Source organism: Trachymyrmex cornetzi, unplaced genomic scaffold, assembly GCF_001594075.2.
Source record: "Trachymyrmex cornetzi isolate Tcor2-1 unplaced genomic scaffold, Tcor1.1 scaffold88, whole genome shotgun sequence".
Taxonomy (NCBI): Eukaryota; Metazoa; Arthropoda; class Insecta; order Hymenoptera; family Formicidae; genus Trachymyrmex; species Trachymyrmex cornetzi.
The window spans coordinates 299,367-369,147 of NW_017300223.1; the positions used below are offsets into that span (position 1 = coordinate 299,367).

At 32.4% G+C, this 69,781-nt stretch overlaps 4 protein-coding genes and 1 long non-coding RNA gene across 5 annotated transcripts in view; 2 read left to right on the forward strand and 3 right to left on the reverse strand.

Moving 5' to 3' along the window:
* Positions 1–665, forward strand: part of LOC108769285 (cytochrome P450 9e2-like) — a 2,340-nt gene extending 1,675 nt beyond the window's left edge. Inside the window, exons 1-2 of the mRNA XM_018520177.1 lie at positions 1–140; positions 483–665. The exon at positions 1–140 is cut by the window's left edge and continues 1,675 nt beyond it. Of these exons, the coding sequence (XP_018375679.1) occupies positions 1–138 (138 nt within the window). The 3' untranslated portion in view covers positions 139–140; positions 483–665. The remainder of the gene's footprint in view (positions 141–482) is intronic.
* Positions 666–6,016: 5,351 nt separating this feature from the next.
* On the forward strand, positions 6,017–7,990 carry LOC108769232 (cytochrome P450 9e2-like). Its single transcript, XM_018520097.1, has one exon. The coding sequence runs from the start codon at positions 6,165–6,167 to the stop codon at positions 7,716–7,718; it is 1,554 nt and encodes a 517-aa protein (XP_018375599.1). The 5' UTR covers positions 6,017–6,164; the 3' UTR covers positions 7,719–7,990.
* Positions 7,991–12,236: 4,246 nt separating this feature from the next.
* LOC108769231 (cytochrome P450 9e2) lies at positions 12,237–13,841 on the reverse strand. Its single transcript, XM_018520096.1, has one exon. It carries the CDS (start codon positions 13,749–13,751, stop codon positions 12,237–12,239), a length of 1,515 nt encoding a protein of 504 aa, XP_018375598.1. The 5' UTR covers positions 13,752–13,841.
* A 3,358-nt stretch (positions 13,842–17,199) lies between these two features.
* On the reverse strand, positions 17,200–18,965 carry LOC108769282 (cytochrome P450 9e2-like). The gene has a single exon (XM_018520173.1). It carries the CDS (start codon positions 18,892–18,894, stop codon positions 17,332–17,334), a length of 1,563 nt encoding a protein of 520 aa, XP_018375675.1. The 5' UTR covers positions 18,895–18,965; the 3' UTR covers positions 17,200–17,331.
* Positions 18,966–36,277: 17,312 nt separating this feature from the next.
* LOC108769250 (uncharacterized) lies at positions 36,278–59,701 on the reverse strand. The gene is made up of 3 exons (XR_001940542.1): positions 59,565–59,701; positions 36,544–36,548; positions 36,278–36,288 (listed from the first exon to the last, which is right to left on the reverse strand). It is a non-coding gene; the product is annotated as an uncharacterized LOC108769250 (long non-coding RNA).
* Positions 59,702–69,781: the final 10,080 nt, after the last annotated feature.

Genomic DNA, 69,781 nt, shown 5'->3' on the forward strand with positions numbered 1-69,781 from the left:
GAGAAGACGCCAATACCAATCAAAATCGCTAAGGACTCCTTCAACTTAAAACCTGAAGGCGGTTTCTGGCTGAAGGTGGTACCAAGAAAAGATATGCATCACACTCTTGCAACTAATCTCGTAAATGAAACACGCTAAATGTAAGAAAATTTTAATAAATTTTTACGACTTGAAAAATTTAAAATAAAAGAGACATTTTTGATATAGAAAAACAACTCCTGTTACTTTTGTAATTAATAAATAATAATAGTGTCTAGATGATACTGATCTAAAGAAAAATAATTTTTGATTTATAAAATTGTTTAAGTTTTTAAATATGATACTTATAGAACCTCATAATTAAAAAATTTAATATTCAAGCATATTTATGGTATGAGAGATACAATGAAATAGTGGTTTTTAAATAAAATGCATGTACAAAAATGACTATCCAAAATATAAGCTATATTATAATATATAAAAATGTTTCTTAAATTTTTCAGATAAAATGAAAACAATAAAAATTCAAATGATCGGGTACAGAACGTTTCTTTCTGTACGGCAAGAAGATAATGTTGCTGCAAGTTCAAGAAATAACAATCTTCGATATATTAAACGTATTAATTAAATTATGTAAGTTTCTTAGAAAATAGCAAAAAAGAAAACAGCATGAAAAAGATTAATGAATTGAATATTATTGATTTTGCGATATTATTATCGATAAATTTATAATTATTTTTTGTAAATAATATAAATAACTGTACAATTATTGTTATTATAATAACCGTTTGTACATTTTTATTATGTTTCTTTAAATTTGTAAAAGATGTTGTCATAATTTTCTGTATAAAAATGTATTACGTAGATAAGAATGTTATAAAAAATGATTTAGGCAAGCGATTACATAACTAAGATAAAAAATCTAATTATATATAATAGCATAACAATCTAGTATTATATATATATGTATATATATATATATATAATAGCATAACAATCTAGTATTATATATATATGTATATATATATATATATAATTGCATAAAAATATCATATAAAAAATATTAGAATAAGAAAAACTTTAAAAATTAGTTAAGGATATTTTTCTGTATCTATCTATTTTTCATATATCTATATGTATATAAAATACCTGTCTTTAAGTGTTATATATTGTTTGATTCCATTGAATTAATATTTAAAAATAACTTGATCCATTATAAATTGTATACCATCAAACTGATCCCTTTACACATATACAAGAAAAATTATTATATTTCACGCAGTAAAAGTTAAAAATTGTAGCTCAATATATAATGTTACATTAATGTCATATTAATTCAATTATTAGTAAATATTAAATAATACTATATTACTATTTAAATAATAATATTTTTACTTTCTTCAATGTTCACTTTAATCGTGTAAACTATTATTACATATCGCAATGTATGTAACCATCAGTAACAGCAGGCATTCTTTATGTTATTGAGAATAGTTTTACTTTACTAATTATTATACTTTTCATTAATTATTGAAAAACTCATAAAATGTTAAAGGACTTTTTATAATTTTAATTTAACCCGCTCATCAATGAAACTTTCAAAATGTATCTAAGTGGTGTATTATTTGATAGATTATATATAAAAATTTCATATTACACACACACACACACACACACACACACACACACACACACACACACACACACACACACACACACCGATACTATCTGATATAAAACCTTTTACTATAAGGAAAGGACAAGGTATATGGATACTAATTTATGGACTTCATCATGATCCTAAGTATTTCGAAGAACCAAAGAAATTTGATTCCGAACGGTTTCTTGGTGAGCGCAAGAAAAACAATCTCGACTCTGGATCATAACTTCCTTTTGGTCTAAATCCTAGGAAATGCATAAGTAACAGATTCACGTTGCTGTAGACGAAGATTGTACTTTTTCACTTGCTAGTATGTTGCGAATTGAAACCTTGTGAAAAAACAATAATTCCGATGAAGATAGTTAAAGTTGTTTTATTTTGAAATTTTAAGATGATTTCTGTTGGATGTGACATCCAGGAAAAATACGCATCATTCTATCACAGTTAATGTTGTAAACGTCAAGCTGTAAGGAAATTTAGTAATTCATTGTGCTATTAGAATTGATAATTGTGAATGTATCAGAAAGTAAAAATTAGAAATTTTTACAATATTAATATTGTATCAATAAAAAAAAGAATTTATAATTTGTAATATAATAGGTTTTTAATTTTTTAGTCAAATATGAGTACTTTGTATAATTTTATGAAATTAAAAATTTAATATTCAAATATTAATAATTTCCCACTGCAACAAAATAAAAAAGTCTATTGCAAAATATATTAGGATAAATAGAAATACAGCTTATACAACACTATATATTTCAAATTTAATTTAATTTTTTTAAGTAAAACAAAAAATAATGAAATAAAATAATAATGACGCAAGGTTATTCTTTTCGATAAGAAAATGTTTATACTGATGCATAAGATTCAACGAAGTAAAATTGCTGAATCATTAATACTTGCATCTTGATATTGTAATGCTAAAACGATTATCGCAAGAAACGCAGAAAATATGTTCAAGTATTATTAATTAATAAGATAAAAAAAATATAAAAAAAGGAAGAACGTGGGAGGGGGGCGTATGTATAGGTATATAACATGTGTGTGAGTGATGTGTGACGTAGTTGCATTTGATATTTGTAGTTTTATAATTTATTATGACAGTTGCAATTAAATGTAAAAATTATAATTTTAATAAATATCAGTTTATCTAATTATTCTGATATTTTCTTATCCTGATTTCTTTGTACGTTGTTTCTTTGTTTCAGAAAATCACAACATTTTTATATAAAAATATTCTTTGAACAATAAAAACAGTGTTATTATCTTTCACTAGAAAATGATAAAAAAAGGCGATATGAAAAGTATTAAAGATCAAGTGTTACTTATCATTTTGTGTGTGTTATGATCATTGATTAATTCCTAACTTACGACGTAAATCTTCTTTTTATATATATAAAATCAATTGCGCAATATTATTGCTATTACAATTACTTAAAATTGTCCTATTATATATGTTGAATTCTTTAAAAAGTATTTTCATAATTCACTACATTTTTAAGATAGAATATATGTATATAGAGCACATTATAAAAATATCAAAAGACACGCGTGTCTTTACGCGAGTCAGCGAGTTGCGGTCATCCGAGCATCCGAAATTCTCGGTTTTTTAAATAAAGGCTAGATCGATCGATTATATATATACATTACATTATCGATAATTATTATTTATTGCAAACAATTGACGAATCACATAAAAATGTATGTACATTACATTAGCACACATATTATAAAATATTTTACTTATAATACTATTATAGCTCAACCAAAATCTTTTTGAAATTGTATTAAACTTTTTATTCGCGTTCATGCCATTTTTACTTTTAATATTAATTTAAGCTCGCTTTGCCCTACTTAAATATTCTATATCTTAAAATACAAGCTACTGAATTAGAGAAATACTCCATAATATATTATCTCTACAAAGAAAAATTATTATTATACAAAACAATTACTGACAAAGAAATGATAAATCTAAACGTATACTTATGTATTTGACTATTTCATTAGATTTTGTAATATCTATGAGACTATCTATACCAATATGAATTAAGGTGATGCTAAAGCCTCCTGTTTTACCACATTTCCATTCGGTGAAAAATCTCGGTATTGAATGTACGGATTGCAAAAGTATTATTACTTAAATTAAAGTACGCACAAACAGGACCTCAGCTGCACTGGATTTCATGAGAAAATCGAAAAAAAGTTTAAAGTTCGTTAAAAATTCACTTACTTTTGGCTCGTACAGCTGTCACTTCAGATATATATTTGTTTGATATAAGAGTTTTAGAGTCCATATCTTGAAAATAAGCGTGTGCAGCTGAGGTCACATTATTGAAACAAACGATATCGAGTTTGTAGAACTAATATTGCTTTTCATTGGCAAAACCAGTGCGCACTCAGTGCACATTAAAGCTGTTGTACACTGTTCTAAAAAAATATAAAAGTGAGATATCTTAATTGATAAAATGCTCAAAATTTATTTTATCAAATAGCACAATAAAATGTATCGAATATTTCACGGTTTAATTCGTTCATATATTGTTATTAAATGTATATCTTTACGTCGATTTTTGTACAACGGCTTTAAAGTGCACTGAGTGCGCACTAATTCTGCCAATGAAAAACGCTATATGATTGAATGTCTAGAAAAGAAATATTTCCACCGAATAGAAAATACGTGTATACAGGTGCTTTGCGAAGCCTGGAACTGTCAACAGAGCTGAAATTCCGTGTAGCAGTAGTTGCGCGGTCTTGCGATAGATGGTGCTGGCATATGTTAGATAAGAACAGATGTATGCGTTTGAGTAAGACAGAATGATATATATTATATAATATAATGTAAAAACTAAATCAAAGATGTCACCACTATTATCGAATTTGGAATTTAAAAAGTCTGTACTATCGACCTTGATTGAGTTGAATAATCGGTCGCCTCATGTAACCGGTTCAAAAAATCGAAAAAATTTTTTTTGCTTTAATCGATAGTAGTAAATGTAGAAAATATATTTCCAAAGTTACAGAACGAAATTCGAATAAGTTAGGAAGCTACAGCCCATTTATGATGCACAGATACTAACTACTACACAGATACTAAAAACTTTAAACGCGTTTTTCTCGAAACTAGTTTTTTTAAACTGGCGGGAAAGATAACTCAAAAATTATTCGATCGATCGAGTTGTCTCTGTGTACACATATTGTTTAATGTCATAATTTGTCGATGAACCTATAAATTTAGTAAAATAACTAATTAAAACAATTGTTATTGCATAAATAAATTGAAATTTTTGGGGTCAAAATCGTACTTATGTCTTTAAAGTGCCGCCATTTTGTTAATTTTCAACTTTTAACTTATTTTTTAGGTTCACCGATAAGATACTGTCATACAAAATAAGAAACCATTTTGTTTTTTTGTTTTAGACAAATACAAAAGGCGTTAGATTTCCTGCCGATTTACGTTTCCAGCGACGAGGTTGCGTCAACATTTATTTAGAAAAGTTACATAATGAACTATATTGAAATAAAAAAATTTTTGTTGTACTCTTTAATATATGTAGTAAAACATCAAAAATTTTTAAAACGGTCCATTGCATACCTTAGAAAAAAATGTCTAAAAATGATCTTTTTAGCGGTTTACATGAGGAGACCCCCTTAAGGGAATGCTGGAGTCTTCTTTTTTATCGATAAAGCAAGCGTTTATGTTAAATGCAATATTCTACAAATTAGAGTTGCACAGAATAAAAATTCCTTCTCCACGATTGAAATATCCGTGCTAATGTACCTGCTCCTGGTGTGTTTTGTGTCCAAAGCTGAGAAAAATAATAAATTACAGATTTCTGTATCCATGTGCTATCAGCTCACCAAACATTTACTTCGTGAAAAAATTATATGCACTTTTTATGCTCGAAATTAGGGCAGGAGCATATAGAATAAAAAGACGAATACAGTCATATCTTTAGAATTGAGTTTTGACGCCTAAATAAAAAGATAATTGCATTCTACGAAATTGTGTGTTTAACGCGTGAGAAATCGACGATGTACGACAGTTTAAACTGTTGTAGCAGTAATTTAGTTGATCTCTTTCTAAGAGATGGCGTTGCAATATGTTAGATAAGGACAGAAGAATGCGTTTGAGCGAAACACAACGATATATAATAAGTATAAGAAATGAATGAAAGATGTCACACTATTGTCGAATTTAAAAAAGTCTGTGCTATCGACCTTGATTAAGTTCGACCGTCACTCCAGCATCCCCTTAAAGCTGTACGCAAAATCCTAGCACACTATCATACTTAATAGAATTCCCCCACACGATACCATGTATGTCGTATATAAGAGAAATATTATTCGTGTGGGTAGTAATTGACAGTCAGTCTCCGACGAGTAACGTCAAGCATTTTAATAGCGCCATATACTATATATTCAAATAACAGATTAATCTAGGAGGCTGCTCATTACATTCTTCGAGTTCAGTGTCGTATGTGTGCGTGTGTATGTGCACTGTGTAAACACAATTAACATTATGATATACGTAATCGTTTTATTGATAGCAGGTACTCTAAGTCTTTATTATCTTCTCTTCAAAGATTTAAATTATTTCAAGAAACATGGAATACCGTATGTGAAGCCTCTTCCCATAGTGGGAAGTATGAAATCAACTTTCCTCCGTCGTGAATCAATACCTGACTTTATCAAATCGGTATACAATTTATTTCCCGACGCCAAGTACATCGGCTTGTATGATGTGAAAAATCCAATTATAATGCTTCGCGATCCTGAGCTTATTAAATCCGTGACATTGAAACATTTTGACATGTTCATGGATCATATTAGTTTCGTCGATGAAAATCAAGATCCAGTTTTTGGAAAAAATCTTGCCGCCCTTCGCGGAGAGAGATGGCGTGAGATACGATCTATATTAAGTCCGGCTTTCACGTCCAGTAAAATGAAAACTATGTATAAACTGATGTTCGATTGCGGTGTCGACTTTGGCAGTTATTTGGCGCAATTACCACCAGAGGAAAGGATAATGGAAATAAAAGATGTTTTCACAAGATTTACAAACGATGTAATCGCTACTTGCGCTTTTGGCGTTAAAGTAGATTCTATGAGAAATCGAAAAAACGATTTCTATGTGTACGGCACGGAGGCAACCAATTTTACAGGAAATTTAATTTTTTTAAAGATGTACATACTTAGAACTTTGCCCTGGCTTGCACGAATACTTAAACTGACATTCGTTCGTGAAGAGATAGCAAATTTTTTTCGAGAGCTTGTAAAAATCACTATAAAAGCTAGAGATGAAAATGGTATTGTTCGTCCAGACATGTTACAATTGATGATGGAGAGCAGAGGTAAAGATGGCAAGACAGAATTAACTATCGATGATATGGTGTCACAGGCGTTTATTTTCTTCTTTGGAGGTTTCGAAAGTACTTCAACGTTAATGTGTTTTGCTGCTCACGAAATTGCGATAAATCAGAACATACATAAAAGACTTCAAAATGAAATTGACCAAGTCTTGGAAGATACGAATGGACAAGCAACTTATGAAGCGGTTAATAGCATGGAATATCTAGATGCTATAATTAATGAGGCTTTGAGGATGTATCCGGTTGTTGTGATGTTGGACAGATTATGCTTAAAAGACTTCGAGCTACCACCGCCATTACCAGGAATAAAACCCTTTACTATAAAGAAAGGACACGGCATATGGGTACCGGTTTATGGACTTCATCGTGATCCTAAATATTTCGAAGAGCCGGAGAAGTTTGATCCTGAGCGGTTTCTTGGTGAACGGAAGAAGGACAATTTCAACTGCGGAGCCTACCTTCCTTTTGGTATTGGTCCAAGAATGTGCATAGGTAACAGATTCGCATTGCTGGAGACGAAGGTTCTACTCTTTCAATTGCTAGCACGTTGTGATTTAAAACCTTGCAAGAAGACATCGGTACCGATCAAGATCACTAAGAATAGTTTATTTATGAAACCTGAAGGTGGTTTCTGGTTGAGTGTAATGCCGAGGAAAAATACACATCACTCTATTACAGCTAATGATATCAATGGGACAGGCTAGATGTAAAAAGAAAGAAATTAATTTATTTAATCAAATCTTTAAAAAGAGCCCTCACAAAACATACGGAAAATGGGTCCCGGTTAATTTGGCTGAATTTGTAATATATTGTAGTTTTGATCGTCCTGATCAAAAGTCTCCATAGGCACAAAGTAAAATAATAAACAGTTTTTGAGTTATTGTACATCAAATTCTGCCAAAATCGCCGAGACCTATTTTCTGTATGTTTTATGCGGGGTCCTTTATAATTAAATTAAACTTCTCATTTTTCATTAATAACCCAAAATACTGATTAGAAAGGAAAATTTTTAAGACAGATTATTATACAAGTATAATCAAGAAGAAAAATTATATCGTTGTACATATATAAAAACTGAAAACTGATATTGTATATATGTATACTCATATATATTTTAAAAAACAGACAATATTAGTTAGGAAAATTAATTAATGTTATCATATTGTGTTAATATTAATTTTAGAAACTACTACGGTAATTCGCTAATTTATAGCATGTAGTATATATTCTTGAATAATATGTCTGCTGTTTAATTGGATTAAATGCGTGTTTGGAAATATGCTCAGAAAATCGTGTTAAAAATAATCTGATTTGCGCGAAAAAGTGTTTGCAAGTTTTTATGTGTTATATATGTTACAATATTACAGTAGAAAAGAAACAAAACTAATATCCCTGGTATATTTACCTATATATGTGATATATTTTATTAAATTTTATGATATATCGTTTCATTGAAAATATATTTTAACTGACAATGAAGAGCGAAAATAAAAGAGAAGAAAAAAATTCGCTATCGAAAATATAATGTTGCAAACATTTATTTTTTTTCTTAATTGTTTTTGTTAGCAACTCGACACTGATTAAATTTCACAAAGCTATCATCAACAATCCCAGATAAGTTTTAAAGCAAAATCAACAATATATTGAAAGATTCAAACAGAAAACATTGTTATGAGGCAATATGGAATAAAAGTTCTTTGAATTCTGTAATCAATAAAACTCAAAACGTATAAGTAGTATTAAACAGACCATAAGTATACGTAAAAGTTTTCAAATCATGATCCGATCTTTTGAAAAAACTTTACTATAAAAAAGAACAAACATCTTATGATATGAATTTATATCATTTTAAGATAACTCCAAACACTTTAAAAATCGCAAAATTCGATTCCGAACGATTTCATAGTAAACTGAGATAAGATAACTTTTTGATGTTTATCTATCTTTCGATTTAGACTGGACAATATGTATAAATGATAGATTTATGTTCTTTGAAATGAAAATGTCATTAATTCAATGTTACTAAAATTTTTTAAATGAGATATAAAAACTGAGAATGGTTTCTGAATGTTATATAAAAGCATCTATATAATAATTACATTAACAGATATCCTAGCAATAAATTTTGTAATTTAACTAATTTTAATTATAAGTCAAATAAAAAAATATAATTATAGTATATAATATTATATATATATATAAAATATTTTCTGTATATATAATTATTGTATGATTAACATAACGTTGATTTGAAAAATTTCTTAATTGTTAAATATATATGTCGTTCATTCGTTTTATTTTAATACCTAAAACTTCTTATTTCGTCGAATGATAATTTTAATAAAAATTGAATAGATACATATACTTTATTTTAATTGCTTCATTTATATCTATAAATATAGTTATACTAAATATTGTTAACTGCAATTAATACATGTATGAATAAAGAAATAAGGTTATTTACAAATATTAAAAGGAAAAAAATGAGAGATGAAAGATAAAAATGAGAAAGTCAATGCAATTATAGATTTTTTTAAATGTATAATATAGAGACATATTGCATGAAGCAGTTCAGATTTAGTACTGTAACAAATACCGATTGTCGGGATTCTGCGTGTCATGTCTGCGACAGAATCTTGCATTGACCAAAGAGGATCTGCATTGGTTGCACGTTCTCTCATGCAGTTGCATGGCGGATATAACAGTCGTATAATGTATTCGGCTACGTGATTGGGCGTTTCCAGAGACACGATACGAGCTTGTGAATGCCGCTTTAATGAGCGGTCGGAAGAGCGTACGTTCCCTCGGCGACCATTGCTAAAGGAATCGCGACTCGTGATCTTCGACAGACAAACCAGTTTCTATCAAATAAGATGCTTGCGTGACGCGCCGTTGCTATTAAACCAACTGGACACTTGGTTGCAATTGATCTACTTGATCATTAGACGCAGTTATCCTTCGCTGCTACGGGAAGTCCTTGTAATTTAGATAATTAGTGGCCGACTGAGCCACTTAATTATCATTAGTCGAGTTCTACATCTAATGCATTCTAATGAGCAAGATAACAGCTAAAAAGGTCAAAAAATTTCTACATTTATATCTCGTAAACTAGTCAGAAAACAACAAAATATGTAGTAAAGAAAATAATATTTTTTTAAACAGTGTATAATCTAAACACTGTTTTATAAGTTAAATAAAATTTGATATACATAAATAGTTTGCAGCGCGATTATTCTGATAAAAATAGTTATTATCAGCTTTCCGAGATATGTGTTCGAAAAAGTATTCTCTGACTCTCTCTCGATAAAAGTACCTCTTCTAATCTAATTCACTTACTGCCGTTGGAAAGGGACCGCGTGTTGGAGAAGGGCCAAGAATTGATGAAGTGGAGATCATAAGGGTGGCTTGAAACGATGTATTGTCTCGCTACGAAGAAATTGAACAAGGTAAGTGGCAAAAACACTCTTACAATTATTTTCGGAGTTTCTCACACTATGCTATTTACTTGTACTGTAAAATATACATTCTACCAAATATTAAAACTGAAAAGTTCAACGATTAAATCGATTTATCATACTTATTATTATTAATACACAGATTTAATACAAAAATTTATCTCTAAAATTTTATCGTTAAATTTTATCTTTTAGTATACAATATTTTATTTATTCCTAGTTATTCAAGAGAATACTAGTTCTACAATTTTATTTCTAAGTATTTAATGAGCTGTATAATTCAAATCTCCTTTTTGCAATCTCGCTTTTACTAAGATTGCTACGTTGTTAGAACTGTTATGGCTCAACGCACAATAATTTGTCATTTACAGTTATTAACATACGTGCGCAACACAGTATATAAATTATTTTACAGATATAGTTACAAAAGTAATTACGGACAAGTATAAAAATGTGATCGATTGTACGTCGGCCTTATATATACAACAGTAAATACTAGTTATAAATCTTGTAAATTCAACGATTCCAATTAAAACGCATTATAAAATATGTAATAATAACCTGTTATTTTATCTACTTAAATAAAATATATACTGAATACATATGTATATTAATATAATAAAATAAAAAATCTTTCTTTTAAATGAAAAAAGATACTCATATAATGTTAAATTAAAATTAATATAATCATCAAAATTACGTTATAACAAATTACAAAAAAATAAATTAAGTCTCCATCGGCAATGTAAAACTTTATTCATCCGCAATCTGAATCGTCGAACTGCGGTGCAAATTTTTATATTGTTCCGGTATTGTATAAAAATCTAAAAAAAATTCTTACATATTTATGAAAGTTTTTAACAACAAATTTTTATCATAAAAATTGGATTATATTTTATTTATTTTTAACGATTTTTAACGAATCCCGCATTATCATATCGAAAAAGTGGCTTTGGTTAAATTGACTAAAATTGTAATAGTTTTATTATGAGATACTGATTAAAAGTTTCCTTAGGCAAAACCATCAAATAGAAATAGATTTTTGTAGCACCATTTAATAGCTCTTCTGGATCTAATCGGATTATAAATCTAGTATCTTTATCTACTAAACTATTTATATTTTAGTAACTAACTGTTCCTTAATATTTTTACGCACAGAATAATGAGATAAATCATTTAATGTAAAAAAAATGCATGGTTATTTAAACACATACATAGTTATTTTTTAAAAATATATAGTTTGTAAATATTATATATATTGCAAATTTCCGACGGAGGATAAATTATGACAATTAATCATTTTTGTAAAGTTAAAAGTAAGAAGGAGATATCTATTATAAAATTTTTATAAGAATTTATAATTTAGAAAATTAATTAAGTTAAGAAAGTCCAGAATTGCAATGTGTATATTTTATATAAAGTATTATGCTGTTATTTAATAATAAATATATCTATACACTAAGTGTATTTATATAATTTTCTTTTTTTTTTGTTTTTACAAAATCTATATATCAATAAATTATAAAAAATATCGTATGAAAAAAATTAATACAATCCTATAGAAATTGTTACAATTTACCATGAAATTATATTTCAGCACTTTCAATATTACTAATTATTAATATTCGCAACTAATAACTTCAAAATATCTTGAATTTAGTATTATTACATACATACAATACTATAAAATGTACGTTCATGAAGACGCATGACGATTTCTGTTACAAAAAAATAATTTTTATTATAAATGTAATTTTTTTATAATAGCTATACTGTTGCAGGATGCGTATCTTTTCTACGCTGAATGTTCAACCAAAACCCATTTTCCGGCATCATTAACAGAGTTTTGCCGAATTTTATTGGGGATGTAGTTTTCGTGGAAGGTTTCAGCTCACATCGTGCTAATAAATGAAACAGCAAGATTTTGACTTCCAGCAGAGCAAATCTGTTAGCTATGCACATTCTTGGTCCTAATCCGAATGGCATATAACATAAGGAATTGTGCATCTTGTTGTTCAAAAATCTTTCTGGATCAAATTTTTCCGGATTGTCATAATACTTTTTATCACGATGAATTGCGAAAATCGGAATCCAAAAAGTCATACCCTTCTTCATGATAAAAGGTTTCTCGTCCGGCAATGCGGGTGGTAATTCATAAGTTTTCTCGCACATTCTTTCTAAGAAACTGACTGGTGGATATAATCTGAGAGCTTCGTTTATCACCGCATCTAAATATTCGAGCCGATTAATGACTTCGTAAGACACTTTTCCGTTTGATTCCTCCAAAACCTTGTCGATCTCTTGTTGTAATTTGTTTTGAATTTCTGGATTAGCTGCGATTTCGTGAGCTACGAAGGACATCGCAGTTGAACTTGTGTCGAAGCCACCAAAGAAAAAGACGAACGCTTGCGCAATCATGTCATCGATGTCTAGTTCTCTACGATTTTCTTTACCCCTGATATCCATCATTAACTGTAGCATATCCGAGCGTGTAATGTGTTCCGCATCACGAGTGGCAATTGTAGTCTTTATAATATCCTTGAAGAAGTTTAACACGTAATCGTTTATAAGCTTTAAATTGAGAATTCGTCCGAGACTTGGAAAAGTTCTAAGAAAAATAAATTTCAGTCTACGATTCCCTAAAAAGCTAGTCGCTTCCTTGCCGTAAACATAGAACTTGTTCGTTGGATCTTTCATAGAGTCGACCTTGATTCCGAAAGCACACGTGGCGATGACATCATTCGTATATTTAGAGAAAGCATCTTTCATGTTCATATCACTTTTATCCACTGGCAATGTCGACAGAAATTTAGCAAAATCCACAGCACATTCCGACATCAACGTGAACATCATTTTCATTTTGCTGGATGTAAAAGAAGGACTCAACAGAGTTCTTACTTTCCGCCATTTTTCTTCGCGAAGAGAAAACAAATTTTTCGCAAGTAAAGGTTCATTCAATCCGTCAAAACCACGACGATTCGGAAATGCGTCGAAATTCTTAACAAGGATAGTCTTAATGAGTTCCGGATCACGAAGCAAGAAGATTGGATTTGTCGTGACGTAGATTCCAAAATACTTTGCGTCTGGATTGAAATTGTACATCTTACAGATAAAATCGAGGAATGACATTCGATTAAATATAACCGATGTCATGGATCCGAATATTGGAACAGGCGGTACGTGTATCACACCATGTCTTTTAAAGAAATTAAAATTTCTGAAAAGATAATAAATGCTGATCACACCGATCGCTATCGATAACAATATAGACCAATATTCCATGGCAAACTTATTTGAAAAGCTCTCTATGATTTTTGTAAATGTTTGATAAAATTTAACTGGCTAAAAAGTGCTAGTGATGCTGTCAACGCGAGTCGTTGCAGATAACTGTTCGTACAGCATCCTATCTCGTAATATATTAGTAATCTTATCTCGTAATATACTTGGAATTCTGATGCAAAAGTTTTCAAGCTGACATTATATAAGATCGATCACTGTTACTATGTATGTACTTTGCTTTCGCAATTAATTAAAAAAAAGCAAATTAATAAATCTTGGATAATTCTCTCAATTTATTTATAAAATTTCTGTAATATGCAATATTAATACAATAACATCTAATAGCTATTTATTGTGTATGCTAGACGTTGTTATGTAGACATATAGAGATGTGTAAAATTAAATGCTTACGTAACAGTAGAAGACAAATAAGAAGCTCATGGTTTCATATTCAATTTGCAATTAAAAATACTAATGCATATATATAAATTTTTGCATTTAATGTTATTGCTGTTACATTATTCCAAAGTAATACATAAAATGGTATATATTCGATCAAAAATATTTTTTATTGCAATTAACATTTGATAATATAAAATCGAATAAGATGAAAAGTAAATGATATATAAAAATATATTACTTTATTTTATGAATAATTCCGTTGTGTATATATATATATATATATATAAAATATATATAATTAATTTTATTAAAAGAAAACGCATCAATTTCTAATTAAAAAAATATATATATACATATATAGTTTATGAGAGAACAAAGTTTTATCAAATCTTATATCATATATAGTGCTATATACAAGACTCTATTATTTTATTTTATTTTATCTCTTACTTGTATAATTATTTGTTACACATGTATTGTTTATCACTGCTTGTTGATGCGAAGTACCATCAATAAAAAAAAATTATCATAATATTTACATAACGAGTTAATATGCAATTTGAATCTGATGCAAATACATGCAACATAGGCTTTGGTTTAATATTGAAAAATTATTATTCCTCCACGGAGAGAATTTTTTCTTAGAATCCACTCTGAAAATATGTAGTCCTGGGACAATATTGTATTTCGAAGAATTTTATGTAAATTTTTCTCCTTCATTAATAAAACTATAATAAAATATAAAATAAGTTTGATTAATTTTACTGAAATGCATGATAAAAATTTTTTAATATTGTATTGTATCACAACTACTATATTTTCAGGATTAAAATTAAAAAACAAATTCTTTTCGTGTACTTAATGTCAATACAAATACTTATTCGTCGACTTTATCGATATTCAAATAATAAATTACGTAGAATGATTGTTTCGTAAGTCATATAATCTAATGAAATTCACGTAGGTACGTTATACATTATACATATTATATATTATGTCAAAGTATAAACACAATGAGTTAATTGCAAATAATTATCAACGGACTACATAACACATAACAACATAGGTGAGTTAATAAAATACATAACAGCTTTTTTTTTTTAAATTTTATTGATAGTAAATATATATAGATTATTATTACAGTGATTTTTGCTAATTTTTGTAGCGACAATCTCAATTTTACAACTCTATGATATCCACTTTTCTCTATCCACATCTTTGATTCTAACATGAGTGAAATCATTTTGACCTTGATTTCTATCATGTAGATAAAAATACATCATACGGACAATCATTCAATTAACTCGATTGCTTGATAAGCATTGCTTTCAATGAGTGAAGTCAAAAACATGGTTTCTATATGCTGAAGTGCGCAAAGATCGTAAGTTTTATAACAATAATAATGTATATAAAAACATGGGCAAATGAGAGCTATTACACGGTTATTAGTAGTATATTATTTAATTAATTGTTATTCACAGTTTATACAGTTATCATAAATAATTGTCGAAGTTTTGACTGTATTTTTTCAATCATCTTCAAGATAATAAATACATTAATTAAAAATTAAAATTAAAAAATATAAAATTGAAGACTGAAGACACCTTCTCATCGAGAACTTGAGTGTTCCAACATTTCAATTTTGTGAACCTTTCTCTTTCTCAGTTTTTAGGCTAGTAAGATCTATATGTATACGAAGTTGTTTTATTTAGTTCTATGAGATTTTTTACTAATTCTTAAAATAACTCACCAATTCTAATGAGGAAAGTACAACTCCATTCCGTTTCAAATATTGTGACCACAAACATTTTTAAATTCTCGTTAGTCATGTGTCTTTGTCAGTGTATACTTCTGATATTAGGCATTGAATAACGTGTTAATAAAGGTGACGTTAAAATACAATAAATAATAAATGTATAATTCTTCATAAAAATATATATTACAATAATTGTGAGTTCTGTCTTAAAAACATATGACTGTTCGAACTGATTGAGAATTGAAATGTATCTATGATGAAAAAAATTTTGTGTCCGTAGTTTAATTTTATTGCTTTGTAACTTTATGTGTATCATTTCTGAAACTAATCTTTTTCTTAAAAACCTCTTTCTATCCAACATATTCATGTTCTCACAATCAATTTCGTAATTGTGACGAAGTGTATTAAGTTCTATAATTTTTGTAAGTATATTTAGAAATTCATGAAGATAAAGATATTGTAATTTACGTATAATCAAGTATACATATATGTATCTGTTGAGTAATTATAAGAAACATTTCTTCTAATTAAAATGTAATTATGTTTTAAAATATAATTAAACATGTAACAAATTTTTGTTTATATTTTTTCTTTATAAAACAATTTCGATAAAATTTTCAAGAATTAAGATGTATCTTATACAATGATTTTTAATGATTTATGAGACGAAAGACATGTAAGGAAAAGTAAATAATAATAATAATAATTTTTATTTTTTTGTATTTTGGTAACATGAAATTGTTTTTAAAATTATAATTAATAATGATTATTTAGCATCATATATTCTTCCTCTTCTTTAATAATCCGTTTGATAAATCGTATTCTTATGTATATACATATAAAAAAAATATTACTATATGTAATGACCGTATTCTCTATAACTATATCTACTTATTATATACATATTTTATTTTTAAACATATTTCGTTTTATATATCGCTGTAAAATATAATTATTATTAACACCGATAACTTCTTATGTTTAAATGAAAAATAATGTTTTATCTCTTTTATTATATATATTTATAGTAATATAACTCGTATTATATTTAAGATAATTTAAATTTCATTCTAACATAGAAATTTGTACATTTAAAAATTAATGCATAAAAATTTCATTACAACAATTATTCATTGACAGTATTAAACGATAGAAATGATAAATAAACAGATTAAGAGTTAATATTACATTAAATTTCCATGAAACGTTAATGATAAAAAAAAATGAAATTATCAGCAAATGGAAACATTATTGCTTTGTAGTTGATTCAATTATTTTAAATAACTTTATTTAAAAGAAAACTATTTACGTGCGTGTATCCAAATCAGTTGAAGTGTTATTTTTCTCATTTTAAATGAAAGGTTAAATAATATTACATCGGATTTATATCTATAAATACAAAATTTATTCGCAATTCTTTTGAATTTAAATATGACCATTAGGCGCATTATCATTAACAACGTTAGAGGATACACTAGTGTTGTCTCTCGCTTGGATCTTTAGCCAGAATCCTCCTTCTGCTAGCATAGCGAAATTTGTCTTGCTCAATTGCAATGGATGCGAAGTTTTTGCGCACATTTTTAATTCGCAACGAGATAATAAATGGAATAACATGACTTTGGTCTCTAATAACGCAAACCTGTTACCTATGCACATTCTTGGTCCAAGTCCAAATGGAACATATGCGGCTGAATTTATGTCTTTCTTATTTTCATCCAGAAAGCGTTCGGGATCAAACTCGTCCGGTTTCTCGAAATATTTTGGATCCCGATGTAGACCGTAAACAGGGAACCAAACGTTCATTCCTTTCTTTAAAAGAAAAGGTTTGTCTCCTGGCAATGCTGGAGGTAGCTCAAAATCTTCCACATTCATCCTGTCCAGAAAAACAGCTATGGGCCATTTCCTAAGAGCCTCATTGATCACCGCATCCAAATACTGCATTCCGTTTATTACTTCATAGGTTAGATCCCCGTTGTTTGTCTTGACAGCCTCATCTACCTCATCGCGCAGTTTTGCCTGTACGTCTGGATTCACGGCAATTTCGTGAACAGCGAAGCACATCAAGGAAGAGACAGTATCAAAACCGCCAAAAAAGAAAATAAACGCTTGCGCAGTCATATCCTCGATAGTCAGTTCCTTTCCAGGTCCTCTTTTTCCTCTGGTCTCCATCATCAATTGCAGCATATCCGGTCGTACGATATTTTTTATGTCTCTGGTGTGTATCGTACTTCTTACGAGATCTTTGAAAAATTCACCTACGTGATTGCTAACAAATTTAAGACCCAACGCTTTGGCAATCAATGGCATACTTCTAGTTAAGTAAAATTTTATAGTGCGCAGAGTATTGAAAGTCGTAGCTTCTTTTCCGTAAACGTAGAACTCGTTGTTAGGATTCCTCATAGAATCGACGCTGACACCAAATGCGCAAGTTGCAATGACATCATTTGTGTATCTAGTAAAGGAGTTCTTCATTTCCATAATATTTTTGTCCACAGGTAAATTGGCAAGATAGTCAGTAAAATTGGCGGCACAATCGGACATCAATTTAAACATAGTTTTCATTTTACTAGAGGTAAAAGCCGGACTTAATAAAGTTCTCACGTCTCGCCATTTTTCACCACGAAGCGAAAACAAATTCTTGCCAAACAGAGGGTCGGTAATTTCATCGACGAAAGCGCGATGATCAGGGAACGTCTCGAAATTCTTAACGCCGATGGCTTTGATGAGATCAGGATCGCGAATCATTACGACTGGATTCATACCGTCAAAAAAACCGACATATTTAGCATCTTCATTTAGGTAGTAAACTTTTTGAATAATTTCAGCCACCGATGTCTGGCGTAAAAAAACTGGCCCCATATTGCCCACAATAGGCCATGGTGGTATATGTCTAATTCCATATTTCTCAAAAAATTTTAAGTTTTTGAAGAAATAATAATAAATAGCGATGGCACCAGTTAAGAGAGACAACAATATCCAAGTATCCATGATGATTGTGAGATTGACGTATCAATATAGCACGCTAATCGTTCTGTTTCGATGTTGCTAGATCACAAGTACACCGACGACTGTTGCAGTTGAGAGATTACTTCCTTTTATATAACTGATGCGTTTGATCACTTTACATAAGGTGACATGTGATTACTATTATCGCGGACGGAAAGCGAAAGTGGGAACTGATATCACGTAACTTAAATAATCTCAATTATAAACCTTATTATTTCATATTAAAGTTCAGATATCCTGATGTTTCTCTTTTTCGATTGTAAGAGAATTTCTTGATACACACCATGTATCATCTCATCAGTAATAAAATTTCATACGTCAATTTTTCAAATTTCTTTATATAACGAACTGCTCGTTTAACGACAAGATCCTCATTAAATCATAAGTGTTGCAATAGTAAAAAAAAATGAGTACTATATCAATGCGATTAAACTAATCGGTAAACTACATAAAAGAAGTTAATAAAATTGTAATATTTATATAACGAGAACTTACATCTATATATATATATATATATATATATGGTGTATAACAAGTTCTTTAACATTTAATATTTTAACAATTAAACGGAGTTCTAATAACATACGATTTCCAAGGATAACTGAGATAACAGTGATTCATACTTATTATATAAGAAAAGCTATAGTATATGTAAAGCATTCACTATTGGTTACATTGTGAGATTTCATATTAGAATAATATCCATCGAGCATTTCAGTATCTTTTTTACAGTTTGCCTCATTTTCCTGTTCTTTTATGTGAATCATTTCCATAATTAATCTTTTATTGTAATTATATTCAATGTGTAATACTTTCATCCCTTCCCAATCAAAAGTGTGATTTGTCTCTAGAATATGTTCTCTAATGACTGAATGCTTTGATGAATTTAATTTTATGTTATTGACGTGTTCTTTATTTCTGGTTACGTAATTTCCTTTCTTGTTTGCCTTACGTATGAACTATTACAATTTTTGCAGTTAATTTTGTAAATTACGTGATTGTTATTGTACAATACAATTCTGTTTTATCTTTTTGAGCTATAAATCTACTAACAAAAATTTATTTAAACTTCGAAAACTTATTGTAATTGTGCATCTATTTATGAAAGATGTTGCTACTTCTGAGATACCTGTGATAAGGAACCACCATATATTCTTTTTTTACCGTTTCATTCTTATTTCCTTGGGAAAACAAAGAAGGGATAACAAAATAAGACGATCTATTAGACTGGAAATGGTTTCTATTTTCTAGTTTCTATTTAAGATGGTTCAAATAGAAAGATAAATAATGTTCACAAAAAATTTCTTTGTGAAACCAATCTATGATTATTTTGTTATCTTAATTCAATGTCCAACGAGATGTCCAAAAAAATAATTAATAGTTATCACGAGCGCCTGAAATTCACTGCTGAAATGGAGGTTGACTATTGTCTTAATTTTTTGTTAATATCTAGTTTTGCAAAATGCTCATTATTTATGATTCAATAAATTATGATTTTAATGACCCACGCGATTCGATAAACAATTTGTTGAAACACTTATTTTTAGTATTGTTTAGTAAACTGCTTTGCTCATACAAATATAACGTGGCAAAAGTTGTATAAAATATAATAAATATGAAAAATATTGTTGCTCAAATAAAATCATTTATAAAATCTTTAAAGATTTCATATATTTTTAAATATCTTTTAATTACGTGTCTATTTTTTTAAATATCTATCTTTTTTTTTAATTAAATATTTGCAGACTACAATATCTAGATTGATTATATATTTCAAATGACTTTTCTTTTTGATTCGGCAGTCTAATATTAAAAGTAGATCTCGTTGCTTTTTGGTCTTATTCTCGGATGTATTTGCTTTGTCGGTGTCTCTTTTCCCAAGTCTGATCTATACTAGATTGCCGGGTAATACCGCAGGTTATTTGGCTTTCTCTCTTAAACACCGTGGAACATCGCCTTGGATTCAGGATATTGCGAACGATGGGATCACCGTACGGAAACAAAGCCAGGCACTTAGCGGCAAATTAGCGATGGCTAGGGGCGCCACTGTCGCTCTTCATTACACCGATACCCTCCTACCTTCTACCTCCTCAACTCCCCCCCCATGACATCCCCTAACTCGGTCTAACCCTCTTAACCTCGTCCAGACAATGCACATGCCATCCGTTCTTTGCGTATATCGGCAAACGAAATGTCAATTGTGTGTAAAAATTCTTTAAATTATGATAGCTTTATTTCTTTCCTTTTATTACTTTCGTCCATATATCTTAATTCAAACATATTCATGTAATTCTCATATCATATCGTAATATTCTTTGTATACATTACTTATTTCCTGTATTTACTATATATGTATAACTTAGCACTGATAAATCATCATTATATATTACATTGTTATTGTTACACCCACAACTTATTTCCTGATTTAAAATTTTCAGACAATACATGCGTACAATTCGCGATTGAAAGTCGACAGAAAGAAACGAGGGGGTAATCACTTAATGTAATCGTGGGACAGAGTTCTCGAAATCATTATAAAATTTATACAAAATCTCTATGTATAATCCGATAATTACATATGCAACCACGAGAAATCATTGTATAATATTAAATAAATTCGTATATTTTATCAAATGACTTCATATGTAGTGAAAAAATGATTTTGTAATCAGATGAAATCATATGATGTCATGTAATCTGTGGGACAATATTTCAGCTAGTGGTTACCCCCTCGGAAAGAAACGTATAGAAATCTAAAAATCTACTTCGATTATAATCTTCGAAATAATTTTTTTATCTTGCTGGAATTTTAAATAATTAGATTAAGGAAGTCGTAAGGCAAATGCAATATTAACAATAATAATGAAAGATTCTTGATAATAATACAAAATAAATATAATAATAAGGCATATAAGAGTCAATACACAATTAAATTATATATTAAAAAAACGAAATATTACATGTTTCGGTCTTTGAATTAGACCCTCTTCAGATATTTACATATAAAGATGTTTAATATTGTCGAATGTGACAAAAATATACATTATAATCGCATGTCGTGTGAAACAATTGAACGTTAGACAGAGGAATCGAAAGCATAGGGTAACTCCGGTATATACGCCGCATCTATCAAAAACTTAATTTATTCAGTATTATTTACTGTGTTTATAGTAAACGAACTATACTAGTAAAAACTTTGTATTGTCTACTACTATGAAAAAAATATTAGAAATCCGAAATATTTATTTTTCATATTAAAAAATAAACTTTTTGAAACCTTTGCATTTTTGCCATATATCCCACGGGGGTGGGATATATATATGGCTACTCACAGGGGGAGGAGGGGAGGGGTATGGCTCGTGACAAATTTACAAATAATGCATATAAATAAGACGTATAATGACACGATAACTTATAAAATGTGTTTATAAAGTTTTATTAAGGAATAAGAATGGTATAAATATGTATATGAAGTAATAAATAATAATTACAATCTTTCTACATATATTACAAGTGTTATGACATGAGGTACATATTTCATATAATGCGTTTATTGTATTTAGTGCACTGAATTCAATCTGCGCACTTTGTATGCTTTGGGCATAAATCCCGTTCGCTAAAAATGCCGTATATCCCAAACAGGTGGGATATACCCCATACAAGACAACAAACTAAACAAAGAATACGAAAGCAAAGCACTTGTATTTTGCTGCACAATATGCTTTACTATTCCACTACAGGTATGTATCACGAAATAATCATTAAGTCTTTTACACGCCCCACAGTAATCATTTTATATAGATTATAATTTATGATGGCGTTACTTATTACAGTGACAAATCCATTCAACTCACAATAATTTCATTAATATTAACAGTAAGAAGCTGAAATCATAACACAAAACTAATATAACATAAAGGTATGTAACGGAGTAATTGCGAGAAAATTACCCCCACTCCTTCTATTTTTTCTGACTTCTGCGGCGTAAATCCCAGCGCGGCGTATTTGCCGGAGTTACCCTAATTCCTATTGTAAACAAAATCTAACTTTGCGTTGCCAAGATCACGCTAATTAAAGTATGGTTCTGTTAGTCAGTGTTTGTCAGTCACACAGTCATACATTTTTTATTTTATTCCTGGACTGTTTACATCTTCATATTTTATTTAACGATTATTTATTGAAGAATACATTTTTATATAATTTATAACTCTGTGCATTTTACATTATGGCTAAGATTAATTATATATTATTTATTACTACACTGATTAATAGAAAGTTGACGAGTATCATATCATCGAATTATATATTTTTTTACATATTGGTGAGTGTTCTATCGAAGTAACTAGGGTTGTCAGATTCAAAAGTGTAAATTACCGAAAATTTCATTTTTGGAAACAAAATCGAACCGGACAAAACCGAACATAAAAATAATCATAAAATTAGATTAAATACAAAATTTTGTAAGAAATTACAATAATTACCTTTGCTTTCTCTCTCTACAATATCCGAATATGTATATATATTTACCTCGTTTAAAAATTTTGGGAAATTTCAAACAATGCTAATAAATCCGTGTGTTAAAGATTCGAATTGATATCCTAATCTAACCTTTACACATATGTATATATGCAAGTGTTAATCTCAATTATTTTTCACTTTAAAACGAAAGAATATTGAGGTCACGAATTAAAATGAACTGCTGGCAGATTACGGGAAATAATCAACTTTATAATATTTTTATTAGAAAACAACAATCGAATAATTATTACCGATATTTGGTCTTTTATAGCCGTTCTATATGATATCTAGATGCACTTGAGTGCACTTTTTGAATGAAAATTGGATGGCCTGTTACGTAACTTCTTATGGCGCTCTAAATTTGATTTTATTATTTGAGTGTACTTACAAACCGGACATATGACGTCCGGTTTGACTTGTCAACCGGACACCGGACAAGACTCCTGAAAACCTGACAGTTCGGGTCAAAACCGGACGGTTGGCAACTCTAGAGGTAACGTATTTGCTTGCTTTTTATTTGATGTTAGTTGAAATTTATAATTTTATTAGAACGTCATGAAATTCTGTTCAATCGGCCTTCCAACCTTTTGGCGAACAATTTCGATTTCTCTGTCTAATGTTTAATTGTTTCACACGACATGCGATTATAATGTATATTTTTGTCACATTCAACAATATTAAATCATGGTAGCATCTTTATATGTAAATATCTGAAGAGCGTCTAATTCAAAGACCGAAACATGTCAATATTTCGATTTTTAATATATAATTTAATTGTGTATTGACTATCAAATGCAATATCTTAAGAATTACTTGAAAAAATAAAAGATTATTCTAAATTGCATTTAAAAGTAATAAAAAAAATTAGAGACAATTGACCATCTGGATCAAAAGTTATTTCAATAAAAAACAGGGTTGATAAAAATCATGTTTTTTTTGAAAAGAACAAAACACTGTGTTTTTTTTGTTCAAAATATGTTTTTAATGTTTTAAATATGTTTTAAACAATATTTAAAAAAAACATATTTAAAACATGTTTAAAACAGTTTAAAACATGTTTTTTTAAATATTGTTTAAAATATATTTAATTTTAGTTAAACTACTTATTCAATTTTATTTACATTTTATTTACATTTATTTAATTATTTACATTATTAAAACATCTGATATGTATAGATTATTCTTATTTCAACTATATAACATTGAACAAAATCTAAAAGGCAAAATAGTTACCATGATGATGGATGGCTGGAGTAATCTTCATGTCGAACCAATCATTTGTATCTCAGTAGTTGACATAGCAGAAGGAAATGTTTATTTAATTGATACAATCGATACGACAGAACATAGACATACAGCAAATTATTTATTAAATTTAGCTATAACAGCAATAAAAACCTGTCAAAAGTTTGATTGCTCTGTTAGAAGTTTCGTTACTGACAATGCAAGTAATATGACTAAAATGAGAAATCAGCTCTTAGAATGCGAAGAGTTAAATTTATCAGATATAATAACATATGGTTGTTCGGCGCATATTTTGAATTTATTGGCCAAAGATATAGATATGCCACATTTGAAAGAGGAGATAAAGAAAATAATAAAATATTTCCGAAATACTCATTTTCATTAAATGAAGATCAAGTAGAAGAGGCATTGGAATATGCATCTTCACGTTATCCTGAAGCAATGCCATTTATAATACAGTACCAAGCAAAAAGTTCACCATTTAGAGAATATTTATTTTCAACTGAAAATATAGAAAATGTCAGTCCAATATCATGGTGGCGTTCTCTCCAAAACAGCATGAATAATGTTATGTTTGATTTATCAATGCAAGTTCATACAGCTGTCGCATCTTCTGCAGGCATTGAAAGATTATTTTCCACTTTTGGCTTTATACACAGTAAAGTACGCAATAGACTAGGAATAGAAAAAGCATCAAAATTGGTATCTATTATGAAAAGTTTAAATTCTAAAAATTCAGAATAAGTCAAAAATAAATATAAACTATTGCCAAATTAGTTTTTAAATCAAGATTTTGGGTTTTTAATTTTATTCAATTTTTGTTTTTATTGATTTTAATTCTCACATGGTTATTTAATATATATAAATATCCAATGTTATTTAATATATATAAATATGTCTATGTTTACATTATATACAAAAAAAAGTATATTATTATATATAAATGTATAAAGATATTATTAGCCTAAAATCCGTATTTCCTTATTTTCCTTTTAAAAAACATGATTTAAACACTTGTTTTAAACATGTTTAAAATCTGTTTAAAATATATGCTTGTTTAAAACAGTACAGTGTTTAAAACATGTTTTAAACATTTGTTTTAAATACAAATGTTTTAAACATAACAACCCTGATAAAAAATAATATTTTTTAAATTTGTGCTCTAATATATGAAATATATGAAAACATATTATAAAATAATGAGATAAAAATTTCAATTTTTTTATATAAGTACTTTATGAATTCAAAAATATTTATGTAAAATTACATTGAGATGCAGACATTAATGTTCAGTAAATAAACAAAATATTTATTTGTTATAAACTAATTAGTGAATCTCAATGAAACTTTGCATAAGTCATTTTTAGTACTTAAAATATTTATATAACAAAATTTAGATTTTTGTTATTATTTAAAAAATTTTTCCTTATAAAACAATAACACTGATATCAAATAAAATAAATAATCTATAAAAATATGTTGTTCAATAAAAACAGAATGTTATGAACACAACTTTCACATATCGTATGTAGTTTGTTTAAAGCGTAAATATTAATATATGTGTTTTATGCCCTTACAACTTCCTTAACTAAATTTAAATTATTAAAAATACTTTTTGCTATTAGATAGTTTTTTGAATAAATAGCATTAAATTCCGATAAATTGTTATAGACTTTTTCAGTCGCCAATAGAAAAAGTATGTAAATTAAATCGAACATTTATTTACCAATGACTAATATAAGATGATTACAAAAGGATGTTTTATATTTATTGAATGCAATATAGTGACACGTAAAAAATTTAATTTAAACATGTAAATGAGGTATTCTATTTCAAACCGGACATCCTTAAAATATCGTTTTTAATTTTCTTTGCTGACATATTCTACAGATAAAAATATGAGACACGTGTTTCGCGAAAAAAAATTTGAGATTTTTTTTGTGAAGTTATTCACGTTTGTAAGTTGCAGAAACTCATAAAAAAACTCTGGTGTATCGACGTGGTTCCGTATACAGCTCTATAAAGCTAGCAGAACCAAATCAGCAAAATCAAATCGGATCCATCGAAATTTTTAGTATTCATTTTGTACTAAATTGTAAGACATTATTGATAGTTTTGTATCGTGTGCCATTACCAAAAAAATCATGGCGTTGCTAACTTAATATTATATTATGCTGGTAGGACCAATTCAAAATAAAAGAAAAAGAGAAAAGTAATTTCAGAAATCAATACGATTGAATTTGTACTATTTTGTATTGCCAAAAACAATTCTATATTATGTCATTTCCAGAAAACAATGACGCTGATAGTTTAATATTTAAGCTGGCAGAACCATAAAAAAAACATCACAAGGGCAAAAATTAACACAAATGAATTTGTACTAATTTGCACATACTATTGAAAGTAAGTTAATATTTTACATTTTTCTCCTTAAATGATTTTATTAGTATATATAATACTTACAATCTATGAGGCATTTCACGTCAAACTGGGCACCTTTAAAACATCATTTTATTTTTTTTTAAATTTGCTAACTTATTCTACAGATAAAAATATGAGACACGAAACACTTTCGCGAAAAATATGTGAGATTTTTTTTGTGAAGTTATTGACGCTTGTAAGTCGCATAAATTTATAAAAAACATCGCTCATGCGAACATTCAAATAATTATATCGAAACCATTAATCGTAAAAAAAAATGCACAATTTTCCGAAATTAAAAGTCCCATTCTAAAGATCTTAAATTGTTCTATGGATGTGGATCATTTTTAATTTATTATTTTCATATAAATAAATTATTTTCCATTTGTTTACAATTTTTATGAACATTTTCCATCAACTCATCAATTAAAAAATTTTGTAAAAATATTATATTTCCATTTCAAATATGAAGTAACCCTGAAAATTTCAAAATGGAACTTAAATTTTTTAACTATACAATCTATTCGAGTTTCATTTTGAAATTTTCAATTACTTCATAATTGAAATGGGAATATGATGATATTTTTACAAAATTTTTTAATTGGTGAGTTGATGATGAAAAATGTTGATAAAAATTGAGAAGATGGATGGAATAAAGGCATAATTCTATTTAGACCCTTCTCCCAGCAATTAGCTTTTTCATGTAATATTGATCGTGATAGAGAAGATTTATAACATGTAACTTCTTAAAGACATTACATAAATTTAATTAATATTGTATCCATTTATGCATAATAAAAAAATAGCAAATTATTTTAATTTTTATTAATATCAAGATTTTTTGTAATTAGGCCTTTATTCCGCCCATCCCCTCAATTGTAAACAATGGAAAACGATTTATTTATATGAAAATAATAAATTAAAAATAATCCATCCATAGAACAATTTAATATCTTTAAAATCGGATTTTTAATCTTGGAAAATCTTACATTTTTTTTGTACGACTAAATATTTCGCGACGATATAATCACTTGAATGTTCGTACGAGTCTCATTATTATCTGTAGAATATGTTATCTGTAGAACATGTTAGCAAATTAAAAAAAAATAAAATGACGATGTTTCAAAGATGCACGGTTTGACGTGCAATAGATTGTAATGTAAGTATATACTAATAAAGTCATTTTAAGGAGAAAACATGTAAAGTATTAACTTTCAATGATACACATTAGTACAAATTCAGTTGTGTTAATTTTTGCCCTTATGTTGTTTTTTTTTATAATCCTGCCAGCTTAAGTATTAAATTAGCAGCGCCACTGTTTTCTTGGAAATTATACATAATATAGAATTGTTTTTGGCAATACAAAATACAATTGTATTGATTTCTGATATTATTTTTCTTTTTTTCTTTTATTTTGAATTGGTCCTACCAGCTTAATATCAAGCTAGCATCGCCACAATTTTTTTTCAAAATGGCACACGGTACAAAATTATCATTAATGGTACAATTTAGTACAAAATAAATAGTATTAAAAATTCCGATAAGTCCAATTTGATCCTGCTGATTTGGTCCTGTTAGCTTTATATAGAGTTTCCGTATACGTATGCGGAACCGCGCTCTCACAACAGAATTTTTTAACTATACATTCCATTCGAGTTCCATTTTGTAATTTTCAAGGTTACTTCATAATTAAAGTGGAAAAATATAAAGATATTTTTACCAAATTTTTAATTTGATGAGTTGATGATAAAAAATGCAGGGATGGGAAGTAACTCGTTACTTGTAACGAAGAGTTACAGTTAGAATTACTTTTTCTCTGTAACTTAACTTCGTTACTTTCTTTCTATCTGTAATTATAACTTAACTTAGTTACATCTTTTAAGTAACTAATTTAATAATTACCTTCATAGTTATTTTATATATTTTAAACTTATTTGTCAATTTAGTGTGCGGTAGTGTCCACTTGGCACTACAAATACTTCGAAACATTTAATTAATCAGAAGAAAGAAATTTAATTAAAGCGTTCAATGAACTCTGTTTGGTCTATATTTTTGGATCTAATGAAATCCGCCAATCAAATGCAAGAGCGCTCAGTGAACAGTTGTAAACCATTTCGGATTAGTGCTGGAATTTATTTGCAACTTTTAGCCGAATATAAAAAAATTTTTTTTTTACAAAAAAACATTATATGTGTTTGCTATTTCATATTCATATTCATATGTGTTTATATTACTTTAACGAAAAACGTCTTTGACACATATAATTTTTTTATCTTTTTGAATAAAATTGTATAACATGTAAATATAAGCTAGTCTTTTTTTTTTAATTGTCCTAGGCTGCATTACTCTAATGATCCCGTGTATCATCCTTGTTTAATATTAGGTGAAAAACAAGGGTAAAACGATACATGGAGGCATTTGGATAATGTTTCTGAATACAGCCCTAATGGTATCGATACTATTAGTAAAAATTCCGATGAAAAAAGTAACTTAAAAGTAACTTAGGCCGGTATTCATAGTCGGTTCTTATTTCAAGACCGTCTTAAGTAATGTCTTAAGACGCTAATGCGGCCCTCTGATTGGTTCGTGACTTCTTAGAACCATACTTAAGACGGTCTTGAATATAAGAATCGACTATGAATACCGGCCTTAAAGTTACTTTTTCAGTAATTGTAACTGTAACAAATTACTTTTCAGAGTCAATAACTTGTAACGGTAATTAATTACTTTTTGAAAGAGAAAAGCTGTAACTGTAATTAATTACTTTTACAAAGTAACTTTCCCATCCCTGAAAAAATGTTAATAAAGATTGTAAACAAATAGAAAATAATTTATTTATATGAAAATGATAAATTAAAAATAACTCATACATTGAATAATTTAAGATCTTTAAAATTGGTCTGTTGCATTTTTTTGTACGACTAATAATTTCGATAATATAATTTGAATGCTTGCATGAGCGATGTTTTTTTTAAGAATTTCTGCAACTTACTATCGTGAATAATTTCACAAAAAAAATTTCAATTTTTTTCACGAAACACGTGTCTCATATTTTTATCCGTAGAATATATCAACAAATTAAAAAAAAAAAAAATTAAAAATGACGATATTTCGAAAGTACCCGGTTTAACGTGGAATGCCTCAAATGCGAGAGAAAGTTTGACATAAATTTTTGCTTCTAACATTGGTGTCTAACATAATTATCATCAGAAACCAAGAATTTTAAAGCCAAGATTATAAAGAATATTTATAAGTGTCACGGAAATAAAAAAATTTCATCTCGAGCGCTTTGTCGATGAATACTTTTAAAGGTATCAAACTGTAGAAATGAAACCTCAGCAACGCCAACGCAAAGGACGATGATGGATACGTTCCTGGGGAGAAATACGAGAACGTGCCGAACGAAAGTACGACGGGTGGCGAGACGGAGAGAACAGAAAGAGCGGACCGGAGGATGTGGGGCTCGTGTAACAGAGTCCATTGTTGAAGCTTATTGAGAATCTGCCAATAGCCCGGGATTCAATTTGACTGGTGAACCATGAACACCATTTAATATACAAGCGCGCGCACGAAGCGCCTCACCGCTCCACGCCGCGCGAACTTCTGCAACGCAACAAGCACGTGAAACACCTCGAAGCATGATGCCATTCTCGCACCGAAGAACGAAGAAAAAGAAAAACGAAACTTTCGGGATATTCGATATTAGCGGAGTTATCGTCGATTCTTTTCGGTTCGCGCGATATCCTGATACCGATCCAAATGGATTTTGAATTCTTTCTCCCTACATTCTTGTCTTTTTTTTTCTGTCTTTTATTCTGTCACGTCTTCCTTCATAAACATTTTATAAAAAAAAAAGAAAATAAAATAAAATTATAATGATAGTAAACTTCTTGTGTATAATTATTTTCGCTAACTCATATCACTATCATTTTAACGGTTTATATAATTTCCTTGCTACGTTTCACGTTTTTCGTGTCGTTGATCAGTAATTCCATTGGTGTTGATGATTCCGTCCGATTTCTTTGATATAGTAAAGACTTTAGAAAAAACTTGTATCGACTGTAGCAACCGGTATTTGATGCGTCATGATTATTATGACTCGAATGAATGAGAGATTAAACCGAAAGAGGAAAGTGAACGCGGGAGGCCGATGCTCTTAAGTGGTTCTTATACCGTATTTCCCGGAGGAATATTTCGTTTTGGTTCAGACAGAAGTAATGACTAGCGTCGTAACAGAACGCGCTTCGGACGAAATGGACACCACTTCGCCTTTCCAGCAGTTGGACTTTTAATTTCCTAATGGGCTAATTATCAGTGTGTCCGAGGGAATAGCTTGTCACTATGATCGCAGCGTAATCAGCTTGAGAATAAAACGGAATTCGGAAGTCAATGATTTCGAAAACATGTTTCATTGTATACAATTTGTATCAAGAATTATAGAATATTTTTGATATAAAATAATGGAACAACTCAAGAGAGAGGGAGCAACGTATGTGTGTGTATAAATTAATTATACACAATAGTGGTAATAATTGATTTAAATCAATATATATAATTTCGGCCACTTGGTATTAAGTGCTATTATTAGTCTAAATATTTACGTGATACATATACATATTATTCAAATTGTTATTTTCTCTTACAATTAGTAGTTACATGGTTACATGTAAAGATGCTATAAAAGCACTGTTGAGTTTATGATTCGATATATGTATACAGCCATGTACAAAAGCATTAAACACTTATAATTTTCTCGCGATATCTTACAAATATTCAATATTTCGGCAAGAAGAAATCTCAAAGAGGTTTTCGACCACGCGCATTTTGAAGTGTAAAGATGGTGCTTTAAATTTGCGTTTGAATCTTTTGTCTACGATATTTTATTCCTAAGTTACATAAAATTAAAAAATAATATCTTTACAATATTTTTGTCTTACTTTAAAGCGTTAACTACAGTTCAATGAAATAAGTATCAGCAAACAAAATTTAATATTATACAAAAGTGAAAAATGTTTTAGAAGCTTTATTCGATCATCTCTCAATTCTAAAAAAGTTTGTACACGATAAAATTTCATATAATAAAAAGTACGATATTTTTGCGAAAAATTATCGTATAAATTTTTTTCGAAAAGCATTTTGAAGCTTAGGAAGCCTACTTTAAGATACTTTTATATTAAATTTTGTTTGATGACGTTTTATTGAACTGTAACACTCTAAAATAAGATAAAAATATTGTAAAGATATCATTTTTCAATTTTATGTAACTTAGGAACAAAATATCGTAGACAAAATATTCAAACGCAGATTTAAAGCCTTATATTATCTTTACGCTTTAAAATGCGTGGTCGAAAACCTCTCTGAGATTTCTTCTCGCCGAAATATTTAATTTTTCGTAAAATGCGAGAAAATTGCAAGTGCCTAATACTTTAGCACATGGTACATACAATGATAAAATATTAGCATTTTGTACATCAAACATATCGATAAAATTGGAAAATCAATAAGATTTAAATAGAAAGTTGTGGAAACTATTGTTACAATTTGTTAACATTATTAATGTTATTATTAGTATTGCAGCAGATGTTGATCACATTTCCATATAAAAAGTCATTCGCGGATAATTTATCTTTCGACTTCCTGCAGATTCATTAATAAACGTTATATAAGTTAGCGACATAAGCGACATTTTAAGACATATCATAATGATATACAAGCATACAAGCTGATTAATTATGTATGATTGATCTACAAACGCACAACGCAATTTGGATATTCAAGGGATGAGGAATACGGTGACGCGATGATGGTGGGAAAGATCGTTGCAGAGAATGCGCAAAGTTTTCCCAATTGAAGGCAATGAATTCGAGGGTAATCTTTTAAAGGCGGAGTCTGGACTCTCGCGATCCAACGGAGAGTTAATGGGGTCGCGCGGGCCGGCAGACAAGGTTGCTCCGGGCAGAGCCGGGAGTTGGAAGACTGAGACTGGCTCTGCAGGAATCTGCATAACAAAACGCGCAATTAATAAAGTTCTGCGGTGTAGAGGGCACCGACAAAAGAGCGTTTCGTCCTTTCAAGCTCGCTCCTGCAACCTTCCTCTTCCGCCTGTTCGCCTTCTCCTCCTCCTCCTCCTCCTCCTCCTCCTCTCAGAGTACCTCCGGCGTACTCCGCCAACGGTGCAAACCAAGTCAAAGGGGCGGCGAACCGGGGGGAGGGAAGGGGTGGTATAGAGAGGTGGCGCCCATCGTGGGCCTGGGGCTAAATAAGTCAGGCTTTGTAAGGAATCCTCGGTGAGAAACTTCGCAATCTTCGCTGTGCGCACGCCGCGGAACTGCGATCGACGGCAAACGCCAACGTGCTTTCCATCGTCGCCTCGCGTCGCCTCGAGTCGCCTAGAACTTTGCCCGCCAGCGGCAATTGTTATAATATTTAGACAATGGCTAGAAAAACAACTGGGTATTGTACATCATCGACACATAGTGCGACACAAATACTTATATTAGTGCTATATAGCTATATAGGGGATAGTACAAAATTTTAATAAGATTCTACCACCCGCAAGTGGCGTGTCTTCAAGATTACTACTCCCGATCGCTGCAACACGATGTGGTTTTAACCACACGCACGCAGCTTTCAGCGGATCCCGTTTCGCCGTCGCGCGGCTCGATATCCGAAAGTTTTCGCGCGCAAAATGCGGACCGCATTATTTATCAAACGGAGTAGGTAGTCGGCCGTGGTTTTAACGGTGGCTTCGACCCTCTCTCTGTCGTGCCCTCCAGGGTAAACAGTTTTCAGACCTCAGCATGAAGAGTCTAGCTGCTTAATATTTCAGACGACCCGTAGCTAACTTCATGCATACTTATGTCGCGGCTCTTCGCGTGAGATAACCCGCGCGTGCGATATTCTCTACAACGTATTCGGATAGACAGTCGCTCCATTATTTATTGTTCTTCGTTGCGCTTTGTCATTACTAACATATGTGTAATCCGTTATGGCTCACACGCTTCTTCCTAATGACTTTGCGAATGCAAATACGTCATTCTAATTTCGCGAGCTATTTCTTTCCTATTTTGTTTTACAAATTGTATATAAGTATAATGATGTAACATCGTTATCTTGACAGACTATTACTGTCTAGGTTACATAAATATATATCATTGAACGGACAATATGTGTGTATCTTATTCTTTTAACTTTTACAGTTTCATTAATATTTTCTAGTTCAGCATAATACAAATTAATAGTTGCGTGTTCTTTTTTGTATTTTTGATTGATTCGAGATTTTTAGATTCGTTGTATCATAAATCGAAAAGTAAAAGTAATACTCGAGTAATAGTTTCATTTCAGTAGGATTACACAATGTAGAAATAAAAGAATACTATCTTTCTCTCATTAATATAGTAGCACGCGTGCAAAGTAAACTTCTTATTATATTATCAAAAAGCTTTTCTGAACGCGGACAAGCCAAGGATCGGAAAAAATTGTGGAATGATAGTACTTCGAAATGATCTCGCTTTCGTGGCACTTTTTTATTCGACCTTTTTCCGTCATGTATAAAAACGTCATCGGTCTTCGGTCGATGCAATCGCCGTCAGGTTAAACCGCGTAATAAAAATAGTGAGCCTCTCGTCCTTACTCTCCGCCCGCGCCACCAGGGATTCAGCCAACAATATGGCAAGATATTTGATGACTCGATCGATCACAACTCTCTGTCTAGCTTTCAAAGCGAACAACGCAATGTCGCGTGCACACACACATACTTCTCTCAAGGATACGAAACGAAACCGAAACTCCATTGCCGAATATCAACGCGCAATTGATGAGCATTTCTCATCTTTCCTTTCACGAGCGGTCAAACTGTCTAATGCGATTATTCCTCGTGCGAAAGATATCTTACATTTTTGCTTATATATACTATAGTAATATGTACAAAGATCTCAACTTTTCCGTATTTTTCTCTGATGTAAGTATAAATATGATAGTATGTGTATTTTTACTATGTAATTTTATACATATAATATACACGACAAGTATATATACTATAAATATTATTTTTTTTATTTTTAGTTCCAGCAAAATTTAAAATAATCGAGAATTTATTTGATTGATTCATCGAAATTATCTGATGCGCTAATTAATCTAATACATAACAATTTTATACATATCAAGCACGTATTATTACTTAAAATTGAGCTATATAAAGCTCAATTTTATATATTATTTGAGTTATTTATTCCTTTGTTAAATTTAAATTTAATTATTATCAATTATATCCATTTATTATTAATCATACCATACTGATTGTAAATTAGAAAGCAGCGGTAGGTATTATAAAAGTAATTCTGATTATATCTACCTGGATCATAAAACAATTGTACGGGCATTAGGATTAATATCGAAAATGTTAATTATTCGAATAGATTACAATAGAATCGGCATAATGACCTATCATTGAATAACGATGTGTAAACGGAGTATGTTGATGTCAGATATGAGTGTATGTGCAGCAAACGGGCAACTGACACAATAGCGAAATTATCATTTATTCCGAATTATTGGTTAGCTTTGACGCATTGTTTAGCTTTCGGCGATGTGTTGTCTGATGTTGAACTAAATGTATACATTATTAAAGAACGACGGCCTCTTCGCGCGGCTCCGGAAAGTAAGCAATTCTCAGTCGCGAAATTGAGCAATTTTTCTGTATTTTGTTTACGCAACCATGCTTGTGTATTATTCCCTAGCACCGCTGTCTGAACCCATTTGCATTGTTAATAACAGGAAGAATATGTGCGCACAGGATCATGCACACGTACAAATGCACATGTATATACATACGCATATCGCGCATTTATGCGATAGAGAGATACACTGTGCACATACAGTTTTGCAAGAATGAAAAACATTTTCTTATTAGTGTGTATCAACTTCCTAGAGAGCAACCATCGAGTGCTACAGATGTAGAGGAGTGCATATTAATCATGCACATGCTCTCTTTGATTGCCCCGCGATATGATTCTCCGAAACACAGTTCTGAGAAATAATAGAATATAAATGTTTTATGCCTCTTTACAGATTGCAAAGTACACTTGCAAGTTGCAATGCGCAACAGATACGGAAAATTTCACAAAAACACGAATCTTTCGCAGAAAGAACGACGACAGCGTTAACGCGTTCAAAATAATGATTAAGTGGTATCTTTATCGAATTTAAAATACTTACGAAAAATAGTTTAATAACATACATATAGCAATAAATCATTTACAAAATATTATTGATATACGTCTTATCGTACAAGTAAAGTTTATGAATTTATATTTATAATTGATATTTAAAATTGATATATATATAGACTTAATTTATAGACTTATATTTATAATAAATCGTCTCACAACGTTACTTGTCGACCAGACTTCAATTTGCTGCGATTATTGTTTTCTCATCGGTATTAACTACGACTAATGGATAGTAACCTACTGTATCATTTATTGATTTTTTGCTGACGAAGGCTAGAAGATTAATCGAAACATGTACAAGTATTTCTCTTTTTATCTAATATAAAATACTTTAAAAGAGCAAAAAAACTGTACACCGTCTACAGCGCCAATTCTCAATTGCCTGTTTTTATCATTTGTTTATCATATGTTATAATAAAATTAATCGTTTTAAAAGGAACTTTTAACTTCTTTTAAAATATAATTATATATAATTATTTTTTAATAAATATAAAATATATATAATTATAGCTATTTTGCAATTTAATTTTCAATTTCGTATGGTATTATATAACAAGATAATATTTCAAATGCATAATCATTTTATTTCCTGAGACCAATATAAATATTCAGAAAGAAGGTATTGTTACGCATATGTATAGCTCAGTGTTGTCTCATGAGAAATGACAGACATTCGAAAGCTCATAGCACGCACATTTATACATCTGTACGCGATTTCGACGCAAAGGTCGAGATAGTACAAGATGACTAACTATACCATTCTACTTGAAAAATGATCGCATTGTCAAAATACCGTCAGACTTAGTCTCTCACCTGTGCCCCTCTTTGTTATTTTTCTTTATGTTCGTCTATGATCTTATTTTTTTCTTATAAATTATTCCCGAAAAGGACAAAAAGCTTTGGAGGAAAATGTGAATTGTAAAGGAATGACTCTCTAAATTATTAATGTTCCTATTCTTGCACACTTTTTTAACTTTCAAGAAAAAATTTAATATACTACATTGGAAAATGTAAAATGTGTACAATAATTCTGTTGAATGTCAAATATATAAAGTCAAATTCTCTTCGGAATATTAGTATGTTATATTAGTGATAGAGAAATAATATTTATTAAAAATATAATATTAATTACGAGATAAAAATCATTATAAAGTGATAAAAAGAATGAAGGTCAAATGTATGGATAAAAATTTCACCTGTATGTACATAGTAGAATTAACAATATAGCAAACTAAGCGAAAATATCATTTTATCTCAAGATTATCTCAATTCTACATTAGTATTTGTACATTTTCCTCTAGTACAGTCTTGAAAAATGATCTCACTGTCAAAAATAGCTTACGCTCGACTTTGTCACTTGCTCTTTCCTCATAATTCATTTTTATGTGCCAGTTGCATATATGTACCGTGCGTAGCTTATTTAAAAAAATGCTTCGTACACTGAAGCACTTAATCAAACGAGTTGAACTGAAAAAAAGATTAACAGAACTTGAAATGATATGCGTATTAATACAGATTTCGTTGAATCGACAAACGAACGTTTAATAATACGCATTTGTCGTTTTCATCAGAACTATTTATGCAATAATAAACGTAAATATAATTAACGAAAATTCTCAAGATATTTCATTAACTACAAAATATATGCGTTTAACATACATAACAATAATAAGCCGCTGCGTGCTAGTTTCATTTTGGCATTAAATATTCGCGCGAAATGATCATATCCGTAAAGGAGAAGCACGAGTGCCGCATGTCGCATTCTATTCAGTTTTCATCGTGGTACGTTTGAAAGCCGTCTTTTGCCAGTGAGGCAACAGGTTGCACAAGTGGAAGAGATTGCAAACTTTGCGAAGGTCAAACGTAGTCGTGCGTCGTCTTCGTTCTATCATCCTCGAAAGATGACATATGTGCATTGAGATAGCGTGGTGTAGCTTATTTTTCGCATGTTCATATGTTGTGCATATGTGTGTGCGATTTTCTACGCAGCGACAACTTGAATGATGACATTGCAAAAACTTCAGCCGGATGATTTTTCATACGATACTCTGTCACATTATATCTTTAATAAGAATTGATAAGAATAAAAAGTAATTGATAAAAAAAAATCAAGAAAAGAAACATTAATATCGATATTAGATAGTACTAATTAAGAATAAAGTTGATTAAAGATATCATATCGTAGCTGTTATTGAATCGACGCGCTAATTAAGTAGTGTGATGAAACAAAATATTAATTCAAATTTCTTTGTATAATGACGATAGCCGAATAGACGGTATATCGATTACGTAACGTTCAATGAGATGATGTACCGGCAAATATGTACAAATAAATCTTCATAAGATAATGCTGGGAAACTGCTTTACTGCCTAGCGAAGTAAACTCGCCTCTGTTGAAAACTGAACTAGCCTGCGCGCAAGCGGGTAATCAGAGCCAGAAACTTTGCTCAATTTAACTTTGTTAATAAGCTGCTTCGACGCATTTCTGTCGAGAATAAAATTTCCAAGATGGCTTCGAGATTGGTCGAACTTGTGCTATCCTTTAAATGAAGTTATTAACATAATCAAGCGTCGCAGCTAAGCCACATAGTGGACTACTTAGTAGATATCGCAATTACGACTGTAGGTAATCATGGAGTTGTTAACGTTCATGTGAGGATTCATGTACGAAAGGAGTGATTACTTTCCAATACGCGCGTGTGCGTGTGTGTGTGGGTGTGTGTGATACTAATTGTAAATTAAATAACGCGATGACAAAAATCAGCACGGTATGAAATAAAGTCAACATATTGAAAAAATATTGGAAATGTAAAAGCATAGAAATGATATGTTATTTCTTATTGTAAGAAGTGTCGTACAGTGTCATACATATCTATAAACACAATTTTATTTTAGAAAAGATAATTTATATCGTAATTGCAAACGCGGCAGTTTTATCACCATTTAACGAGGTTGCAATGAATGTCTTGCCTAGAGGAAGAATTATTGACCAGACAGCTAGACAGAAACATCCATGATACTCATCAAGCTAATACAGCGAACGCGAAGTGAAGTATGGCCTTTAGATCCGAGTACTTCCTCGTAATGTAGTAGATTGATGACTTCGGTGTTTGTACTCATCGCATTAATGCACACACGTCGTATCATGAATTTACCAGTTCGCCGAATAAAGCTTTATTACACCATAAATCAATCGAAAAGGACGAATAAATATACAACTAAATGTTTTTCTTTTCACTAAACCAAAATGACGTATAAATATTTAAATCTTTCTCTTTTAAAGAAAATTAAACAAAGAAATATATTACTTTCACCAATTTTTAATTTCATATTTTTGCAATAATATCATTCAATGAATATTTATAAAATGATTTATTCGTAAGTTGCGAGATGAATACGAATAGAGAAATCGTCAATGCTGATATAACTTTCCGAAGAGTAACGCCTTTATAGTGGCAGTTAAACTTGTAATCAAATTTTGCTAAAAGCAGGTCGGCGGCTCTATATTATCGAAGATTAACCGTGTGCTCATTACAACTAATTCAAATGAAATGTAGCGGTTAAATCACCAATTATATATTATGCTGGGTTTTATATTTTCAATTATAAAAGACAATGCACAATATAATTACTTAACATGGAAACATTTAACGAAATAAATAAATAATTTTCTAATAATCATATTTTTTTTCAATTTGATAGTCCATTAATTGCAAATTTTAATAATAAGCTATTTAGTATATAATTTACGCAGCACGTATGCTGCGTACATTATTATAAATGACTTAAACGGATACTGCAATAACATCAATATTTATGTATAAAAGAGATCATTAATTTTATCAAGATATCGTGTTATAAAGAATGATTAATTACCATAAAAGTGTTTGGAAAACTATTATAGTAAAAATGTCATATATGTTGAAAAAAATTTCAATCCAAACATCTTCGATATACGCCTCGGTACAATTATCTTTATAATAGCGTGAATTATCGAACGAGTAAGCATTACGTGTTTCAGTGAGAATGCAAAATTGTTTTAATTGCAAAATAAATGAAGATCAACATTTTTGTTTTCTTGCAAAAAAAATCATATAAAGAAGAAGAAGAGAAAGCAGAGAGAAGAATATCCTTAAGAAAAAGTGCAAGATTTTGTCTCCTGACGAAAGAAGCTATGCAGTCTACTAATTTGCATAAATCGCAACAACGAGCGCGAATGGTCGGCGCTTCGCACTCCGCTAACTACTCGCTTAGTATAGGCCACGAAACACCGTGGAAGCCGAGATCTTTATGGCGGTGATAAACCTGATCTCTCGCCAGCTTCGAGTTACAAATGACTACTGGTAGCTAAAAACTATTACCTCGCGGTTCTATACACGGAGTATCTCACCGCATCTCTCCTTTGTACCTACAGATTCTTTTGCAAATTCCTGCACAACGCTCTTCGCTTAACGAAAGTTGTGCAGAAGGTCATTTATTTCCCAATAATTTTATCACGTTCCAAATTAAACGTTTTTGTAACCGACTACTAACTCAATTAAAATGTTCGAATAAAAATTCTGAAAACATAGAATCTATTTAACTTAAAATAACCTTTAAATGAAATAAAACGGAATATTTTTTTTATACAAATACTGATTTTTAAAAAATTCGATTTTTAACTTAAGAATTCTTCGTGTTCAATAGAATAGAATTGTTTAGTTACTGGGATTTGAAATTTTTATTAAAAAAATTATTTTCAATTTTAGATATCGAAAACCTGATATATCCTGTATATACGCGCGACGAGAGAGTCGCACACTTTCTGATTCAAATCTCGTGTTTTCTATCCTCTTTCATCTCTTCGTTGTTCTCTTCCACATTCGCTGACCCTACTATAGTAGCAAGTCCACTGGTTAGACGCGTGAAATAGAACCACTCGTAAATCCTCGTAACGTCTAACCACCCCTTTCCAACTTTTTCCGAATCCCTCGCATCCTTTCGCACCTTCTATTAATGTAGGATAGTAATTGTTATTAAATACCTGACGTTATATAATCCGAATGGTAGCATAAAGCTTAATTAATGGCGCGAGCCAAACGTATGCGAGACAGTTTTATTTTTTCATGCATTTATCTAAAAATAATGTATACGTTTTTATTATTGATAAAAGTTAATCTTCCCACAATCAAGCCGAAATATTTTTACGATAAATGAGAATTGAACTAAATATATCCGAATATTCATTCCCGCCGCAAATACGGTTAATAGTCATTTCGATGTGCATAAAATCTATGTGCGACGCGAATCCAGCTTTATCCATTCCTATTGGCTGACATATCGACGACCGACCGCGCATAATTAATAACATATATCGCAAGAGGCATGCGGAAGCAGCAACGGCGGAAATACAAATACGTTTAATGAACATGAAATGGAATTCGATGTGACTATCGAGTACCGACGTGATGGAGGTTGAGCGCGAGCGCTTTGACGCATTTTGCGGACAACGACGATAGAGACGAGCAAGACAACGCATATTTACCATTAATAGAGTCTAGTGAGCCCCTAAAAATTATTCTGATAATTGTAATTTTCGATAGAAAACATTTACATTTCTATTTGCGGATTCCAATCATTTTGTATAACTCTAATTGTCTCGTTACATTGCATTACATAATTTACAGTTTACAAGCATCACTTGTAAAGCATCACTTGTTTACGGTGATATCAACAGATGTATATCAACGTAATGTATTAGAAAAAATTTATTTATACATTCAATGTGTCGGTATCAACGCTGTATTGCGTTAGAAAGAAGATATTGCGTTTGAAGAAAAAGTCATTTAACCATCAACGTAAGAGGAAAAGAAACCTCCCGATCTGCAAAAAGTGGGGACAAGGGTGTAGATTAAAACGCCGCGGAAATTAATTGCTAAGATCTCTTCATTCTTAACTGGAGCGAATAGCACCATCCGTAGCCGGGGTGGGCACCTCTTCGATTGAACGGAAAAATTGACGTCGTGGACGATGTATAAAACACTACAATAATACGGATGTCACGGTCTATTTAATATCCGGCCGATAAGGAATTTTCACAATGTATACGCGGCGTGAATGAATGATCGTACACAAATAGGAAAAAAATTCTAAGACATAATAGTATATTGATTATTTCATCGCGATATGAAAAAGAGAATAAGCATGTTTCTTTATAAACATTTTTATTTAATATACTAGGACTAATACGATTAAAACTATGATTCGGATGACTACAGTATCGTAACAAGTGTCGCTCCAAACAGCAATTTTTTTTTTTTTAATGAAAGGGCCGTGGAATTTAAAAACGGCGGCGCTGTGTTACGTTAAAAAGACGATATTGCATAAAAGTATCTATTGATTTGAGATATAGCGTCGCGGAAGAAGAGAGGAGGAGGAGGACGACGACGACGACGACGACGACGATATTATGAGAGTTGGGGGATGGAACAGGAGGCGTCGCTCTGTCGAACGAAAGCCGGTGAAGGCAGAGAGAAATAAAGCGGTGTAATAAAGCGAGCCGTGAACGAAGCACGCATCGAAGAGGCAACGGCCACCGTTACAGTTACGGCCTTCTTCGATTTCAAGGGGTCGGCAAGATCGGGCTGCTTACGCAATACTCGTCGTCGACTCGTCGCTTCGTTATAAGGGTACAGCGAAATCGAGTAATCGCGTTTCCGTGACCGTCACGCGCGTTTCCTCGCTTACGGAAGCTTAACGAAAGCGGCTCTCTTGGAATAAATTAAACGCGCAATTAAATCCCAGGACACAGTTGATATCGCATTACGATTGATTGTAAGGCCAAAATCCATTCCTACTTTTTCCTTATGAACATTCTATTCTCGTCTGTTTCTATCAGGAAGATTATGGAGTGCCAAACTTTTGATAATACTAAGACGTGTCTATTACATTCTTCTCTCTACTTTTATAAATACTGAATAAAATAAGTAGGTAGTAAAATCGATAATACTACATATGTAGTAAAATGTACAATCAAGTATGTCTAACATCAATTTTTTAATAGCATATTGAAAATTAATTTCATAAACGCATGTAACTATGTTACTTACACTCTTCTTGATATAACATTTTATATATTTACAAAATGAAATTAATAGTTGAAGTTTTAATACGTAAATGACAAAATAGCAAGAGAAAGCTACTGTAATTGCGTGACGAGAAAAAATAGGTGTGGCATTCCAGGGGTTAACGAACGCGTGTTACATGTATGTCTTCCACTACTTACTTATTATATGTCACTGACCATATATCTAACATTATTGATATTTTCTTAAAACCTATATTTTTCTTTTATTCTAAACATTTACTCTTTTACTCTTTATATTATATAAATTAAAGTACTTTAAAAAACGGTCATGGGATATATTCGATGTGTAAGAGAGTAATATTTTGACTGTCCCTTGAATGCTGTAACAAAATGCATCATAGAGAGAACATGAAGTCAACCAATCAGGGCTACCGTGGCCACCGGCTGGCCAGACGGTTCGACGGTAATTGGCCAGTAATTGTGTTTACTAATTGATATTACGACCTTACCGGTTGTGCGTAACTCGAGCACACCCCTGACGATATCGGAAAATTTATCGTGACATGTTTGCTATCGAAGAAAGCATAGCGAGTCGATATGTGTGTATCTTTTTACAAACTTTTATACTTAAATTTTGATTAAGTTTTTAAAAAATGTATTCAAGTAGTGTTCTTGTATATACAATCATATATGTGTGTAATTTAAAAGAAACCTATCTAATAATTAAATTAATAGTACTGTCTAAAAAGATAATAGAACACATATAAACTACTGGAACTTCTTTGCAGTATAATCAGATCACGAGAATTACTTGCGTTTTCTATAAATAATTTAATTACTTATAGAAAATTTACAAAGTTGCGTCTTGAAGAAATAAAATTGTATATTTTAACAAATTATAAGAAATAAAATCCATTTCTAAAAATCAGAGAGTTAATGGAATAAAAAAAAATATATTTTTCTTAAAATACATGAATTAAATTAAAAATTCATATTTTAAATTTGTTTGACCAAAAATGCATTTCTCTGGTACAAAGATATTTAATTTGTTCAAGAAAAAAGCTTTACATTATATTATCGCTTTTACACATCCATAAAGTGATCCGCAAGCGCGCGATCAAGGTGCAGCGATTTCTATTCCGATCACGTACGAAGCTTCGATCAATAAAACTTTGCCGACTTCCAGAGACCACGCAGACGATTCTACGTTCCTGAGGGAGAATAAGGACCCCTTGAATAGGAATCGAAGCGATCGAGGAAGAGTATGTCAAAATTCATTTTATCGCACTACTATCGCTTAACGCTCCATTTCATCTTCGTAAAATTTGTTCGCGTCAAATTTGGATTCCACTTTACAAGACGTGTTGCGTCTTGTAAAAGATCAATATCAAACAGTATTAAATACTCACAAGAAATACAATACGATAACAAAAGTCAATAATCTAACTCATATTTTGTTTCAAATTAGAAGAGTAAGTAGGATTCTCAATTTATCGTAAAAAATAATTTAAGAAGCAATAATTCGTTACTCTATTGATTACTTATTTTCGCTTGATACGGACAATAATGATAAAGATGAGCAAATGTTCAATAAAGAGTATTAAAAACAGATATAAAAAATCGATTGTTGTATTATTTTCAAAAGGAAGAAATAAATCGTTAATAACGAATAATCTATCTGTATACCAATGTGATTATAATTAAATTAATAAAGGATACAAATGATATGATAAATTTAGTATGATAAGGCAGACGAATTTTTCATTGCATCTTTTTAATACATCTTATAAAGTAAGAACTGGAAAAGTCGGGAAATCGTGAGAGGATTGCCGTAACTTCGTCGCAATATGTTGGTTAGGATAGATTTTTAATTTTGCGAATTCCTTAATTATTTCTACCGTTACTTTTAAAGCCAAATGGTCTGGTTAGGTCGGGCCAATACCGTACCGCGACACAATCTCGTGCCTGTAATTGGAAAAGGTTGTGGAGGTTGCAGGTTGTCTTCCTTCATTGCGAGACAGTGGAGTAGGAGGTGTAGTTCAATCCCCTCTAGCAGTTCTCGGTAAATAAAATTCCGCTTACCATATATAGCTATCACCCTACTGTATTTAACTCTATCTCACATTTTGTGTATCTTATTCTAATTATTTTCGATATCTTCTCTTTTCTTTTCTGCCTAAGATTCGTTTGTATACAAAAAAATACGAATTTTCAAAGTAATTCTTTACTCTAACAAATATTTATAAATAATATTAAAGTTAAACTAGGTATAATGATTGATCGATTAATTTATATTGTTCTCCATATTTATTTCTCTTTCTTGCGATAGTGTTATTTTAAACAGCGCAATCTTATGTAAGACAATGCGACAATTTTGCGTAATTGTAAAAAGTATTTATTTGTATACTCACATATCAGAAGAAGTGACGACAAGAGGTTGTGAAGCGATACCTAAAACAAAAATTACAGATAATTAAATGAGGATGTATTAAAAACTGAAATAATATAAATGCATCACGTAAAAAAAAGAAATAAAATATAAAATTTCCTTCTTAATAAGAGAAGTTTATCGCGTTGGAAGTTTACGGTTACGCAAAGTTTTGCCGTAATACAATGCTTTCGACATCAACGATTTAAGTTAATATCGGACCCAAGAGCATGATGCATTTTGGTTGCGAGCCTAGTAATATGTATCTCATCGTTACGTCGGCGACACGGCATATACGCGCGCGAAAACGATATTTCACACACAGTTTGATGAGCTCCCCGCATTAAGCCGGGGGTAAGTAATTATCGACTGAGCAGTGACCAGGATGGCCGGGCTCGGCCACTCCCTCCTGGGGTGTCCCAGTGCGTGTCACCGCATTAACCACCCCTATACGGACATCGCTCTCATCAAAGTTCAAACGCTGCATATCTCCGATACGTCATTGTAACCTCTGCACGGCTTAATTAACGAGACCGGACGTAGCGTCGTGGACAAGTATTAGTTTACTTCGATATCCGTGTCGCCTCCGAAAATCACGTTACGGATAGAGCTTCGTGATCGGCATGGAGAAAAAGTCAGTGTAATAACAATAGATAAATTCGTCATTTGCGCAATATATTATATCATCATTTTCATAATAATCGTGCCTTTACATACGTGTATAAGTGTATGGATTTATCGACGAAACGTGTTTACCAATTATTTTGATTGACAATATAATAATATTATAACTTGTAAAAAACAAAATAGAGTACAATAAAATTACTATAAAGAATAGATGTATCAAAGAGAATATGCTGGTATGGTTATGCTCGCATTGCTCGCAGATATTTATCGATATTATAATAATTAATCGTGCAACATTTTAAACATTTTCATTAATAAATATATATATATATATATATATATATATATATATAGTCTTAGGGTACATAGTGATATCAATTTAATTAAAAGGGTCTTACTCAACGAATAAACATAACGAAAGCATGACAGGGGGGAAAAAGTTAATACATGAAACAGGGATTGTACGCACGAGACGCTAACTCGTGCTAATAACCGTATGCAATTAATAAAATTGGGTACACGAAAATCCCGGATAAAGCCACCGTTACACAAATTGCATGAAAATGTTATTTTATCGATAATGTTATCGTAACATCAATAAAACATTATCAACATTAATTTCCTTGCGTTAAATCGTTGAATTTGATACTACGTAAATTTTCGATTATACAATGTCAATGCATATAAATTTTCGCAGTAAAAAAATTTTTTAATTATCGAGAAATGTCACAATATCTTGAGTTACCTATATGTTACCTGATATGAGTTTCAAACATTCAGAAAAGAATAGTACACACACGAACATCTTAAAATATATATGAACATGTAATAGATAATAACGTATACATAAATGCATATATTATGTTATTAAATATCTTTCCCATGATATTTATGTACAATCTTTCCGATGTGTATTATCGACACACATAATATCATTATAGGTATAGTATAGTTTCTTACAATGACCCAAATATTTGCAAATCGACTTACATTTTTTAATATGTACACGTACAACTATAACACGACAATATGTTCCGATAATTAGAAATAGACGATACTTTTTAGGCTTCTCATTTAACGAGGACTTAAAGAATAAACTTCTGAGTTGAGCGAGAAACGGGATTTGATGCGGGTAAGAGACTAAGATCGATACAGAAGTCATGTTGAGACTATTTCACCGATTTGGCCTGTAACATCGTTAAACTTCGAGGGTAGAGCACTCTTTTCTCCCTCGTGACTCGCAATCAGTCGATTCTCGACGGTGCGACGTCCAAAGCTTCCTTTCAAATTACCACCGAGAGAACGATCTGGTCCCGCCAGAATCAACCGTCTTTCCTTTTTACTTGCCGGAAAAAGAAAGATTAGAAAAAAATCGGTGATATTGGAATCAGGAACCTGTGTGTCTTCGAGGAACCTCGTAAATCATATTATCAGCCGAGTTTTACAATTTGCGTTAATTAAATTCACATTAGCTCATTTTCAAAGTATATATATATGTACAATTATACGATTATTCAATCAAAATAAATTTCTTTCAATGTCTTGATAAACGTTGCATCTCTTCAAGTTATGCTTTTGTCCTTGATATAAAATCCGTAAAAAATTACAAGTTCGTCTCTCTTGAGATCGTCTTTTTATCAGCTAATAACATCGACGCGACGCGACTATATCCGAATATCCACTTGCTTTGAGCCGCGACGAGATCCACAATATTAGTTCCTCTCTCGGTAGACGTAACAAACGCGGGTAGGGGTTATTTTATTCCTCTGTTCCACGTGCGCGGGCGAAGAAAGAAACTAAAGGCTCGCGGCGAAGCGAGGCGAGGCGAGGCGAGGCGAGGCGAGGCGAGGTGGAACGGGACGAGAGAGGAGAGATCGGCACAGGAGGACATTATGAAAGCATTTTCCTAACCGACTGGCAAAGCCCCGAAGACATTTATCCCGCTAAAAATGAAGTAAAATAAATGTAATGTAAAAGGCAAACCGCGATGTCGGTACCAAAGAGTGCGGTAGTGTGCCGGCGCAGGTAGAGCCTCCGTTTCTCTATCTCCACTTCTGCGAAGTCTCCGACTTGTTTTCGTGCTCTCCTTGCAGGGCGCGGGGACGAAGGGCGATTTTCCGCGAGCTGGTACAAGGAGTAACGGAAAATGAAGAAACGGATGAAAGGAAGGGAAGGTAACGGGGGCGAATCTTCAACGACTCGCCTTGTCTCGTCAAGGATGCTCGTTCCTCCTCCTCCTCCTCCTCCTCCTCGTCCCTATCTGCGCCCACAAAGATTTTTCCTTCTTCGGCACTCGTCCCTTCTTTATGCCTCTTTCAATATGCTCTTCGAACCCTTCACCGACCGCTTGCACCGGTCACGGAGCTCCACTTCTCAACTTGACATTTTTAATTCTTTTTTTACTTCTTCCATGTAATCGTCTTATGAGAGAGCAACCGAAGCAACCGTTCGAGGAAAAACGTGCGATGAAATATGCCACGGACTGTCGTCGGCTCCCTTACAATTCTATCTACTTTTCACCAGTCACCGGCTAGCGATCGTCCTCGGGACGATTCTTCGCTTTGTACGCACAGATTGGCTTCATGGCCCACCGGAGATCGTCTTATAGTTTTCTACAGCGAAGAAAAAATTTCAGAAAACATATACCGTACGAAAGCTCGAATAATGAATTTCGCGAACTCTATATAGAACAGTTCATGTAGAACACAACGCGATAACGCGATATAAATAATTAAATATATACGTTGTTAGATAGACAAATGTGAGTACTTATAGACCTCATTTTAATGCACGGTTTGCAGAAAGTAATTTAACTATGCATATCACTAATCATTTGTAATGTTGAAAACTAAATTATTAAAACTAAAAATCAATATATTTAGCCTGAAAATTTTAAAACAAATTGAATGATATATATATATATAGAGAGAGAGAGGCTACGAGTCAATGCAGAACTCGACCTAAGAACTAATAAATGAATTTTAATATTAAAATAATTTCAAATTATTAAATATTTATACAGGAATCGTTCTTGCAAGAGAATTAATTTTTAATTAATCGATAATAATTTTTTTTTTTCTAAAAGACGTTGCAAATTATATGAAAAAGATGCTCGCCATGCTTGTTCAGTCGATTAGGTCCAGCTTCTGTTATCGACATTCGTAATGTTCGATATTGAATTAACAAAAATACGATTATCCTATTAAATCAAGTATCCCGAAGAACACGAGGGAAAAACTATTGACGATAAGATGCCGCACTCTCTCGAAACGCAAGCGTAGTTGCAGTCGAAAGGATCGGATCGGTTCGTAGGAACGACGATGTGGATTGAGGCGACCGGTGACTGGTGAAAGGAACCGTGGAAGGAAGGCAGGAAGATATTTACCAGCGTCTCCTCTTACAACCTCGGCAAACTTCAATTCCCCTTTTCCGCATCCTGACTCCCTCGTATTTACAATCGGTTACCCGATGCCTAATCCGATGAGAGAGGAGAAGGGGACAGACTGTCGTGTCGTAATTTAAGGTGAACGCACGAGAGGCACGAGGGAGGCGCAACGACGGAGTTCAACTCACGCTCGTCAAAGAGTGTCACGGAACGAAGTAGAAATTGCGAGGTTTCGTCAGCCGCCGCGCCCTGCCGAATTTCGGTTACTTGTCACTTGCTATTGCGGAGAAAAACGATCCAAGTCATCGATTACCATTCGGCATTCGATTAGAAATCAATGTGAAACATTCAGAATAAATAAATTGTTAAACACATTCGATGGCATTTCTGCTTTTATAAACACTATTTGTAAAAATTGCATGTCTATGCATAGAAATATCGTTTTTTAAAAGATTTGATGAAAAGATCTCAAAGAAAAGACACGTGCAAAAATAATCTGAGAGCCTAGAGCCTGAATAAGCGGGGCGTGTTAAAGTCAGAAAATTGAAAATAATCCGCCACCGCGCGATGAGGATTCATGAATTTCCGGGAATAATTAACGATACATGGCACGCCCCATCTGCATTTTGCTACGTGCCGCCAGAATGCCAGATCCATGATTTATTTTCGCACAAATGCGCACAATTAACGCAATTCCGGTATCAATCCAATATTTTGGCCGACACAATCTGATACACATGCGAGCAAGTATATTTTTGTTTATTTCCCTCTTCATACCGCTCACTGAACGATATTTGCAACGGTCTGTTACGCGTATGCGCATACGTTGTACGCCGGAATGCACTCGATAATTGCTACTATTTAAAATTGCATCTCCCGCCGCCTTTTTTTACAAATTTCGTGATAAATATCCGAACGGTGGCATTGCTTTATGCGGATTGGAATGTGTACCGCGCCAACCGATGATTTTTTTATGCAAAAATATGCAACGGATCATGGAGAAAAATATGATTCAAGCGATCGCGACCACCGACAGGATCCATACACGCAGAATCAAATTAAATGATGCGGTATCCTGCATGGAATAATGAGGACCTAAATTGCTTTATAGCGAGGACTTTCAACTTTGATTTCCTCATTTGCTCAAATAAAGGCCTCGAGATTAGATGATATATTTTAAATAGCGGCAATTCAAATATATATTGGCAAATAAAAGAAAAACAATTATACAATAGTCAACTTTTAATAGGCAATTATTTGTCAAACAGAAATTCATGTAATATATAATTTGTTCATTTTACATATTATTATTATAATACGAATACTCAAATTGTGGATAGGAAATGCATATCGTTCAACGAACAATAAGTTTCTCAAATTCCATTAATGTATTCAAAGAACGACCAAATTAACGATATCTGCAAAGCTACTCGGGTAGTTCGTGAGGCCTCCTTACCTTATAAATATTCAAATTGGTAACAACCCTTTCCTCGCGAAGGGAGAGTCGTGCGTTTGAATTTTTGAGGATTAATCGAGGCGAAATTTAGTGGTTACTCTCATTTAAATGATGGTTCTTCGCGGAAAAACCATTATTTCAGGCTACCGGTATCAGTAAAGCATAGTTAAATTGTCTGTCTGACTATTGGATCGGTTTTCAACGCAAAAATGCATGAAATCTTTTTATTCAAATTCATTAACAAAAATTATTTAATTGCATTCGTGACGAACAGAGATTAGAAAAGATGTAAATATGTATTATTTCAATTATTATTTTATTTCAAAACTATGGGAAATTTTAGAAACTTAAGTAAGTATAGGTAATATCCTCAAAAAATGGTTCATATTGAATGTATAAACTGCAATAATATATATAAAGAATGTATACAATTTTATAATAAATACACCGAGAAATATACAGTCTGTTTAAAAAGTCTGAGACAATATTTTTTCTAAACGCACAAATAAGGCGATTTTTCCGAACTAACTAAAAACTAAGCCTTTCTCTTATGTTAATGTCAACATTCCATTACTTGTGCACGTTTTTGCACGATGCTTCAAGCAATATGTTTCAAGAACCAATCGTGTGAGCTTTGTTAGATTTTTTACTTGTAACAATTTCCATAATGGAACAGCAGGTTGTCAAATTTTATTTCAAAATTCAAACCTGGGATTCACCTCAGAGGAAATAAAATCGATCAAAGTGAAAGCGATAAAATCCAAAATCAAGATGAGTTCAAACAGATCGTATACTATCATTCTAGACAAAACAGTTATTTTCTCGTATTATTCAACAAATTAATATTTTGAAGGTATAATAATTTTACGTGACAAGCCCAGATTAGTCGGTCAATCCTTTTGTTTCGTTCTTCCTATAAAGCGGTACAACGAAGAGTAAATTGAATACACTTTTAAACACTAGTCTATCATTAAATTAATAATCCCAAAAATTCATATTTTGTAACTTTTCTGATTTGCATCAAATACAATCGTTTAAACAATGCTTCAAATAATATAATAAGGCTCCTCAATTGGAACAAATTAATAAATAAACAAGAAAGGGCCACGAGCGAAGCTAAATGTTTAATGCTATTATATACATTAAATCTCATATTATACATATAAAAACAAACGTTTTAACCTCTATCGGGTTATTCTCAATGTTTAATATTATTTTACTCGTATGCTTGACCATTGATTTGAATTATCCGTTCCATCACATAAGAAGAACTGCGAGCGATATATAAAACACATAAGACAAGAATTAATGCATTTAGGGATTATTATATATAATACATATTATTTTATCGTTTATATCGAAATTGTATTCAGTAGTTTAACGTTATAATTTAAACATTGAGAATGATCCGACAGAGGTTGGAACGTTTGTTTTTATTATATAATATGAGATTTAATATATTTAGCATTATATAAACATCTAGCTTGGCTCGTGGCCCTTTCTTGTTTATTTAACGACCATTTAAAAGTAGTCAATATAAATTTTTCTAAAGTGCATTAATATATTCCGTATCTATGACAATTGTAAGAAAATATAACGAGAGAAAAGGTCTAAATCGAATTGATAACATTTACTATTTGTTTCAAATAATATGACACATGAATCCGGAAAATGTTGAAAAAATTAACTAATATATCAAATAAATATATACTATCTTTTCTGTAGAAAACTAACACTGATTGAAAGACTAGTAAACTATAGCTGCTTTGGAACGACTGGCGACTCAGAACCTCAACGCTGCTGCGGTGTGTTCGCAATCCCGCCAACCCCTCGGGCATGTGGTACACACCCTCTATTCTCACCCGTCGTGCTGTGGGTTCAAACATCCCGAGAACGGCGTCGAAGCTAAAGCAGGACCAAAACCAGAAGCGGAAACAGAGACGAGTACAGGGGCGGTAGAATGCCGCCACGACGCGAGAGGCAGAGAGGGTGCAAGATGGAAAGAGGCGACGGCATTGGGTGCATCGTTCCGTGTTGAGCTTGCTTCTATGGTCTGAGTGAAATCGTTTCCTGCGGAAGAGCAAGCACTCCGTACCTACCGCCGAACGTCACGATTTCCTCCGCGAGCCAATTCGCCGAACATTCGTCGACTTCCGGGATGTTATCCGTTTCGATGATCGGCAATGTACTTGAGATTGAGATTTTCACTGCACGATAATGTACTGCGGGAGATTGAGATATCCAGGACATTTTTTTCTTATATATTTTTCTTTTATGAAAAATATATTACAGTATGTATGTGTGTACAAAAAAATTAAATATTTAATAAATATTTAAAAAAACATTAAAATAAAACTAAATACAGAAAAAAATATAAATTTATGTGAATATCATACATGTATACTTCTTCTTCATCTTTTTAACAGAATTAATTATCTTACAAATAAAATAATTATAGTTTTATTAAACATTTTTATTTAGACATTTAATTTTTTATTTAAATAGTTGCTTTACTTAAACTTTAATTTTATATTTAAAAAGTTCGTTAAAAACAAAACAATTACTATTCAAAATAATAATATCAAATTTATTATTTCATGCTAGTGTATTTGCATAACGATAAAATTATCGCATGATAAGATATCGTGATATGATAATGAAACAATTATCTCGAATATCCATGGCTCGTATAGCATATCCTCCAATTATACATATATATTTTTCAATGACTATTTGACACACAAACTTTTATGTCAATAATTCTATTGGAAAATATACATCTTAATTAATAAAATTATATATAAAATTGACATACTTTATATGTAATTATATATATAATATATCCATTATATAACATTTTTTCCCTGGTATAATTAAAGATTAATCTGAAGATATTTATAAAGATAAATACAACTTATATAATTATTAAACAGTTAAAGGATTTATAGCAATAGAGTAAAATTTTATTTTAGTTGAGAAATATATACCGTATAAACAAAAGTAAATACAAAAAAGTACAATACAAAGAAATAAAACGTGTTGATAGAAAACAAATTATCACGTAAATGAACTTTTTTCAATCATTAGGTGCTGCGATCGGTTCTGCCACAAACAACGCCATGCCATCGCCAATAGACATCGAGCGGATCCGATGGTATTATGGCGTGTGTGTATCGCGATATCGGGTCTCGTAATGCATGATGCGGGTAAATCCTCAGCGCCGCACAAAAAGCACGACTACCAAAGCTCCCGGACGCACCTCTCCGTTTATAGCAAACAGTTACATGATGTGGCGAGTGAGGGCTGTGAAGCGGCAAAATAGGGTGAAAGAATGTCGAATAACCGAGTCTCTCCGAAACGATAACGAGGGTTGCGAAGCGACTGATGCGCTGTCGATAGATCGAAGGGTGTATGAGAATATCTTTAGCTATACCGATTCGAGCATCTTCACGCGTGCTCACGCGTCGACCTTGCTCTCAACGTATACACTTTGAAAGGTTATCTAAAAATGCTGAGAAAAACCTAAAAAAAGATCAATATTATATACATTCCTGTAATGAGAAAAGAGATTTCTCTTTCGCATCTATAAAAAGGCGAATCATCTATATATCTGAACTATAATAATAGATTAGAGACACACTTTTGAAGAGAAGCTAGAATAAGAATGCAGAGAGCTGAATAGGGTGATAAGTATCGTTTCGACAGTAGAATCCGACGAGAGAAAAGAAGAGAAAGATAAAGGAAAGAGGCAGATGAGAGGTAAACGAATAAGATGGCGGCTGTCAACTCTTGAACAATTTTAAATGTAAATGTAAATTAAAGTATTGGCTGCGTTGCTTGCTGTCTAGATCCAGGTAGGGAACGAGCGACAACAGCCTGCCTGCCGTTATGGTGCATTTACATATTAAGTGGCCGCGGCCCAATAACATCCCCCGCTCCATAGAGTTTCACGTACTTTATCGTCCTCTCTGTCGATGCCGATGCCGATGTCGATGCCGATGCCGATGCCGATGCCGGCAATACGAGACTCGATACGGATCTCTTGTCATCTTCGATAGCGTGAAAATAAGAATCTGACTATGATATATATCATGGTAATGATTAATAATTTGTGAAAATAAACAACACATGCGCACTCTCTCTCTCTCTGCCTTTCTAAATAAGTGTATTTCAAATTCATTCTTTCTCAACCGTTTTTATAATTAGAGGTTCTAGAAATATTTCGCATTACTGTTTCGCATTATTGTTAATATCTTGTGTTAATATTTTATTTTAGAAAATCGCTACTGCACATTGGAGGCGACCCGTGTGAAAGCGAGCATTATTAATGCACGATACACGATCAACTATAAAGGCGCTATTCCCAGAGTCAAATTTATGGGCGCGTGACATCGAATATTGTTTTTCCCTTATCGTACGCTAAGTGCATATACAGTTCGATACGAACGATGTTTTTCAATATGAGTGATGTTTGTTGACTCTCGATGTCAAAATAATGGAAAAAACATAACCATATAAACTACAACAAAAATCGTCATCAGCGAGATACAAATAGCTAATTCTATAGAAAATTTCAATGTTTTCATTATTATTACAATCTCATTGCCTGGTCAAGCATGTGCGATTTTAAAAGAAAAATGTTTTCTTTTAATAATACACGAGTTGTTTTTTATTAATTAATGTATAACAAAATCTTGTAAATTTCATTTTGTGTCAAAAACATTTTTCCTGTAATGTTCAATTATACATGTAAATAAAATAAGATTCAAATTAATTAACATTAGAAACGAAAAGTGCCAATTTGACTTGTAACCATGATTATCTGTATCCCGCGGATGACTTTCACAGCGTGGTCTGACAACAAGGAAGAGAAGAATGCTAAACATTTTACACCACTATGAGGGGTGAGTTTTGTCGCTTACGCAAAATAAACTTTGGCGAACGATCCGCCATCCTGTAACGTATACAGGGTTATACGTACGTGAGAGAGAGGAAGAAGGCGTGGGGGGGGGGGAGTGAGTGCGTGCGTGTGTGTGTAAAGTACGAAGGACAAAGAGAAGCAAGGGAAGAAAAGAGTAAAGGAAATAGGCGACAAGAGTAAAAATAGCTTAATGGGTGGAGTTGGAGGGCGGAGGCGAAAAGGGTCTCTTGCGGTACATTTCGGTTTTATTGAATATAACGCGCGTGTGGAACCCCCAACTGGCTTTTCAAGACCTACCCCTTCAAACCACCCTATTCGCGGACCACTACCGACACCACTAAACCTTATTCTCGCCGACAGTAGCGATCGCTACGGTTATTACGGCATACACTGGCTTATGGCATTTTTGCGTGCATTTAGACAGTTCTTTTTTTTTGGATGGATGGGGGAGGGGGGTACGTCTTTCCGCCCATCGAGGCGAAGGCGTGCGGAGTTAACGGCCTTCCTGAGCGACTTCGAAAGTAAGCGCAGCCTGTCTGGCGGCTCCTTCGGCCTCGTTATCGAACTCGACTGCACGATCCAGACTTTTATACGGTCTCTTACTGCTCTCCTGATCCTTGCCTCGAAAGGTTTCATTAGGGAAGGACCACGCGCGCGGATACTCTTCACTTGCTAGCTCCCGAGAGTGAACACTGCGAGAATTGGGAGAAACTATCGCTTCGGTAGATCGGGAGGTTCGAGAAATAATAAGCCTCGTATATACCAAGCTGTTTGATTCGCGTTGCGCTTCTAATTATTTCTGATTCGAGCCACGGATCGTAGAAAAGAAATATAAGCAGTTTTAAAACGAATGGAGATGAATCGAATTCGAAAATAAGATATAGATGAAGCTAAAAAGGTTAATATTTACACTTAATTAAGAGTGCAATAGAACTTATTATGTAAAGAAAAATAAATATCAAACTTCAAGTCACACACACACACACACACACACACACACACACACACACACACACACACACACACACACACACACACACACACACACACACACACACACACACACATTTTAAGCTCTAAATATCCTTCCACGCGCGTTCACGTGAGTCGGATTTTTTCAAATGAATTAGCGACAGCTCGGTCATATACCGTGCAATCTCCTTTCCGCATGATAGGGAGGAGCACTCGAACGGCAGTAACATGAGGATGGATCTTAACTCTACATTTTTTCGAAGCTGTCTTTACCGCGCTTTTTGGTGGTATTTGTGTGTGCTCGCGATGGAGAAATATATACCGATACCGCGAGATAAGAAAAGACGGCATCTTTCGGAGCATCTGTCGATCGCATCCAAAAGGAGAACGGAAGAACGAAGCCGGCGGTTGGAGGCTTTACGCAAACGTATTGCATAACCGTATCGTGCCGTTTCCGAAGCGGATCGCGCATTACGCGAGGATCAGAATGCTATGCCAAATGCAATACCTATATACACCCGTCTATGATGTATGCCCATCTCGGCGCATTTCAAATAGTGAAAACAGGAGAAAAATGTTTGGTAAGCTTTTACCCTAAACTAGCAACGCGTATTCCATAAGAATCTTTATTTTTCACTATTCAATTTTGTAATTTTTTTGCTTAACGATAAAAAACAATATATCTTTCTATAAATTTTATAAAACTGACTAATTTTATAAATAATGTTGTTGCCATTACCGATTCTCTTGCCAGTATATATTATTAAAAAGCTTGATTTATTGCATGTGTTTGTAAACAACAACGAAAATAATTATCGAAATAATTAATACGTTATTGATATTGAAAAAATATCTGATTCAGAAACTATCAATCTAAAATAAGTTTAAATAATATTTTAATATTAATTGCAATCGGTAATTAAGATAATTAAGAGAACGTTTATTCCTCGGTCCTCCTCGTATTTCATTTGATTTAAGGAATTTTATTTAATGAAAGACAACACTCGGAGTACATCCAGCCTGCGATGCGAATGCGAGGGCGGTGAGACCGGATCAAACAAAAGAAGTTACACGTGAACGTGCTACGGTATCGAGTTTTTCTAGTGCCTGAATCAGAGAATACAGACTCGGCTTGGACCTACATACCTCCAGAAATATGCACATGATATTTGCATCAGTGCATGTGAATGGATAAAGCTACGTGCGTAACAGTTCGACAGAGTTTCTCAATCGCAACACTAGCTCAGGCAATAGATATTATCCTGCTTTCTGTTCATCATAATGTACAATATATCGGTTAACAAATTGTTGACAATGTACGGAATATCACAGTTTCAATAAAATTTCTTATAATCTTATAATAAATCAGTTAGAAACAAGTAAATAAATCAATGATCGCGATATAAATTAATTCTCATGAATTTTGTACTTACAATACATATTATAGCAACTAAGAATGGTATCTTTAAAGTAAGTATTACTTTAAATAGTACCCAAATAATGTAAACTTGTTGTTACGAGTTGAAAGCTCATAAAGTTTTCAAACTCACACTAAGATATTGAGATAATTCGCCTCTTTTGAGAAAAACTCGATTTATCTTTTTCCTGTCCTTGACTATGTACATCAACCTATGTGTACTCTAGATGTCGACGCGGTTTCGTCGCGTGACAACCACTGATCGTCGGACAGCCGAACAATAAAGACCTACGTACAAAAGCCCAGTGGCATTCCTATCCATTCTCACATGCGAGGAGGTCGCCTGGACAATGCTAAAGCTCGCAAGCTCTGTACCAAGCCGGCAGGCTCGATATTAAAATACTTGGACGTATTCGCCGACAGAAGGACGCAGGCGCCGAAAAAGTATGATCAGCAAACTTTTTCAAAGGAATCAGATCAGAAGGTCTTGCTCACGCCTGCGTCCTTCTCTCTGAACGCTATGAGAAATTCCACGGATTCTGTTCAAACGTTGTCACAATGTGTCTATTCGCGTTGGAGCGCTCTGTATCCTTTGATGTCCGGATCTGCTTATTGTTAATAAAAGCTTTACTCGCGAGAAAAGAGCCCGAGAGTACATTGAATCTGTCGTTTCTCAGAAGCGAAAGTAAAATGCTCGATCCTCTCTCTCTCTTTCTCTCTCTTGAACGATGACGACGACGTCGCTATATTTTACGAATATGTCCGTTCGCATATCAATAACTTTCTATCGATATTCCGTATTTCACTGCAGTCTTATCTCTGTAATCATGACGTTTTGAAAAATATTCGTCCGAGCACACAATAGATAGACAAAAGTGCCAAATTCTTTTTATCAATCATCATTTTTCGATATTCATATTTCGTATCTGTACTTGTCCAAAAGTGTGGCAAGAATACTGTTCGTACTCTTAGGGTCGTATTCATAGTCGTGATTCAACTTGAGATTCGATTTGAGCTAGGTTTGAATCAGTCTTTCATTTGAAAAACGCTTCTCAAACCACGATTTAATAAATCTGATTGGTTCAATTTTTAGTTCAAACCTAGCTCGCCTAAAATGAAGATCAATCGTGGATCGATCTACGACTATGAATACGGACCTTAGATATTTCTAATTGTAAATATATTGTAATATATTGTGTAATAAACAATGCTTGGAATAAAATAATGAGATTGTATCGTTAGCTATCTCTTTATAAATTATAAAGAGAATAGAAAGAAAATGCATTACCGCATGCGTTTATAACGACATCGTGACATATGATATATACTTCATAAATGTGGGAATACTATAAACATCACTAGAAAGAAAGGAAGAGAGAGAGAGAGAGAGAGAGAGAGAGAGGGAGAGAGAGAGAGGGAGAGAGAGAAATCATTTTTGAAGAAAATATATTTTTATCAAAATATAAGCTCATGATACTCGATGTATATGTATATGGGGTACGAAAAATACACGTACAACATTTACCGTGAGTGAATTTTTGCGAATCTTGTTGCGACCGAATCGGCGACTCGGTAAGTAAATAACAATACCGTAAAAATTTATTGCAATACTCCATTTCACGACAGTCGACGGTCAATTACGCGAGTTACATAGTTGACATTACCAGAGCATTGTGTGACTGCGCACGAATGAATTATTTGCCTGCGTTTATTACGCATGAATATTTACGAACTATAATTTAATACGGTCGCCTCTTCCAAAACCTTATAAATCTAGAAAGCGCTTAAGAGTGCGTGAGGCAAATTTCTCGTTTGTAATAAACTACGGAATTGTGTGGCGCCAGAGAAAATGACAGTGCCTTTGTTTCTGTACAATGAATTTACAGTCCTGTAAAAGACCGAAAACATTTTAATTTAATGCAACAAGATTATTATCGACGAAGAGAAAACAGAATACACTTTGATATCACAATTATTTGTCAATATTGTCTGCATTTTGTTTTAACAAGTACATAGTTTTTTTTATTTTATAAAGTTTAACTCATCACCTGTCTATTACATTCTTTATATATTCTTGTATATATAATAAGTATTTTATATATGTATATAAAATATACAGAGTAAAGCATACAACTTGAAAAACTTGTAAACTATAAGTTGTATGAAAAACTTATATACAAAAGTAACAAAAGACTTCGAGGGAGCCATTACATAGTATATATTTTTTTGATAAGTGGAGGCATTAAAAAAAATTTTAAGATCAAAAATAAAATATTAAATATCTCGTAAACTATATTTAATTTTTTATTATAATTTTTTATAATCTTAATACGATCTTAATAACATTAATACATTTATGAATGGAATAATAAGATGAATCAATTGGTGTAAAGAAAACACATAATTACTTTAAAAAAATATGTGGGCAAAATGGATAATTTTTTAAATAAGCAACCATGTGTGTGTTTTTTTCTAGCAATTGATTCATCTCATTATTCTGTTCATAAAAGTATTAAGGTACGATTATCAAAAAACTAATATTTCACGAGACATTTAATATTTTGTATCAATATGTGCCGGAATAAAATATAAAATATCTCGTAAAAACTATTGATTTTTCGATGCCTTTATCTTAATACTTTTATATGCAGAATAGTTAGAGGAATTATGTTATGTAAAAAAATTCATATAATTTCATTTAAAAAAAACGAATGATCTTGAAATTTTGTTAACGCCTCCACTTATAAAAAAAATTGTTCATTAAACAATGACCTCACGCAACTTTTGTATGAAACAGTTTTTTATACAAAATCTATAGTTTACCAAGTTTTTCGAAGTGTGCAAGTCGTATGCCTCACCCTGTATAAGTAATATTTTTTACATTAATAAGAGATAAAAATATATTTATATACTTTAAGATGTTACAATGTTTTATAACAAAAATATGATCATACGACAATTTTTAGAAACTGAACTAATATAATGTTGATAAATCATAAGAAATTATAATAAAGATCGAGTTATTACTTTCATTATTTGATTAATTATGTATTTAATATGTAAATAACAAAAAAGTTTATTTTGTAATAAAATTTTGCGCGCATATAGTCGCGCATTTTTATAGTCAGGATGAGATAAAAAGTGTTGTGTGGAGGATCAAAAATGGGCGTGCGACCACTTAGAGAGCATCATTGTTTATATAAGATAGTATACTTATGATTATGATGTTGTATCGACACAAGCGCGCGCACATCACATTATATTTTAAAATTTTTATCACTCTTCGACATCTCTTAACTATATACAAGATACAACAATACGTTTTATACGCAATTAAACTGTCATTTAATTTTGGACAATTCTGCAAATGATTAATCTTTTTAGCGCTGTTATGCGTAATTTACTGCGATAGACACGTTGATTTTTTTTCGTAACTGTGATACAGTAAAGTACGTATACGTATAAGTACGTATAAAAATAAAAGTATAGTAAGTGCATCAATTATATGCATAATATTGCTTTTTTATTTTATAAGTCCAATTCATAATAGATTGATTTTTCATAAAAATGGGTATTAATGCTGGTATATATACAAAATATTGAAAATATCACATTTGATTATATTATATTTTTACTTATTTAGTAGGTAAATAGACTTTCTAATTGATTCTTTTTTTTATGCTATTACTCGGTAGGTATAATTTACCTTATGAAAATAATAGTAGAATATATAATAGTAAAATAATAGTATGCAGTAATATATTTCTGCATTCATATTTTTTGGCGTTTTATTTTCTGATTAGCAATTGGAATACCATACGCTGTTTACGTAATAATTCGGTAATTCGATAATCACAGAAATTTAGCTAACTTGAATTTCATATTAAATAAATCATTTACTTTGTCGTGACTTATACATGGAATAAACCAACATATCGTAAATATTAAAGTTTCTCTGCTTGCTCCTCGTCTATTGCCTACCCGAAGGCATTCTATATCTCACACTTGGGATCAGAAGACGGAGCGTGGAAACTCGAAGGTATTGACTTCAATATATATACGTGCTTTTGATATGTTTTAATTCGTATTGGGATACACGGCTCGTGAGTGGTGGGCGATTGGTGTGGGTATAATCAGTACGGTGAGCCTCTGCGGCCTCTCCAACCCTCTATCAACCCCCGTATATCTCAGGAGAGCTCAATCTTTCTCTTTTTCTAATCCTCCGTTCTTTTCCTTCTCTTTTTCTTTCTCGAAAGAAATTCAGAGACACTCCTATGTACGCGTCCATCGCCACATATATTGCACACACAACGCACGCACAGCATCCATACAATATACTAATACTAATGCTAATACTAATGCGCGCGCGTGCGTGTGTGTGTGTGTGTGTGTGTGTGTGTATAAGAGCGTGCAGGAGCGACAGATGAAACGCCAAAAAGACGCACGGCACCATTATAGAGGGTGACGAGCGTATAACGGCGTTCCTCTGAATAATTGAAGTTCGATCTTGGCTTGTCGAGAATATTAATGGAACTTTCTCTCTCTTTCTCTTTCTCTCTCTCTCTCTCTCGTCTTAACAAACTATTCCCTACTTAAATTCTAAAGTGTTAAGCCTTAAACACAATCCGAAGGAATAGCGATAGCGATAGGAATAACACTATTTCAACCTATCAGAAATCAGATACACTGAAATATACACTTTCTAATAAGTTGAAATTGTGTTATTCCTATCGCTATCGTTATTCCTTCGCACTGTGTTTAAAAGGTTTTAGAGTCACTTCTTACAATTGATAGGCTGCGTGCGTTCGGATTCCCACCTGGGTGCTCCTCAGGTGTCATGTCATCCTTGTTTAACGTTTGATAAACAACAAGGATGATATGACATCCGGGGAGCACTTAGGTAGGAATCCGAACGCAGCTAATACATCTTCATAGTTTTCATGAAAATTTGCAATATCATGATTAACGCATGAGTGATAATTTGTCTACTAATCATTTACAGCACACAATTGTCGTAAGACATTCATATGCACATCAACTTTGCCTTTCTATTACATTCGAAACTGACTTTTCTATGCTATATTATTACTTCATTGTAACGCGGATAGCAAACAGGTGTCGCTTACGGTTAGCTAATGAGAGGTGCTTGGCGCCTGAACGTTGACATTTTCATTAAACCTCGAGAACACGGTTACAAATTGCCTGCAGCTAGAGAAGGCGTTGCAAGAATCACATAATTAATAAAAGTCAATCAGTTACGCGAAAGGAAAGCGGACGCCCTTCAAATATCTTAAAGTAATTAAAAATCCCCATTCTCGGATTTGACGTTCTCATTAACGCCTTTACTACACTTTGTATGTCGAAACATAGACACGATGTCTATAAATTTTTATTAATTAACCGGCTATTGAGCGTATCTCTGTATCGAATATATATATATATATATATAAAATTTATTTGAAAAACAAAAATTGTTAGAATATTTTGTTAGAATATTTCAAGCTAATATAAAAACCTACAAATTCGATATTAGGAAGAAAAAGGAAGAAAAGGTGTTAGTGAAGAGTAGAACGAAGAGCTCTTTAACTGACGCAAGACTTCGAAGGGAGAAGACAGGACGCAGGGGTGGCATCTAGAAGGATATTAGTGGACTTCTGGAGAACGATGAAGGTGGTGAATGCACACCATGAGAGCCGCTTCCATTATAGACATAACCGCACTTTGCTACATTAGCTTTTATGTTAGTGCATTCCACCACGCGGCTCGTCTATCTGTTAGTAATGTCCAGTTCTATGTTTCGACCACAGTTACGTTTTCCAGTTGTATAACAGCGTAAACGTCCGAACGGCAGTAACCATCGCCGTTCACGATACTCGGTCCGCGGTCATTATTTGCAAGACGCCATGGATGTTTCACAACTGTCTAACGAGAGAAGACACAATTCGCTTAAACTCTTGTTATCCCTTGGTGACCTTCATCCAGGAAAACGACTCTGTCGCACAAATTCCTTAATTAATAATTGAGGGGATGGGCGGAATAAAAGCTTAATTACCAAATCTTGATATTAATAAAAATTAAAATAACTTGCTACTTTTTTATTATACACAAATGGGTACAATATTAAACGAATTTATGTAATGTCTTTAAGAAGTTACATGTTATAATTCTTCTCTATTACGATAAATATTACATGAAAAAGTTAATTGCCTGAAAAAGGGTCTAAGTAGAATTGTGTCTTTATTCCGCCCATCCCCTTAATCACTAATTAGTGATACTCGATAAATCTATTTTATTATAAGAAAAGAATAATAAAAATAAGCAAGCCCATCAAAGCCAACATCAGTTGTTCGGATGCACAATTTATTTTCGTATTAATTTAACAATTCATATCCAAAATTAATAAATATACGTTTCGACCCCTATATTTGGGTCCTTATCAATATAAAATTTTTTTTTAGTATTTGTATACCAGCTTTGATTTGATGTTTAGATTATGTAACCTTTGATTTATATTAATTATTACGCTGGTATGAGTTGTTATATTGATGTGAGTATTTCGTACACAGCTAACTTGGAAATTGGATAAAGAAGAATGAGCTGTATCGCAATGGTGGAATTTGCGTATAGTATGTAAGCGGAATTAGGTTTATATTGATAAGGACCCAAATATATGGGTCGAAACGTATATTTATTAATTTTGGATATGAATTGTTAAATTAACACGAAAATAAATTGTGCATCCGAACAACTGATGTTGGCTTTGATGGGCTTGCTTATTTTTATTATTATTGATAGATTCTTCCAAGCCTTATATTTTTAGATATTTGTAAGAAAAGACTATAAGGAAACAAAGAAATTAGAGTTATGTATTAAATAAACAACTTAATTTGAAATACGTCAAACATATTGTACGCGCTACCTAAAATTTCTGCGTGAAAATTGTGAGAATTTGAAAGCTCGACTGAATTCAAGAATTGAGTAAACTTGGAGAAAATTAACGTTTATTCCAGTTATTAACGAAACGGATACTTTTACGCAGACGGAACATACCGGCCAATGCACGCGGCAACCTCTGCAGACACATTTAATAAAATCCAATTTGACGATGGGTCGAGTCACGAAAATTAGGCGGTCGTGCAAGGGCGCGTATACGCGGTTTGGTACGGCAGGCACCGAGGATCCACCCTCTGACCAACAATTCTCGAAATTCCTGCAAATAACTCCTGCGCTTCTATAGCTCGGATTGACCACCACTGTGTTGGTTGCCGTGTCGTGAAACTAACGATAGAAGGAGTATTGTGGAGCTACGACTTACGAGCCTTTCATTACATCGTAAGATGGCGAGAAAGAACTAGAATCGGAGAATATAAAGATATTAATGACGAGGCAAATAGTTATTGTGAAAAAATATTTCATGTCATACTAATAATATAATATTACATGTTTTTATACATATAATATTAATATAAAATATAAAAAAGATAAAAAAAAATAAAATGCAAGCAAATTTATTCTCATCAATCTGTCGTTACTTATGTATGTATATGTAGAGCGACATTATATAAAAAGAATTTAACAAGACAAAGTAAACTCTACTTTTCTTGATTATAATAATTTCATGTTTTCATAATATGATGCTGCAGAGCCATATTTTCCTTATAGTACATGCGTTGGAAAACTAAAAGCAGATCGTACTGTACCTCGAATATTTCATCTCGCAATTCATTTCTCTTCGTAGGTACATTACATTACTCGGAATTATTCCAGCATATAATCACGTCGGTATGACGTTACACATTATAATGATAAAATTTTTCTTGGTACGAAATGTCAAAATGGACAATACTCTTTGTACTACAAAGTAATTTTTTATACTATAATATTATTAATCTATCTCCCTCCCCTCCGTGCATGTATGCTAGAACGTTTTATCCGTTTTGTTGTGCAAAACGATCACGTAGAATACGCACGTTCGAATTCAGATAAATTTGTAACATTTTATTGAAATTAAAAGTCTCGAGGGCAGAAGGGAGTGAAGAAGAATATAACTCGCTGAACCACGAAGAGTACATTTTACGATAATTGAATAATGTTTTATATTATTAGTAACATTTTAAAAATGTAGATTATATTTTTCTCTCTCTCTCATTATATCCTTTATAAACTTTCGTTCCTTTATCAAATCCCTAAAAATGTAAATTGTCGTTTGATCAATATCATAACAGACTTTATAAATATATGATTTATGAAAACTTAACATGATTTCTCCTTGTGAGTTAATACGCTGCTACCTGCTACCTGCTACTACTGCGAGTATTTTATTTGTGTTCTCAATAAAATCAGCGCCAATTTCGCACCATTCATTTGACTACAATCAGTATTGCAACATTAAAATGCAATATTAGATGAAACTTGATCATTGTTTTCTTTCTAGGTATGCGATATGGGTCTAAAGTCTAGATACACAAAACAAAAATTACGTGCTTATGCACGACTATGAAAAGTCGTCATCGCGCGATATTTCACGCAAATGAGTAACCAAAAGTAAAGCCCCTCCCCCTCTTTCCTTTCCCCGCCAACTTTCCATGGTCTGTAATACGAACGGCCAGAATACGAGTTTGAGGATAATTAAGGTTCAGGAGAAGCTGCCACGGCTTTTGTACCCCCGGCCGAAGCGCACGTTTGGCCGAAGTACGGCGGTAGGACGGCGCGGCGGCGAAGAGGCGCCAGGGGTGGATCCTGATTTAGCACACGAACGAATTTATATCAGACTTCTGCCGTTAATTAAGCAATCTCAGAAAGATTCTAACGGAGCGACACCTCATTCGCTTTCTCTCTCACTCTCTTCCGCCACTTTCTCACCGACTACCCTTGTTCTTTACTACGCTCTTCTTGTCCTCTGTCGCTGTGCATCCTTCGTTTACCATTTCCCTTTATCTCGTCGCGTAGCTAGATTTGAACTCGGTAGTTCCAAAACAGAGTTTTCGCCCGACTCCTGCCTCCAACGACGACTTCTCCATCACTTCCACTCTAAACCGCTCCCTTTCCAATTCACGTTAGTCGCTTTCGTTTTATTTCTCCTCTACCTCTTCGCATTTCGTTCGTTCCGTCGAAATTATACATATACAACTTAAAATTTAGCAGATATCATATCGGTCAACATACGTACATGCGAGCATACGACCAAATCTTGCTTTAAGACTTAAGTGTGTTTGTCAGCATAAATGTGATCGCGAGGAAAATGTACTTTTGCGAGACACGAAAAAAGAATACAAAATGAAAAGATGAAAGACCAAATTATTGTTTTAACTGCAGATTATTGAGTAAAAGCCGTACCTACTTCTAGTTAGGATTGACAATAGAATCCGTAATTTCCAAAAATCACATTAATCTAAATTGCTCGCGACACGAGATTCGCGGGGAACCCGCTTTATGGATTAAGTCGAAACTTTGTCATCATTCTAATTGCTCGAGTGGCTGTATTATCCATCGACGTACAACATCCGAAACTTTGGCGGCAGTTTATGTTATGAGCTGCGGCACGGTACGATAATCTTCTAGGAAAATCCTTCCAACATAGAGCCGTCACTCGGCATACCACTTTCAACATTAGTTGTCAACACCACGTCCAAGTTATCTCAAGCTCACATAGTGTTACAATTTTTATAGGTTTTCTATGTTTCTTATTAACTAGTCTTTAGAGACTACAATTCCTACACACTTTTTCTTCACTTTTGTTCTATTTAATACTTGAGGAAAAATCCTCATCACAAGTACTTAAGAAAACAATGATTATACTTGAAGTATAAGTGATTATTTTTTATGATATTTTTAAGAATGTCATCTAGAAGTAGTACAAAATTACCTAATGTCGACCTGTCGACAGGACACGGGAGCAGAATGAGATTCCGAGAGACGGTGAAAATTGCATCAGGATTCCCCCATCCCCTTCTACTTCCGCTTCGGTCCGGAAAAATATTCAGAGTGGACCCGAACCGACTGGGGATGTGAACGAGGTGAGCTTACACGAACGCACCCTCACGAATGCCCGGTAAAATATTCGAAATCCATATCGGGATATTTACAGAGGTGGCTGAGCCTCTCGGTGTGTCGTAACGCCGACGAGGTTTATTATATTTCAGACGCGTCTCTTCCTGCCCCGGCTCCACAGAGGGTGACACTTTCCCATCGAGGAGAAATGGGAAGAGAGAAAGCCAAGTGCAACGAGGTTGCGAGCTTGCGAGCGAGTGGAAGGATTCTTTCACGCCAGGATATTTACATCCTGCCGTGACGCAAGCACTGAGGAATAATTAAGGCACCACTGCCGACGCGGCAAACTTTCCTGAACGTGTAATTGACATGTAATTCAGTGGGCATTTAACTTTGTAATGCAGGAATGGAGAGCCGATAGACATGTCATTTTAAATACGAGAACATATAAAGGTTATCTTGATGAAACATATATTGACATCGGATGTAATAACAAGTTTTATACAAGAGAGAAAGTAATTGCTCACTTATATATACAGGGTGTCTCTAAATTCCCGCGTACGGAGTACAAGACGTGATACTTTATGCTGAAACAAACAACTTTTTTCTTTAGCAAAATTGCGTCCGATAAATAATTTTTGCTCTTATTTGTTAACTTCAATCTGCTCTTCTGCAAAAACTACTTATCGAACGCAATTTTGCTAAAGGAAAAAATTGTTTTTTTTTTGTGCTAAAACGAACAATTTTTTCCTATAGTAAAATTACATTCGATAAATAATTTTTGCGTTTACTCGTATAACTTCAACCTGTTGTTCTGCAAAAACTACTTGTCAGACGCAATTTTGCAAAAGGAAAAAGTTGTTTGTTTCAGCATAAAGTATCACGTCTTGTACTTTGTGCGGGAATTTAGAGACTCCTTGTACACACACGCACGCACGCACATATATATAGTTAGAAGTGAACATTATCGGAACGCGACATACGAGCAAATTCCGCATATAAGCAGTATTTACAAAGACCGGCTAAGGTCGTATGCATCGTAACGCTAGTAGGGGATGGTTTATTATATTTTCGACATAACTCGTCTGCCCAGCCAATAAGAGGCACAGACACGTCTATCGGAGGAGCTGCTTCTGTATCGAAAAGAAACGATGCGATGGGAGTAGAACATTGAGGGGGGGGGGGGGGGGGGG

Bases quoted from the DNA above. Each gene is read 5' to 3' on its own strand.
- LOC108769282 (XM_018520173.1), bottom strand. From the start codon at position 18,894: ATGGATACTTGGATATTGTTGTCTCTCTTAACTGGTGCCATCGCTATT.
- LOC108769231 (XM_018520096.1), bottom strand. From the start codon at position 13,751: ATGGAATATTGGTCTATATTGTTATCGATAGCGATCGGTGTGATCAGC.
- LOC108769232 (XM_018520097.1), top strand. From the start codon at position 6,165: ATGATATACGTAATCGTTTTATTGATAGCAGGTACTCTAAGTCTTTAT.